The 72089-nt window shown below is 42.2% G+C and overlaps 1 long non-coding RNA gene across 1 annotated transcript; it reads right to left on the bottom strand.

Moving 5' to 3' along the window:
- Positions 1-16120: 16120 nt before the first annotated feature.
- LOC146675147 (uncharacterized) lies at positions 16121-56569 on the bottom strand. Its single transcript, XR_014910648.1, has 3 exons — positions 56497-56569; positions 56064-56151; positions 16121-16299 (listed from the first exon to the last, which is right to left on the bottom strand). It is a non-coding gene; the product is annotated as an uncharacterized LOC146675147 (long non-coding RNA).
- Between the last annotated feature and the right edge of the window lie 15520 nt (positions 56570-72089).

Raw genomic sequence — 72089 nt, 5'->3', positions numbered from 1 at the left:
ATTATTCACAGCCTTTTGTCTTACTGCCCATTTTCTGATTTTAAGAGAGACTCCGCTTCTTGGAATCGCCCCAGAAACGGTGTTTTCATAAGGAAAGGCAGAGCTCTTAATCTTGGTGTGACTGCGGGGGCCTGCGAGGACGTGGACTCAAACAGGCCTTGGAACAGCCATCGGGCTTCTGCTCTGGTGGCTGGCTTCAAGCGGTGACCAATAAATGATGGTCATTTTTTAATTTCCAATACTCTTTCATTGGGCTCGCTGCGGGGGTATTGTAGAACAACTGATGATTTAAGACCATCTTTGATTACCCGGTTGCTCCCCCAGCATTCACTACATTCACTCAACCCTGCCTAATTAATTTGGAGGAGATCAGATTCTTTTTCTTTAAAAAAAATTAATATAGCTCTAAAATTAGACTATGTTTCCAAATTGTTCTCAGTGGATGGATATGCTTGGATACTCGCAATGAGTTTAAGTGTGGGCGTTATCTTTACCATTTAATGGCAGATGTACAATCACTGCGAGTGAACACAATTATGCTGCGAGGATGGTCTTTCAGATTACTGAGAAGCAATGACTGCATAAACTGCCCACAAAAATATATACATTTTGCATTGTGTATATAGTATACTAGTATACTATAGTACTGTAATAACCTACTGCTTAAAACAGGACTTCAGCACATTTTGCCAGTATTGGCAGGCTAAGAATGACATTGTTTTAATAAGGGCCATGTTTTTCAAGTAGGTGTTTAGACTTTCAAGTTTGAAATGATAATATAGGGCATATAGGATCATGTACGGCACTATAAATGAGTAGGTGCATATAAAATGCAGAATATTTTTGCAGAAAGATATTTGGAACAAGAAGCTTTCTCGTTTCTGTAGTCTGCTTACAGTCCAAGCTGTCTTAGCCAGTAAATGTTTGGGGAAGCTTTTGTTGCATGAGGAGAGCAAAAAGCATCTCAGATGCTGGCTTTCGCCTGAGCTTTATAAAAATGTATAACATTTTTTCTCATTTACAAATAGGCGAAAATCCAAAACTCTGTCTGATTTTGTCACAAAATCAGGCATTAGTAAGTATGCAGATCCACGAGAGGTGATCGGTTTATACTTGATCAGACTTGGCAGAGGTACAGATAAGATCAGACACAAATTTGTCAATAATTATTTTTGTGCTAGAAATCGTGCTCAGTGCAACTCTGTCCGTTTAGAATCAGGTGTCTTGTGTCCCATCCAATACTTAATATTTGCAAGGACATAACACTTTTTTTTTTTTGAGTAAACAAAGAAGCCTGAGATTACTGTACACCATGTAAAAGCGATAATAACACCATGACCTCTGATCTGATTATTTACAATAATCCATGTATTTACGTTTATGTTCATTGTGAAAACAAACCTTCATGTATGAAAAACAAAACAAGGAAACTCTCACGAGCGCACATTTAGTTAACCATAAAAATAATAAACAGCATTGGCATTTACTGTCGCTCTAATAGTCATAATGACTATTACACTTATTAGCCTAAAGTAGTATGTACATACAATAAGTCACTGCTCTGTTTTTACGTGACACCATCCAAATATGTTAAAGATTTTCTTCTTGTTATTATCTGTTGTGGGGCGATCGTGGCTCAAGAGTTGGGCGTTGATTTGTAATCGGAAGGTTGCCGGTTCGAGCCCTGGCTCCGACAGTCTCGGTCGTTGTGTCCTTGGGCAAGACACTTCACCTACCGCCTACTGGTGGTGGTCAGAGGGCCCGGTGGCGCCAGTGTCCGGCAGCCTCGCCTCTGTCAGCTGTGGCTACACTGTAGCTTGCCATTACCAGTGTGTGAATGGGTGGATGATTGTGTATAGTGTAAAGCGCTTTGGGGTCCTTAGGACCAACTAAAGCGCTATACAAATACAGACCATTTACCATTTGTTATTCCTTGACTTTTCGTGGTGTTAGATTTTTCTAGCGTTGGTTTCAGGCTCTTTTAAGCATATCTAAATCATGACAAGACCTAAATGTATGACCTGTACACACAACATATGACATAAGCTTTTGATTCCATGATTGGGGATTGAGAATCGGCTTAATATGCCTTCAGCCTGCTGCCCTGAAACTGATCAAATCTCAGTGACAGCGCCTGTGACATTTCAATACGGCTTTGAGGCATTCCAAAATGAATTCTCCGTCCTGTAAAGCGATGGTCATCCTAATGAATCTGTGAAAAGGCCTACAAGCTATTGATATTCAAATAATCTTAACCCTCCGGATTACTTGAGCCTGTCTAAATGGCAGGTTATGTCAGTGTTAATCTGCATTATGAGGTCACTCAAACAAGGTTGACATTTTGCCTGCCTGGACTGCCTCCCCGTCGCTTTGTGTTTGTGATACCAACCTATGTAAATAAGGGAGCTCTGCTCTTCTGTTCCGCATTGCTTCAGAATTTGTTTAGGATTAGAAATCTCATTTTGCCCCGAGCCCTGCTTGCTTTAGATCAGTCAGCTCATCTGCAGATCTCGGAGCAGATAAACACCGTCGTTCTCTGGGCCTCAGCGTTTTTTCTTTCTTTCTTTTTTCTTTTTTACATCCTGCAATTTGCAGAGAACCACTGTGCTCTGTTCCTGTCACATCACAGGCCGAATGGGGGTACAAGTGGGGGATGGGTTGGGGGGGAAGTGAGGAGGCGTTGGCACACCTGCAGGTCGTGACAAGTGTGCAAGGCATGGCAGAAAGAGTAAGCGCTCCAGGGGTTATCTACCTAATTTCAAATCCATTCTGGGAGGAAAGCCTGAGTGCTATTCCCATCTTTACAGAAAGATTTAGAGCGAGTCAGTTGACGGGGCAAAAAGGCAAGGACAGCCTTTGTGTGGGAGATGAGTGACAAAATGAGTCATGGCCGTCAGTTGGGTTATGGAGTGTGATGAGGAACAAAGAGACTGTACACCTGTCAAAGAGCAAAGCTATTAGACCAAGTCTCACTCTACCTATCTTTACCACTGGACCACAATTTCAGATTTTCAGATTTTCAGGACTTTTGAGGGCACAAAAATATTACCTGTTGGAGTAAATAGTTTTCAGCACTGCAATCTGTTTAATAAAGTTTAAAGAAAAAGGCAAACTCCTTAACAAAGTGAGCAGTGAAAAGGCGAGAGCCAAATTGGGAAATGAAAAAAAGATGCTAAAGCTACGGTTGACTGATGTCTCCTGCAGCTTTTGTTTTGTCACACTTCTCAGGTGCTGTCATGCATGGCTCCCCAACACTGTGCCAGCCCCACTGTGCTATTTCTGGGTGCAAAATATGGCAGTTACATAATTTTTATTTCTGTGGAACATGTTGCACAGGTTGCACTTGGGTCCTTCACCTTGCTACCGTGCAGAAACTGAGCTGGAAGGGGCAGAGCACTGAGTGTACTCGCTTTGTACGGCACACCAATCTGTTGGGGTTGAGTCAGAATGGCCACCCACGAACTACTTCCTCTGTATCAACGCAAGCTGGCCGCTCGCTGTGAGACGTCAGCCGCTAATCTAGCATAACGGGGAGTGAAAATGAAGCAGACCACAGAGTGGCGAGGTATTAGCATTTGAGCGTAGCGTGCAGGAGGAAAAGCTTTTTACCACCCCACTGCACCCATATGGCATTAGCACATAAAATGCCACTGTTGACATTTTGGAGGCTCGGTGGCTCTGTAAGTGCAGGGCATCGATATAAGAGCCATTAGAAAGGGTACTTGATCCTGTATTGATGGTAAAACAGTTAAGCGCCACCTAGTCAAAAGATTCTGCGGTTCTGGTGTTGCTTCTACTTCGATCGCATCTAGACTTCCTTTTTTTTGTTTTCCGTAGTATTCGGAGATACTAAGCTGTGAGAAATTTAATGACAAGCCAACAAAACCAGTCCAAGACCCAACTTCCTCCCAAACGCCTAACATCTCATACCTTCACTTGAAAGAATTCTCATGTTTATGTGGATGTTAAATGTGACCACAGCAGGATTACACCACAGCAATCATTACTTTCTCTTTGCTGCCTGATGCGTCGTGTTGCAAATCCTGCTCTTGATAGAAGTAGCAAATTAAAGCTGCTTAAAGGTCAGTTAAAGGTGACGGGCTTTCATCAGCAGCTCCCAGGGTCCTTGGTATGCTTTGTATTGATTTTTAGTGTTTTCGCTGCAAAAATAACCGTTTCTTCTTATTTCCTTTTGGCCTGAGACTAGACGAGAGTTGTTTTGCACCTCGGTGTAGAGATATATATATGCGCTTGGGATTTTTTTTCTCTTTCTTTCTTTGTTTAGATATCACAATATCAGGAAAAGATTTCAACCAATTTTTCCCTCCTAAAATGTCTTTCTGCATTGGAAAACTAGAACTGGGTACTTTTTATTCACCCCAGTTTTTGTGGGCAACTAAACTGCCAACTAAAGGCCATGCCACAGCATACAGAATCGATATGTGGCCCTCTCGGTTTTTTGTTTCGTTTGGGGATGTAGTGAAGCATAGAATATCAAAAGCAGTGTTGCACAAATATCTTACTAGCCATCTGTTATGACCTTGTGAACTTTATTCAGACACATTATTTTGCTCTACTAGACTGTCAAGAGTTTAAATCCAGTATAACTTAAGTTTTGTGAATGGGGTTTAAATTTGCAGATAAGGAATCTAGTAATCTGTCATTGGATTTTATATTGTAGTTCGGCTACATGGTCTTGAAATCTTCTATCATCAGGATGTTTTTTATTTTTATTTTTATCCCTGCACAGACATTTTGGCTCTGCCTTTCTTGCTGGACCAAATTTTTATGTTGAAAAAAATCAGCATCATTAAATTAGTGGTGGGTGGGGAGTCTACCAAGGTACTGATACCTCTCCTTGGCTAGCCTCTTTATCGATTTATCTGAAAACAAAATGAACATAATCTTGGTTGTTAGTTTTCTTATCTTAACACAACTTGGTATTTATTGCCACACATGCAAAGAGAAGTTTTGTGACAGCAAACTTAAACCATCACTGGACAAAAAAACCTAAAACAAAATCCATAATAACCTTTTAGCCTATTGGAACTCAGATCATCTCAAAGGGAACCAAACTCCTTCATCTCACCTGCTCGTCCAGGTTCCATTTTCAGGCTTTAAAAAACCAACCTGCGAGGGGAAGCTTTGGGGAATCACAGGTCTTTTCAGATGAGATCAGTTGAGTCGTATTTAAAAAACAAAAATGGAAAAAAACCCGACAAGGTGGAACAGGATAAACTGATGGGATAAAAGCGACTTTAATCTCAGAGTACAGGGTTTGACTCCCATATGAAGCCAAAAAACTGCTTTTTTTACGCCATATGGAACCTGAACACATCTTTGTATAACTTTGTGCATGCCTAGTCTGAGGAGCAGCTCAGAACAAAGAGGACCGATCTGCAGGAGGTGGTTTGAATATTTTCAGATTCTCCCTTTTTCTATATTTCTGCCAGCAAAACAAACTTAATGAGCACACAAAGTAACTACAGATTTAAAGACAATTTATCTTTACTTTTGTCTTAGCTGTAATCTTTGCTTTTTAGAGAATATACAAAATTCTTCATGACGCCACTCAAACAGCTCTTTATTGGAAATTATGTTTATTAAATGAAGCTGAAAGACACAGCAGATTTTTATTAAATCATTTACTGTTTTGGCAATGGACAGCATGGTGACGCAGTGTTTAGCACTGTTTCATCACAGCCAGAAGGTCCTGAGTTCGACTCTGTATTTTCTTGCTTTCTCTTCAGGGTACTCCGGCCTCCTCCCACAGTCCAAAGACATGTACTTAGTGAGGTTAGGTTAACTGGTGACTCTAAATTGCCCATGAGTTCGAATGGTTGTCTGTTTTTCTGTATTAGCCATGGGTCAGATTGACCCCACCTCTTGCCCTATGGTATCTGGGCTCCAGCCCCCCCACTATGCAGAAGAAAATGGATGGATCCATTTATTGGAGTAAGATTTGTGGCTGTTTGTGTTGAAAGTTACAATTTTTCCTTGATGAACTCTCCCAAAAATGTATTTCAGCCTTATCTACAGAGTCTGCCTCGCTGTGTCTGAAATATTCATTTGATTATGTGACTGTTAAAATGCATCGCACCTAAAATGCTTCCCGTGCACACCTTTCCCTGTGTTGAACAATCTCTTTCCACCTTTTTCATCTTGCAGCCCCTCCTCCCCTAAATAATCTCCCGATAAGAAATAACACAGCTGATGATTAATTATAGCCATTGTGCTCATGGACTGATATACTCCCTCCTCACATCTATCTTTATTCCCCCTCTTCCCCCACTCGCGTTCTCCAGCACGTGACCATTTGGCTCTGAGGATAGCTTTCACAGGGACATAAAAGCGAGTCAGCTGTAAAGCTAAATGAAAGTCGTTTGCTCTCCACATAGTCTACTAATGTAACGTGCAGCTTTAGGGACTATTGGTCTTTCTGTAGTTATAAAGTAACACGCTCTTAAAGGCGGGGCTTAATAATTGAAAGTGATGAAAGGGGGCAAAATTAGAATGGTTGTAATTTTTAAGATTACGCGTTCATCTCTTTTTGTCTTTTTCTTCTCTCCTCGCACCGCCGTCTTTCTCTCCGTTCCTTTCATCCGTTCCCAATAAGGGATCTATACTCAGATAGATGGTGACAGTAATTTAGTTTTCCATTTGTGTATCACTCTTCATTCAGCGTGTTTTTGGTGGTTGTTGGCAGTGTTTGTCAGCGCGCATTGTTTGTTTCGCTCAATTGATTAAAAAAAGATGTTGTCTCATGCATTGTGACAGAGTATTTCCTCCCGAGATTGCAGAGTTATTACAGAGCGGCGGTCTGGACACCCGTTGATGTATTGTGCTGGGCTTTGGGACAAGGCGAGGTGAGGAGGAGGAGAAGCAGCGCTGGGAAAGGACGGGAGGGCGTGCTCAGTTAGGAGTTAAAAACGGAAAGAAAAACAAGTGGCTTGCAGACACACCAACTTCATCACACACCCCTCAAAGTGACAGCGACTAGAGCTGCATGTCTTTTGCCATGTTCCGTCCCCTCAATCATCTTTCCATCAAACACCCCCTTAGACACACACACACAGACACACACGCTCACACATTACCTTACTAACAGGTTGTCATAGCACTGCCACTTGGTTGTCAGTGTCAAGGAATCCTCCACATGTCTGGAGCGGAGAAGGAGGGGAGGATGGTTTGCGTTGTCAGTGACAACACCTTGTCTGAGTTCTCCAAGGATGTGAGACCGAACAATATTGCAGGAGCCGAAAAGCCACAGCACGGACCAGGTGGGATGATAATCAGTGTGATCTAATGCCTGAAATAAGTGCGAGATGATTCTTGGTAAGCTGAAGAAACGCAGCGCCAATGTAATATTTAAAAAATGGGTATTTTCTTTTTCCAAGTATGCGTGATACTGTCAGGGACTGACTTAAACAATCACTTGAGCTAATTTCGATGAGGGCTGTCACAAAATCAAAATTCACCACAGTTACTTTTGGCAAAAGAATTCATTCTTTGCACTGTGGTAGGAAGCCAGGCTACCTACCACAGGGAGAACATACAAACTCCACACAGAGCGCTGGATTCTAGCTGTGAGGTCACAGTTAATCGCAAAAGCAGCGTATGCATATTAGCATCATTTACAGTGCTGATGTGACTCCTACTTTAAATATGTACATAAAGTTATTTAGATAGCAAATACACAGTCGTATTAACTGAAACTGAAGATAGGCTAACAATGTCTCTCCTTAACCTGTCCTTTGTTCTAACAGTCCTTTTTGCCAGACTGCTTAAATATTATTGGCAGAAAAGCAGCTGAACATTTCGCGCCTTGCCAAGTGAGGGCGAATGCACTTATTTGCATCTTTGGTGTGCACACATACATGGCGTGGACACAGTGGTGGGAGCATACAGTCTATGGGTGAGAGGAACAGAATTCTGATATGTGGATTCTCAGAAGTCTGTCAACTCTTTCTGGTTGTTGTTTTATTTCTGTAGAAGTTGCCGATTCCAGTGGCCTAAGTTCAAAATGAACCCTCAGGCCACAAAATATCACGTTGCTCCCATCATCAATGGATACTTCCCCTGCAATAATATCATTTTAATTAGGAACTCTAATCCTCTGATGTCCAATGAGTGGCACAAAGTCACTGAACTGAGTTATCTTGACTCTGAATAAACATAACATGAGGATACAGGGCCTTTCATTCAAAGCATTGATCCATTCTGGAGGTTTTCTGTCCTCAAATATCTGATGAGCTGTGGAATTCATTTTGTGTGTTTTTATAATTTATTTTGCATTTTTAAAAGAATTGATCCCATTTATAGAGTATATTCACCTCCTCGAAGTCTTCCAAATTTAGATTTTCACAAAGAAGATTGTTCCCGAATCCACTTGCGCAGGGAGAAGAAGGAAATGCAGGTTAGTGGGCAGGCAGAGCTCGAAGTGCATTTGTTGTACTGGCGCTGCTTTATGCTTCTGTGACTGTGCTGCAACAGCAACTGTGTTTACTGCTGGCTAGGTTTTTTTTTTTTTTCATTTTACTTTTCCTACGGTACCTCTGTTCTGGCACGAGATGAAAGATTTGTGAGGGCTGTCTTGGAAAATTGGGTTGTTTGTTTTTTTGTTTTTTTTTTCAAAGTTGGACATAGATTCACCCTGACTGCATTCCCTACGCAAGATCCAGATTTCAAACTATCTGAACTGGGGAAAAAAAGAGAGAAATAAGTTGATGACTAAATAAAAAAGTTGTTTTTCTAGCTAAGCAAAGCAGGAAGATATAAAAGAAAACATGACGATGTTTTTTTTTTAGAATTTTATAATAGAAAATGGAAATTAAAGTAACCTGAAAAAGTATGATACCTGGCAACCTGCGTACAACTATCAGAGCTCTTTAAGAGTTGAGACCAACAGCCATCAGCAACTCCTGTACTGGGATTTCTGTCAGCCATTTTTGTCTCTCCCAAAACAAAATAACCAGTTAATCATGCAGCATTAACTGGTTCAGATTCTGTCGTGTTACATGTGAAATCTCCTTATTGCTATCAAAACATCTCGGAGCACAAGAATCATCTCCATTTAGATTTGTTGTTTGTTTCTTGCATCTCATGCATTTTAAAACGGTGGCTTGAATAAATAACTCCTTCACAGTCTGATGTAATACCTTCTTCCCCCGACCATTTCGTGGCGTAACGTGAAACGGTTTCCAAGCACGGGCGATGCATTTTGCAACTTCACAGCACTTTGCCGTTCCTCGCTCAGATTAAAGGGGCCTCGTGCAGCTCTGCGGTGACATGTTGCCGCTTCTCTAGAGATGAGAGGACACATTCGGGCAATCAGGATATTTAATCTGGTACGTGCATGACAATGGGAAGCATCCAGGTGACCTCTAATTGAATGGCCATTCATTCATCTGTGCCGTTGTGTTCTTAACCCGTAACTGATGCGGGCTTCGCTCAGCTTCGCCCCAGCGCCTCCCCCCCCACGTGCCTGCATCTGCAGCAGATGCTCGATTGGAGATAAGCGCTTGGGTCAATGTCGCACTCATCACGACGGGCCCGCTTTTGCCCATCGTGCCAGGTGACGGGTCCTCCCCTTTGCCGTGCTCTGACTGACAGCTCTCCGCTGACAAGGTTTATGGGGGTCAAGACCTTCTTCTGTGTCCCCTCTAATTGGAACACCGTAACCGCTGGACCGAGACCTTGGCCGCCAACAACTGGACAGTTATCCGTCTTTGTGTGAAAGACAATAGACCCCCTCTGATGAATTATCTACAGCCGCAGTCTTCCTATAGAGACGGCCCGATTGTTTTTGAGCAATCAGCATGTACTCAGTAAGCGCAGGTGTGTGTTCAATCAATTGTTGAGAGAAAACTACCTTGCACGGGCCGTTGAAAGGGCAAATATCCAAGTGTGTCAAGGCTAGCCTTGATAAAGCAGCGCCACTCAGCCCTAAACAAACAAATGAGTTAGAATAATTGACCTTCAGGCTGTGTTACTCTGTTAACCTATCCCGCTGGGAGTTAAACTCCACTCTGATTCTTTGCCCCCGCCCCTCCACCTTCCCCCGCCACCTTCCCACCGCTATGCCAGCGATTCCACACTACACGCGTCGCCTCACACACAAACACTGCAGGAGAGCTGACCAGATTTGCATAAGTCTGTGTAACTATGTAAGTGTGCGACCCCCGCCGAGCAGAGGTGAGGAGAGATTCCATAACCCATTAAGTGTAGGGAATGTACAATATGCGCGATAGTGGCTTGCAGGAGTACAAATATTTCCTGTACGGCAGACCGCGGCTTTGTGCGGGATTACAGCTAAATCTTATAATTAGCATGATAGGGGACAGAGAGAGGGAGAGGAGAATATGAATGGACAAGGGGACTGACCTCCGCTATCTCCCCCATGCATGCCCCCGTCGCTTATCTGGTTCAGCGACAGTGATGTTTATGTACAACTTAAGTTTCACGGTGACGTGCGCGCCCCATAAGCTGCAGCGTGACAGCCGAGCTTGTGAGTTGGCTTTTGATTATGGAGCTTTCAGAGAAGACTTCACTGATCCTGAGCAGCTCTTTGCTTGAATCTGGCTGATGCTGTTACAGTTTGTAGCAACGGTTTCGGAGATGTGAAGAGAGAAATAATGAAATATGAAGAAATGAAGCTATCTTTTTTTTTTTTATCTTTTTTTTTTTTTGACATATTGATGAATCATTCAGATTTTATCCAGCTATCTATAGTCAGTCAGTGCAGCTAGATTTTGGACGGTCTTGTGAAAGCTGAGGTCACTGATGTAACGGCACAGCCTCAACTCTCAGGAACATTTGATTTACTCCACCGGCGAGCTCTGGTGCATCCTGCAGTGAAGTCCCCAGCACCAAGCGGTTCACTTTAACTTTCATTTAGCTGACAAAATGTATTAGTTGAATTGCTTGTGTAATCTGCGGGGTGGAGATTTTGCACTGCATTAGTCATTGTAGGCATATTTCTAACATAAGGGCATCAACTGGCATGGCAATTAGGCAGGAAATGTCCTTCCCGGGCAGAGCGAAAATCAACTTTCATCACTTTTCTGTTCATTCACAGGGCATGCATGTGTGGGATTTGATGGACTGGAGCTAATTCAAGGGAACAAAGACGATCTGATGGAGACTCATGTAGTGTCACACTTTGAGTCGTCCCCTTTTTAGATGATCAGATATTTTCTTGCTTTTTCTCTATGCCTCGGCTGTAGTTAAGTACACAAAATAGCAAAGCATAACATGAGTTACGTTGCTCTGGATGTGGAGTTTCTGATGGTGTCTGTTTCATTGATATTTTTTTTAAGAATTCCTTCCATATCCAGGATACTGCAATGAAAAATATCTGCTCTGAAATTGGGACTTAGTTTGATAAATGCGCTCACGTTTGGTCATATCAAAGTTTGGCAGAGTTACGATAAACCTGAGGTGAAAATTAGCCGTGTAATCACGAATGGATTATGCAAATTAAAGATCAATAGCACATCCCTTGTTTTCCAGAAACTGTAGAGACTTTGTTTCCCCAAAAAAATAGAAAATAAAAAGGCCGTTTGGGCCTCAAGGTGAGTTTGCTGAGAGCCAGCGGGGTTCCTCATCTCCCTCCAGCAGGTAACGAGCTTATTTTCCATACGTAGCAAGGTGCATGTTTTAAGATAGAGCCTTAACAGCAGTGGCGTGGTAGTGAATTCCAATTGAGCCGAGCCCAGGTACAATAATGCTGTTATGAATGCAGCCCGTGATGTTGATGGCTTCCATATCACACTCAGAGGGACGGGGGGAGAGCCTGACATCTGTTTCAAGCACACTCCAGCCTTTACATCTCCCCACAAAGTCATGGGTTGGGAGGCGCACGTCTGGCTCTCCTAGATTAAAATGTGTCAACAAGCTTAACTGCTGGCTTTGAAACTTGCCTCTCTGCTTTTGTAAATTCCCCTGATGGCCGGCGGATTTCCATTTTCTTAAACGTACAGTTAACGCAGTCATTCAGGTGGCTCTTTAAACAACAATAATACCTGTCTCAGAGAATAAATGAAAATGGCATCCGAATGCTAAATTTTGCTTAATTTCTAATCATTGCGTGAATTACAGCACTTTGACTTAGCACAATGGATGGGTACAGCTCGGTGGCACTTTTGAGGAAATATTAAATGATGTTTATTTCCATGAGGATTGATAATCCTGCACAGGTCCTGAGGAAAGAAGAGGGTTGTTTGTTTGCTATCAAACCAGTGCTTTGGCTATCTCATCCTGTTAGAATTGGATATGTTTTTTTTTTTTTTTGGTTTTAGTTATGGGGATTACTCTTTTGGACGAGCTTTAAAGACTACAGTGAGACGGGGAGAGGAAGCTGGGCTTAAGGATAGGATAAATCGGGGGAGTGTAGCAGTGGATAAAAGACGGGGAAACAGAGAGACCGAGGTGTTCAGTTGCTCAGGAAACATTCCCTTTCTCCGTTGCCTTCTCTTTCTTTTCATGGCTGAAGGTCAGGTTAAACAATCAATAGCATTAAAAAGAGCCTCCTGTCCCGGGTATATTGTGCCTGACTGAGACCTGGTCCCTATTGACAGCTAAAGGCCCCTGAGTCATTAATGTTCAAGTAGCCTAGAAACCCCTTAGCCATTGTTCCTTCTGAATGAGAGGAAATCCAATGCAGGTTTGAGGTTTGCCACACTCGGGTCATGACATTGACAAGGAGGAGGGGAAACGGAAGGAGGATTTGCAGCCACAGTGACGCTGTTCAGTCGTAAAAAAAAAAAAAAGAGAAGAAAAAAATCTGAAGCAGAGGACTCCACCCTCTCACGCGGACTTCCCCTTACCCCCATTGACTTTACAGTTTTTTGAAAACGGAGTGAAAACGATTACATCGGCCTCGGCAGAAGAAGCCGGCGACCGAAGGCGGGCGAAGCGGATACGGGGGTGGGGTGGTGGGCAAAATGTGAAGGCTGGTTCCTTTTCAACGTGCTGTGTCACTATCAATAGTGACACCTTGAACAATTCAGTCAGTGATATTGAAAGTGCTGTGTGTCAGCAACCCTGCCTGTGACACTCCCAGAAGGCAGCAGCTCCCCTGGTGGCAGGTCACACTATAAAAAGAACAATCAGAGAGACCTGATGGAACTAATTTCATCTGGCCTTTTTAATGTTGCCATCCTTCCCTGCTTTCACTCACTCACCACACACACACGCACACACACACATATATATATACATGTACACATATTTATACCTTCCCATCTATACTCTTGACCCCCCCCCCCCCCCCCCCCACTCCCCTCCCCCCTTCCCTGCCCTTTGTTTCGGCTCGTGATCGCCCCTCTCCTGCCTCACCTCTCCGTACCCTCCTTCCTCCGTCTCATCTCCTCGCCCCTCTGTTCTCGTCAGGCTTTCCTTACCTTTTGCTTTGCAGTCACGTTTTATCTCTGTGCATGACTCATTCTGCTCAATAAGCTCCAAAGTAAGCAGATTTGTCCATCTTCTCCTCTCTCTCTTTTGCTCCCCCTCTTCTCACCCCCCCCCCCCCCCCCCCTCCTCCCTAAGAAGGCTATTGTGATTCATGGAGGAAACCCTTCAGAGCAAATATTCTCTGGGCATTTCATGTATAAACATGCCTGACTTTCTATCACTTGGGGGGGAAAGAAAAATGAAAATGTACAAAAAAAGAGAAAAAAAATCGCTTTGTGTAACGCACTGATTCGATACATAACAACCAACAAATGTTTTGATTTGCATTTGGTCTGAGCCGTTTGGTCAAGTTAATGCCAAGTGTGATAAATAGATTAGTCTCTAGATGTTGGCCTCAAATGAGCTTCCTTCCAACGCTTAAGGCGGAGTTGTCATTCTAGCTAATTTGTAGGGATTTCGCCTGCCAAGAGTCCAACCGACGATGAAAGGAGTCAGCTCCTCCCTTTTAGCATTTAGACAGAAATAAACAAATTCAAACTCGGTATTAATATATATGTATTTTAAGTGGATGTGAAATCCTCCCTCCCGAATGCCATTGTCGGGATTAAGGGTCAGAAAATGCAATCCGAGTTGAATTAAGAAAGCAACCTTGGTGTCGATCTCACAGAGAGCACACTTAAAAAAAAAGAGCATTAGCTTTCTCACATTTGCATAACATTCCTATATATAGTGTTGTGGAGGGTTTGTGGAGTGACTAACACGTACAGAAAAGCATCAGAACGAGTGGGTTGTTTTAAAAGCGAAAGGGTGGGGGGGTGCGCAGTAGCTGTAATCATCCAGCAACATGGCAGACAGGCAAAGATTCATATTTAGTTGTTTTTTTTCTCCGAACATCTATTTCTTCCATCGTTTCATCAGCTGCCCAGCTCCCTAAATTATAAGAGCAACTCATTAGGAATGTTGACAATACAATATAACACGACTCTGGCACCACTCAGCAAAAAGTGCCTTACTAAGCAATGCAAACAACAACTTCAATTATGTTTTTTTTTCTTTCCTCTTCCTCCTCCCTCCCCACTCTTCTGTCACACAGCCATTTATTGCCTCAGATGATGTACAGTATGCTGCACTGGGACATACATATGGAATGGCTTGAGGACTTTAGATTAAAATTGATTTTCCTCCCCTTGGGAAGTGGAAAAAGTCAAAAATTGTTACATGCACATTTATGAAACAGATTTAGTCTGTTGACATTGAAGGCTATTTGATAAGTAATTAAATAGCCTCGACTCAAGACAAGGTGACAGGTAACCCTTTGTCATTCTTACACCCCCACACCCCCACCCAATCCCTGTATAGTAGCTCTGTAATGATGATATACAGCCCACAGTTTGTTGTTTTGCGTCTCAAACTATAAAGAGGATAGATCATGTTTTGTGGGCGCATTAGTATTTGTCAGCTGTGGTCATTTGTGCCAATTATCGAAAAGTTTCAGGCTGAAAATGTGACAGAAAGGAACAGGAAATAAGCTGTCAGATAATACAGAATTTGTCTGTGAGCTGCGGAGGGAGACACTTGGCGGCGGTAGCACCCTCCGGCTGGCGGGGTCCTCTGATTAATGAGTTATCCCAGCCTCGTAGCCTCGGACGGGCACGTGGCCGCACATCTGTGTGTCACTCAGGTCTGACACCTCCTCCCAGCCCGGCTGTCAGCCGCTCACCAAGGGATTTTCCAGATGTTTCAAGGTTTCCGAGTGCTGTGCTGGGGCCGCTGTCCCCGATTCACCATCCTGACATTGCGTTTGTGACACCTGAGTGTCTGTGTAGTGACTTTCCTCCAAAGTTCAGTGTATGCAAAACAGTTTTCCTTCCCCCCCCCCGTAGCAGGAAATGCCTTATCGCTTCTGGTCCAGATGTTGGTTCGGCTCACAGGTGTTTGAGGTGTTTGTGATAAAGGCAGGTGCTTATGGTGACACGTTCAGGTTGAGATTAATTTGCGTTGTTAAGCCTCCTCAGTTCGGCCGGTTACCACGCAGAGAAAGACGTCACTTCGGCTTTTCTCCCCCACGCAGCCTCTGTGTCTTTACATGAAGCACTTGGACCCGAGTTCAAAATGAGGCCCGTGGGGGAGCAAGTATCAATAGCCTATGATAAAAGTTCAGCAAGCAAAGCTGATATATTGCTGCTGTCCCCAAAGGGAGGATAATTTATAAAACCTTGTCCTTGGCTACCTTTTGTGCCCGTGCTATAGCTTTTACGGCGGAGCCAACGCTTCCAACCAGCGACTATATGTTGATGCCATTTTTATAATCTCAGTTTTCCTTTATTTCCTACAAATAAAAGAGGGGGGGGGGGGGCTCATAATGGAATTCAGCCAAGGCATTGGATTATAAATGAGTTCTGCGCCAGGCTCATAACGTTATTTAGATTCATGTGTACAGAGACCCGTGTTCCAACTCCCATCAGCACTGCGACAGAATCAAATGTGAATATAAGCTGATATAGGGAAATTGGTTTGTAATGTGCTGATGCTTCGGAGTCCCTGTGCATAGGCGAAAAATAAAAAAAAAAGAGAAAAACAGCAGTTCTCTGGCACATGCAGAGTGATGTTTTAATTACTTGAATTGGAATGATAACAGCCACCCCTCCCACCCCAGAATGAAACAAATTAAAGGGGTTACACAGAAAGTTACTTCTTTTTTTTTTTTCTTCTTCTTCTTCTTCTCCTTTTTTCCAAAGGTTGTTCTGTGTTGTTGTCCAACCATCTGCCTCTGGAGTATTTCTTCGTAAATCACTTTAGTATTTGAAAACCCTCCGTGTTTCTTGTGGCATTCGCTAACATGAAGCAAGGTGGCATCTGTTCCTCCGTGCCATGACTGTGATGAATCTGTGGCACGACAAAGACTGATTAGAAAAGATGGAGGGTGAGTAATGTGTGTATTCAGCCTGTTTGCAGACAGAGGGCCTTTTAGCATGTCCTACTGCATGTCCCTCAGCGTGCCACATAATGAATGTGTGCACACCGAAATGGATAGGGGAAAGAAAAACTGTTAGTTATCGAGCTCTTTAAGATTTCTCATTTGATGTTTAAAACCGCACTTTGATCACACAGTCACACAAAACTAGATGGTTTTGTGTGACTGAACATGCCTTTTGGTTTTGCTTAATCTTTTTTTGTTACATACCATTAGCCATTTGAGATATGTCATCTGGAGTTAGCTGAACACCTTAGCGGTGATTCAAGTGTCACACAGCTGCCATGATCGGTTCTGTGGCTAGCACTGTTCCCATGTGGAGTCCACAAGTTCTCCCTGCGCCTGAATCGGTTCTCTCTGGGTACCTTCAGGTTATTCTGGCTCATGCAAAGAATGCGTGTTAGGTTAAATAGCGACTTGGCCATAGGTATGAATAGTTACCTGTCTCTCTGTGTTAGTCCTGGTTATAGACATGTGACTTTTCCAGGGTATGCCCAGCCTCTTGCTCTACTGTATGTGCCATAGGGCAAGAGGCTGGATTGGGAGTAGGCTCCTACGCCCCCGTGATGCTGATTTTTGATAAGCAGAAGTTAATGGGTGGAGGATTCTTAAGAGTATATATTTTTTTTTTCTTTCCAAGTTTTAATTTCTTGGCTTGGAATAGACTAGAGAAAGTTACTGGCACCAGCTAAAAGTCTCCCTCCGAACCTCCATGTACAATGGCAATGAGTTGTTTTTATGCTTTTAGATTGATTTGTTGCGGAAAGGCAGTTTAGCTACACTTGAAAAGTTCCAGAATAGCTAGGTCGCTCTTGCTGTGCCTCGAATCTCATGCTTCCACACCGGAAGCACACTACACGTACAAGGATGGTGAACTCATAATGGTCAAAAACTTGAGTTTGGAGTTCTGCTTGGTGTTCATCACTTAATAACCAGTAGGAGATATGGCATTGGTACAAATAGCAAAGATTCATTTGAGATTATCATAAAATTTTTGTTTTCATTGTAGAAAAAAGTATTCTGTTGCTGTCTGAGGCTCAGCTGATTTTAGATATTCCTGCAACTGCATGTGCCGAATCTGCCATCTTTAACCTTTATCATACAGGCTACCTGGACTTATTTTGTAATTCTGTTGGTAAATTTACAAAACATCATCTTATTGCATCATATTCATCTTTCACGAACCATTTGAATTTTTCTCCCCAGCCCAAAGTGGTTGAGGAGTTAAAATCCAAGCGAAGCTGATTTTTCTGTCTGCGTTCAGACAACATTACCTTGTGAATGTTTTGTGCTACTGTGACACATCAAATATCTCCATATAGCTTATCCTCTCATCTCTCCCGTTCCATTTGAATTTTGTGTCTAGCACAAATGGTATGGGGAGTTACGGTCATTTGAAGAATGCTTGCAAAATGGGCCTGCTGCTGGTTAAAAAAGGGTTAATTTAAGACTACACTAACTTTTAGATGTTTATGCACTAAACAATAAAGTGTGCAATGAACACAGTGTACTAATAGATATGTTAGAATTGACGCACAGCTGTTTATTCAAAGCCAAGTCAAACACTGACCCAAGGTACAGTACTTATTACATACATGTAAATAATTTCAAGTTTGTTTATTTCCCAGAATATTGGTTCAAATAATTGCTGTAGTTTAGTGTTGGGGCATAATAGCTAGATAGAAAGCTACAGGTTTTGACAGTATTGTGAGAAAGTACCAACCTTTCATCTTCGAAAAAAAAAAAAAAGAAGCTTGCCCCTTGCCAGAATGGCTGCTTTTTTTTTTTGTATAATTCGCTTGAAGTTGCAAAGAACATCCAAGCAGAGGAAAAGCAGAGAGACATGTCATGAACTGTTGTGCAGAGATGCAAGACATGTCGGTTTTTCCACCTTACTTGCTGCAAGGTTATCTTTGGGAATTTTGACGGAAGCGAACACGGACTGTTTTGGCAGCCAGTCCTGGAACACCTCAGTGGCTGGTCCTAAGAAAACAAGCGGTGTTCCCCTGCACTTCCAACCCAATTCACATGCTCAACTGCATAACATGCAAACTGAATAGACTTGGTTTCTAATCCATCCATTAAACGTAATTGAGACTGAAACGCTGTCTTAGAGCCAGTCTGTAGGATTGAGCTCACACGGAAATTGTGGGGATTAGAAAAATCTCAAATGTATGTATATTTTTCGTGCAGAGAGAAAATGCTGCGAGTCCCTCTGCAGAGCATCTAAAATTACCTTGTCAATCGTGCACCAGCTGCAGACTAGTTTTCTGCTCGTCTCGCTGGCACATGAAGAAAAGGGAATGTAAAAGGGTCAAAACAAGCTCTGTTTGGATGGCTTTCAGGGCCATGTGTCTAATGGAGGGTTTTTAATGAGAAGAGGCTATGACGCCTGATTTAGAACTGCAGTGACAGCCAGTCAGAGGAACAACGTGACCCCCACCACCACCACCTCCACAAGCACCAGAAAAACTGCACTGCGATCATTTGTTGTCTTGATGCAGACAACGCTCCAACTAAAATAGCAACAGAAAATCGCAAACATTCAACATTCATCCATTTCTCTTTTTCAAAAGTTGTCAGCTTTCTGTCAGTGGTGCGCTTAAGACGTATAGTTATAAGCCTGGAAAATGTAAGTGTTTTAGTCACCAGTTGCTGCTGGGCTTGGAGAAAGAACAATTTGTATCAGCCCTCCGTGTTTTCAGATTGACATTAATTATAATAACACCAAAGGGTAAGTCAATTTTAAAATTCTCAGAAATATTCTCATTGTGAAGTTACAAAGCGATGAATCATGTTGTGGATCTCGAGTGTAATACACTTACACATTGCAAATTCCTGTTTTGATGTATGTACATTCTGGGAAATGGAGGCAGTATATGGTGTCTTTGTATTGCTTCGTTTTGAGTGTTTTCCTTTTCCCTGTGCCTCCCTGTCTCTGAAAATCCTGCACTACCATAATTATACCTGGTATTTCAAGTGCATTCACAGTGATGCCAACCTGAAGTGCGCTATAAATATTCGGATTTGGAATCATAATAGCATGAACTTCAAATAACTGTCAGGCAGTAGGAGGAGGATATATTACCAGAATGGTTGCCAATCCTAGCTAGCTAAAAGAACCAGTTTTTTTTTTCTTGCGTGCGTGGAGTTTCCTCCATGTTGGATACAAAACAATTGCAGCAGCTTTATAGCATGCCATTATTAAACAATGGTTGGTCTGGGCTCAGTGATGAATGCTTTCGAATGCAATTCTAGTTAAAGCTAGCTGCTTTGGAACATCCCTTAATGCAGCAGAACCTTAATGAAAAAACAAAACAAACACAACTAAAAGTTCATAGGAAGTCAACGGAAAGGCTGAAGCGGAATCTGGGTGATAAGTTCGTCTTGCTGTCAGCTGATTTTGAAGGATATTCCACAAGGCCTCCTGCATTTGGTTCTCACTCTCTTGTCATAATACTTTATTAATCGCGGAGGGAATTATATGTTAAACCAACACCCTCTTATTGTCTGAGTTCACCTGTACCTTTTTACCCTTCTCCCAGACGTACATGTAACATGCATGCAATCCCTTGGTCTTCTTGTGTTATTTCCCTAATGTTTTCTGTCACGTCAGGCACCAGGTGAGTGGACTCTGAAACAGGGCTCACAAAGGCAGTTCAAAGAGTTTATTTAGAAATAGGTGCTTTCTGGAGATCACGCAGACTAGTGACGGAATTTTCAGGAAAGGGAAGGGTCCAGGGGAGCAACCACACTAACTTCCACTCCACACGATCCAACCACCCACACTCACCTTTGGGGGGAAAACACACTCTCTCTCACATTCTAGACTTGACAATACAGGGAAGCCACACAGGGAAGACGAGACACTGAGGTGATGCCAAGGGCATCAGTTGAGAAGAAAACACTCCTGAAACTCATTCAGGAGCCATGGTTTTACTACCAAAGTAGATCAACGTTCCAGCGATGACTGGAGCCCCCTGATTGCACTTTTCCCAAAGGTGGGGAACGAGCCACTTGTGAGTTGGGTAGAGCCTCAAGAGTCCTGCCCATAGACGACATAGAGAGAGAGAGAGTCCACTGGGGCGCCCGATTTTTTTTAAAGCTTAGGTTAAATTTTATATGTCCGTTTGGGTCCCAGTGCGGAAAATTCCATCATCACATTGTTAGCTTGAGGGTTGATGTGGACATCCACTGAAATTGCCAGACTTTAACTCTAGTTATTTTTTTTTTAACCTTTATCCTATTTACTATGTTTGCTGTCTGTTCTATTTCTCTTTAATAATTTTATATTTTGAAATACGAGACATGGCCATACGAAAAGTTCAAAAAGGGAGATATAAAAGAAGCACTCACTCGAAACATGAAATCTCTATGAAAAAAAATCACCCTAAGCCAATGACCCTAAAAAGAAAAGAAATGGTTCCAGTCCAAACACTCACATTTCTATTACTTTTTCCCTTCCTTTTCCCGCGCTTCTCCTTCCTCCTTCTCCAGTGTACATTGGGCTCAACTTTAGCTCTAATATCTACACAACTACATGCATCTGAGAACTTGAATATAAAACATGAAACATGCTAATCTTAAGGTTTTCTTCCTATCATTATATTCCACTTCTCCATAAGAACTGATTAAAGCTAAACCTGATTGTTGTATAATCTAGTATTCTCTTGTAAATTACTTGAGTGAATTTACAAAAATTCTTTTTTTTGGCTAAGGGGGACTGGTTCAATCATCAGCCCAAAATGTGATCTCATCAGACAGGGTCACAAGTGGGGAAAGGCGGAGCAACCTCACCTATTTGCCCAGAAGCGCTCCGTCTTCTTTATCTCATCATATATTTCAATCACAAGAGAGAGCTTGTAGGAATTTTGCCTGTTGGGTTGCAGCGCACACTTGACCCTCATCAGCACAGTAGAATTTTGTTTTTTAAAAAAAACCTCTACATTTTTGTACTGCTGATGTGCTGTGGTGTCTGAAAAATGTAATTCATCAACAGAAGAATTTTAGCATAGCTGTGGGAGGGATACAAACGTCTCTGCTATCACATCCTCCATGTTAGGACATGCTTGTTAACTACTGCTTTATAATAACATAGCAGACAGACTCCTTGCAGAAATGAAGGGAACATAATGGGGATCTCCCTTTCTATTTAGCACAAACATACCACCCGTTAGACGATCAGGTCCCCCAATGATCATTATTACAAGTCCCTCTGCCCGGCACATTTGTGCGCACACACTTACATACCCATTCTGGATAAATATGCCATGGGTAATTATAGCAGAGAAGCGTGTCTTAGTGGAGCTGTCAGAATTGTAATTGCTAGAGGGATGGTGGGCTATCGAGAAGCGAATCGCGCTGCAAGTGCAACACTGGCAGTGGTGAGTGACTTTGATTATAAGAAGAGGGGCGAGAGATAGAGGTTATCACCCAACCCCTTCTCATATCTTGCATGTTAGGAACAAGGCTGTCTATTAAAGGCAAGATAAGAGGAATGTTTTAGAAAAGTGGCACAGTAAATACTCACATGCATTACCCTATCTGTGAATTTACTGCCCCCACCCAGCGACCCACCTCCTCCATCACTTTCTCTGACTCTGTTTTCCAGTGGATGGTCATGCCGGCACATTTTGTCCGGAGGGATATTACAGTGCACTTGTCTGGGCTTACAAAGGTAACATCCATACCTGTATCACATCAAACATGAGAGGAAAAACACCTCATCTTGTTAGAAGAAATTGCCAGAGGTAAATGTGTGCACTAGTGTGCTCGCTCAGCTTTGCTGTCATGAATTGCCCATTTCTGTGCCAGAAGCTTTGGAGGGGGGAGGAAAAAAAAGAGAGAGAAAAGGTTTGAACTCGAGCCAAAAATGGGATTTTAATTTCTTAGAAATTCCCATCTGTTTGTGCATGTGTGCATGAGGGAGCGCGAGGACAGAGAAGAGAGGAGGGTAAAGGATGAAAGAATTGAAGGAGGGGGAAAAAAAGAATACTATACCCAGAGTGACGGAAAGAACTGGAATCATGACTTTCAAATGAACAGCAAGCTTCTTCTCATGGAGATTGCTTGTTCAAATTACAAGTCATAATGTCATCAGGAAATCAATGGGGACTATAAAGGCAATCATAACAGTACATTGTGTGCGAGCCGCAGCCAAATTGCCACTCTGTTTGCCACTTTCCCCTCAGCAGATAATTGCACTGGACAACCTGAATCAAGTCTATTCATGCCGAAACACTTTACATACATCCCCCCTGTGCCATGAAGCTAATTGCATTTCAAAAAGTTATTGTGCCACAGCACCAAATATTGATTGAATGCTAAACATGCAATCTGCGAACGTAAGCATGTAAGCAAATTTCTAATTTGATTTCAGTCATTAAGGTGTGGATGGTTTCAGCCAAACTAACCTCTCCCGTCCGAGCTCAGTCTGAATCAAGATATGAAAGCCGCTGCATGCTTGGCTTTAAAATCGGCCAAAATATCTAAATTGTGAGCTTTTATGAAGAGAAAATGAACTTAATTGAAAGTGGCATGCAATTGGCCAGCATTAACCTAGCATGAAATTTGTCTTCAGCTATCCTGGGCAGCTTTGAGCACCAACTTTGCTACATCATCTTTAGAGTGACTGGACGATTTGTAATTGGTTTTGATCATTATGGCATGAAGTGGCTGCTCACCAACATCAGAAATATCATGGCGACGACAGACGAAACAGTTTCTACAATCGCAAAAAAAAAGGTTTAAGAATTATGCAAATCAATTGAGTGTTAATATGCAGATGTCACCTGATTAGACATGATTAATAATCAGCACCAGTCCTGCAGTATTGTGCCAGAATAGGACCTAAAACCACTAACAGTTTTCCTCTTTTGTACCAGAGACTATTAGACAATTGTGTCACGTAATTGTCAGTCTGTATAATTAAACATTTTTACTTTGGGTGAATGTGTTTGAGTGGATTAATTGCCTTTTGCAAACACGATCACCAAATCATCCAGTGCGACAAAAAACAAGCACTACGTCTTTGCCCTACAATGGAAACTGAAACAGACTCTAGTAACTGGCACAGAAAACAATCTTATTTTCTCCTCATTCTTCAGCTTTCAAATTATGGTTTGGCAATGTTGCAAAATTGCTGTACATACACACAGTAGCAAAATTACTAAATAGTTTCATTTTGAGTTAGAGATGGAAACTATTATAAGCAAATTGTTGAAAAGTCAGTTTCTATATATAAATTCTCTGAATTCCTTTTTTTAGACTGAAGAAAACTAGTTAGGTCTGCCAGCCATGGGGCATGGAGGTAATCTGGTTGGTATCTGTTTATGTTAAACAGCCATATATCACAACAGACCTGTTTAATTGTTTGTCACAGGACCATAAACTGTATATAACCACCACTGTGCCTCACAGCAAGAAGGTTATTTGTTCGACTCTCCTGAGTGGCTCTCTTGGCTCAGGCTTTCATTCTTTGTGTTATAGAGATGTTATCCGTTACCCGTGACCTTCATCCACTCTAGCTTCTTCCCTCATTTAATTGATGACTCTAAATTGAGGGAGATGAAATGTGAATATGTGTTTAAACAAATGTGGCTTGTGGTCTAAAGCACTCCAAGTGGTCAGTAAGACTGGTATAAATTTCAGTCCATCTTCATTCCCAACCTGACATAATGAGTGATGGCTGGATCTGACTGAGAAACAGAAGACACAGCAGGCTTCCGGTAGGGTCTCAAAATAGCCCTAGGATCCTCTGCTTTATTGTCTGTTTAACTCTAAAAGACGTGATCATTTACAAAATGCATATGATGTTTTATAAAGTCAGATAATTGTTTGCTGAGGTTATAAATTAAATTCTCACAGACTTCTTTAAAAGTGGATACTTTTTCTCTTCTTTTCTTTTTTTTTTTTTTTTTTGCGGGATTGAACTCTGACTCACTTCTGAACTTCTTCACTCTTCAGATCCAGAGGCTACTTCTTTCATATACAGTTTATGGTTGGGCTCATCAGTAACTTACATCTGTGTGGTTCAAAGCAACATTTTAAAAAATCTTCAAATAGTCAGAACTCTTTTAAAGCGCTGCAGACCCGACTGTGGCTTTAATGATTTTTGTGTTACTTCCAGTCCCAGACAACCCCAACATTTGAAAACGGCATGCATGTCTAAAATTCAAATTGTCCAAAAAAGTAATTTACATCAAATAGAGGATCTAGTTTGCTTGTGAGCTACTTCCTGCTGTGTGTTTTGGTATTTCATCAGAGATAACTTTGCCTGTTTACTCAAGCAGCACCGCTCTCTTTCTGCCGCATGCCAACTTATTACTGAAGACACTTGTAGCAGCTCTCAACAAACATCATATTGTCACACATGGGCGCCAATAATTGTGAACTCCACAATGCATGGGCGTGCGGTTGAGGCAGAGCCTCACGAAATCGCAGCTGCCACCGGCGCCTCGCCACCCGCCATGCAGAAGAAGGATTATGTTTGCGCGGAGAGAGATGAAGGGGCGCCTCCCTGTCACGGAAACCTAACCATCTCTGATTGCATTCTTCAAGTGGTGTGTTTTTCATATGCTGTTGTTTTGAACAGATGTGTTGTTTGGAACAGATAAGAGCTACAGCATGACGTGTACAAGCATTATAACTCGCCTTTTTAATGTTCTCCCTCAATCTTTTTCCTACCTACCCTCCCCCCTTTTTCTGGCTCTCTCCCACAACAGGTATCATGTGCCTCCGTCTGTTTATGCTGTTAGAGTAGCTTTTAAGTTAGATCCTTTGAAATGGAAACTTCGTGCGCTCTCTCTCTCTCTTTCCACCAGGCTTCCTAGAAGTAGACTCGTGCTCAATCTCGAGGCCTCGTTCTCATTTCATGATAATCAAGCGATACACAAGACAGTTCCTCTGCGTTTCCCTCCGCGGAGCCACGGCACATAATCTAATGCATAGAGTCTAATAGTACTATAAATATTACGCATCCAACAAAGGCCACTGTGTAATCTACTCATGAGGGATTTGTCTGTTGCTTGACTGATGGATCATTTTGGAAGGTAAACAGGACCAGAAATGATAGCCTGGTGTACAGTTTCTCCTCCTCTGGAAGTGTGTGTCTTCCCTTCGTGCATGCCACTCTTCATTTCCTTTCCCATTCAACTACCAGGGGGCAACAGACAGCATTCAATCATCACAGGACCTGATAGCTGTAAATTGTATTTGCGCGCCGAAAATGCATAATCAACAGCGGTACTTTCTTATTCATAATCTTCTCTGTGGCTCCTTTCGCTTAATGCATTCATATTCAGGTTTCCTAGATAGGAGTTGGGGCGGGGGAGGGTGGGGGGAGTGGTCTGATTACAGACGATGCTTTGAGCGCTTGCTGAAATGGAACCGACCCCCTTCTCTCCTCCTGGTTGTCCTTAGTTTTCTGCTGTTTGGTCAGTCTTCATTATTAATGGGATTGTCATGCCATATCTCTTTTATATATAGAACCTTCTAGTCCTCATTTCTTGTACTGCCTGCGTAGGTCTGTGTAGCTCACTCTGCTGACTTACATGTTCAGCACGTGATTAGTCCGTGTGCTTGTGAGGCACGCCATGTTTGGAGGCATCTTTTTTGTGTACTGGTTGTCACTTCACCACAGTTCACCATGCTGGATCAGAAAAAAATGTTATATTCATGAGGCTGTGTACAGTAGTTTTCTTTTCCCAACAAATGGCCCTCGTGGCAACATTGCAATTCAGTCAGTGATGGCTGCTGCATGCGGACATGCAATACGCCCTGCTGGGAGACATTAGGAGGCCGTTGTGCCTCTTCTCGGCCACAACAAACATTTTTGGAATATGCCAAAGAGCTGGATTTCTGTGTTTTTTGTGAAATTGAGTGCACTAACCGGGTCGCAGCAGGCTAATAAAAAAACAAAAAAGAGGCCTATTTGTGCATGCTGCTGTGCATCCCCAATTATACATAGCACTGCACGATTTTTCTCCTGATGCACATATACATATTGTAAGCCTTAGCATGTTTTCCATTTGAGTGGTGATTATGGGTTTTTACTTGTGTGCGTGTTTGTTTATGGTGCAGGGCAGTTCCTTTTAGTTGTTTGGGGCTCAGTCAGTCTGCTTGTGCTTACTAATAAATGAAAATGAGCCTATGTGCAGTGTGCTCACATGCCGCAAACATATTTCGCATGAAATATTCACCTTACTTTGCCAAAGTGTTGTCTGTCCACTCCATTTTTACTCACTAATGCTGCAATGGGTGCTTAACTTCAGCATGCCCATATCTCACACAGACACACCCTGCGGCCAGCTCTCTAAAAGAGACTCTTAGACACTTACACACATGACTTGCAAGCCCTCTGTCTCTCTGTCTTGTTTTGGGACTAAATGTAAGATGATCATTCCTGGCTGACCTAATTTAACAAGGTTAAGAGTCTAACTTCATGCTAGTGACTCTGAGAGGCTGTGTTTGGTACAGTGGTGCTTTGAATTAAATGCTAACCCTTGCTAATTAGCTCTAAACATGGACTACAGCTGAGGCTGATGGGAATACTATTAGATTTGCAGACAACTGATTATCAATGGGAACTATAAGTGTGTGTGTGTGTGTGTGTGTGTGTGTGTGTGTGTGTGTGTGTGTGTGTAAAAGACAGAAGCAGTTTACAGGTCTGAAGAATGAAACCCAAGCCTGCTTTAAACCTGCCTTCTTTCTTATGGCCAGCAGAGGGCAGTGACTCTGGTTCCACAAAATAAGTCCGATTGTATGGACGTGTATGGGGTATGATTTAGGAGCTAACTGAGCACTTTTTGATAGTTTCAACATGATGACGATTCTGTAAATTATGATCAGAGTCAAAATAGACTGGTTTGGACTGGCTGATTTTCATAACACAAAAATGGCTCCCATATGGTCCTCGAGCCTCCTCTGTAGTCAGATCCACCACTCACATGTTGTATAAGTTTGAAAATGCTGTCTTAGCGATAGCCAACAAAAGTCAGCTTGAGGCTTCAGGACAAAACTTCACTACATTCATCTTTTCTATGACAGGAACATGCTATTTATCCTCAAAGTCTTGGCAGTTCCTGCCGTATACAGGTAGATATTTCACTGAATACCAGGAATCGTTCTCCAAATAAAGGCACGGGAATCAGAAATGTCATCAGAATCCAGTCTGGATTCTGATGACATGAATGTGTGTTTTAAATTTGATGGTTTTGGGGACATTTCATTCCGGACAGATGTGGCGAACTGCTGGATTGACATTACCAGTGGGGAAATGGAAGTGCCGACTGCGGGCAAGTTGAAGTCTGTCCTGCAGCCTTTACAGCTTTTTATAAAGTCTCTAATCAGAGCCATGAGTCGGGACCGTCCTCATCACAGACCAATCCCATCATAGTGCTCTTCCTGCCCTGTGCCGAGCTGTCCTCTTGACCTCTCCTCTCCCTGATAGCTTTTACCTTATTTCTTCCTCATCCTTTGCTGGAGCATGTTCTCGTTTTTATAGTCCTTTCCTTCTTCTCCTCGATTTCCTCCTTGGAGAGGTCATCTCTTAGCTCTTTGCCAGGCATTCACTCCTGAGATTACCTCTTCATTTACACACCCATGCAGACACCCACCCACCCACCCACCCACCCATCTAGACACACACACACACACACACACACACACACACACACACACACACACACACACACACACACACACTGAGAACTCCTGCCGTCATTTTGTCCTTCAAGCTAATATCTCGTGTTTCGGCTTTGCTCTGGTACCCGCTGCACACCTAAACACAGACCATGCTCGGAGTTTGGCAGTAACTATCTTGCTCCATTTTTCATCACCATATCCTCCAAAAAAGGCTTCAGATTTGTCTTAGTGTTTTGTAGACAGGGTTAGACTGCAGTTTGGTTCAAACTCTTTATGACACTGTATCAGTTTCCCTGTGTGTGCACCTGGCTGGAGATACACTGGCTCAGGTCAATATATCATGCCTCAAGAGATAGCTCAGAGTTTGGTTTTTATCTCTGCAGTGTTGCTAAAAGCAGATTGTGGTGCATTGTGTGTGTGTGTGTGTGTGTGTGTGTGTGCACGCGTGTGTGTATATATATATTTATGTGTGAGGATTCTGCAAGTGCTGTCATTCGAGGGTGTCACACCAGGCTGCGCTCACAAAAGGACTGTTTTTAATGTGCGTCTGTGATACAAACTCCCCGAGACTGGATAGGTGACCTCGGAACCAGCTGTTTTCTCCTCACTGTACAACACGAGCACAAAGCGGAATGGCAGTAATTACTATCCCAGCATCACCTCATTGAGCCATACCGCTCAGTGTTGAACACATCGCTAATGTAATCACACTATGCTGCGCAGTCTTATGAGCAGACTTAATGTCGAGCGCGTGTCATTTGAGAGCCCGCTGCCACAGTAAAAGTTCCGGCTGGTTTATAAAGGCACATGTTTATTGTATCGTGCATTAGGCCCATTAGCCTCAGTTCTAGCTGAACCCAGCTGCTTTTCCCAGGGTCATTCCTTCAATGTGAAACTGAACTGCACGACATGGCCAACACCGACTCCTCTCAAAATACTTCAGAGCTAATGGAAGTCTTGGTAATTGACATCAATACTCACTGCTCTGGCTGTGGGTTGTCAGCACCAATGACAGAGGCTATTTTTGTCTTCATATCTCATGTGATCCATGTTTACCTTCTCCTGGAGGAGCTTTGAGTGTAGAGGTTAAGTAGTTGCCTGCTCTCTCTTTAAGCAGTGGGGTTTTTTTGTATCCAGAGTTATGGATAGATATTTATGCAGAAGAGGCATATTCTTTTTATAACAATCAGTGGTCATACCCTTTAATTATCTGGCTTTTCAGTTGGAAAAAGCGAAGTTCCCAGCAGGGAATTAAAAGCTCTAGAGCATGCTGCAAGAGGCCCACAATGCTGATGCTCTACAATATTAATGCTTATGGAGCCCATCAGCTCTAATTATGTCAACCTTCCTCGATGCGATCAGGAGTACTCTTGAATATTAATGCCAAGCAACTCTTAACAGCAACGTCACCTCATCAGTGCAATAACATCATTAAGAGTGGTGCATTTGAATAGTGATTGATCCTGGGGTTTGGGTGAGCTTTAAGGCTAGCTCACTATGCACATTTTGGGATACCCATCTGGCTTTTTATTTGATAAGACCTTGGATCAGGGGGCAGGGTGGGAATTTGCCGTCTTCAAGGTGTGCAGTTCTTTCTCATGGCGGGTCAAATTTAATCAGTACTTGTATGTTTTCCTCAATTTATCCACACAGTGGAGGCAGCTTGCCATTATCATGCAGGGAAACATTTGTTGTCGCTTGATTACGCTAATGGGGAAGCACACACGAATATGAAATGTTGAACGTTATTGAAATTAGGCTTAATTGCTGATGGCATCTCAGGTTAATTTGTATTCCCTCGGTGTGAAATGTCTGTGTTTGTTTTTGTGTGCTGAGCTGCGTCTAAGTGACTGTAGATGCAGAGTACAGGAGGCCCCGAATTCACCGGGGTTAATTTTTGCTTCTCAGAAAAACAGAAAGAAATAAAAATAAGAGGACAGTTGAGCGGAGATGGTGGTGTAGATCTCTGCACATCGTTAATGATAAATAGCTTTTCGCTCGTGAATCTTCTCGTTTTTATCCCCTCAGTCCAGCCGTGATGCTCGGCCACCGGGGTGCTCCGGAGGGGAGGTGGAGTTGAAAGGAAGCACGTTTGGCTGCTTTACCGGGCGATGGCAATTTAAAAGCACTTCAGTGCACAGACTCACACACACTCCAGATGAGGTTCGCCTGCAGTGAAGACCTCTTTAACCAGGGGAGGAAGAAAACAGTTTGAAGATTTCAAGTAGCTTCTTTTATCACCTCATCTCAGTGCTAGACTTTTGTCTTTTGCTTCTTAATTATTGATGTTGATGCGATTCATTTCTTGCCAAGTTCTCCATTAAGGACCGGCTCTTAATTGTGGAGGCAAAAAACAAAGATAAAAGAAGGGCAATTAACTCCCAGCATTCCTGATGCACTCGTGATGTGCCGTGATGGAATTTTCTTCTCTCATAAATTTTTTTTGAACCTTATGGGTAACTAATAGCTTGAGATGTTACATATAATGCATGTAACTTACAACGCAGCACAAAACGGGTTGTAGGTCAGCCAGTAAAGCAGGGCATCTATGGATTGGAAGGTTGATGGTTAAATCCCTGGCTGCTGCAGTCTGCATTGCCTGAGTTGCACTTGATATGTTCATCAGAGTTTGGTTGTTAGACAGAAAGCATTTAGATGTGGAAGAAGGTACTTATATGAATGGAAGAGTGAGATGTGCTTTATAAAACACTGTATAAGAACACCCGTCTGTTTACCATCTGTCTATTCTTTTTCATTTCCACATTTTCTACATTTCGTTAATTATACTACACACATGTAAAAGGCAACACTGTGTAAATGGTTTGATATTTGGTTACCCGGCAGTCTCATTTTTCAAGTAAAATGCTCCAATGTGAGCATTTTCTGTTTTTTCTCCTGTCTGAATCACAGTAAGCAGACTGTTTTGACTTTTTTGTCTGCTAATAGGTGGCAAAGTGGTGCGATGGTTAGCATTTCACCTCACAACAAGAAGGTCCTTTGTCCTGTACTGCCCCATACCTGCCTGGCTGCGTGGGCTCTCTCCAGGTACTCCGATTTCCTCCCACAGTCCAGAGACACGCATGGTGTTAGGTTAATTGGTAATTCTAAAATTGACCGTAGGTGTGAATGTGAGTGCGAATGGTTCTCTGTCTCCCTGTGACAGACTGGCGGCCTGTCCAGGGTGTACCCCGCCTATCGCCCTATGACACTGGAATAAGCTAAATTAGTAGTTTCAAAAATCTGTCCTTTATTTCACACAGGAAACGAACTTCTGATTTTCTTTCACAGTAACAATATGTGCACCATGTGACACCAATTATAGTAAAATCTAAAGCAAAAAAAAGCCGCATGCCAGCACAAAGCACTTGATGAATCAAGCACACTTCATTGGACAGTTGTTGGTTTTGTGTCTATCAGCAAGACGCCTACCTTCAGGAGCCCTGGTTGGGGGGAGGGGACCTGGATCAAGCAGGTCACATAACTCATCTTCTCTTAACACCTTTCATGACCTGTAATTTTTGGAGCTATTTTCAGCCGCTCACTTGTTATAAGGGCTCACCACAGCAGGTAGATCTGCATGCTTGATTTGGCTGGTTCCCATTCCTGATGGTACCTCAAAGAGGAATTGTGTCTCTGGCTGGAGCTGAACCAGGAACCGTGCACTTGCTGAACGAAGGTGCGAACTACTACACTACAGAACGATTAGTTTGTGTGTGAGTTATACTTTACTTTCTGCATATGTTCTACACATATGTGAGCTTGTGGCTGATGGACAAATGCTTTGCATGGGCCTTCCCAGTGAGCATGAATAAAGGGGAGTGGGCTTGTTAAGTAAAAGAGTATTGGCACTATAAGAAAAACAGCCATTTACTTTTATAAGTGCATATGGTACAGAAATACTGGACTCTGCTGGACTCTATTGTGTGCCACTGGCGCCGGTGAGGTCGGCTGCCGTCACGACTGCTCCGACCACTTTTTCTTTGTCTTTGTTTTTTAAGTTAGTTTTCAGCGTTTCTAAATCGGCAAAATCATCACCATTGGGTACATTAGGTATGACAGTGACACTCTTGTTTCTATTGGTATACAATGTACTCACAATTCGAAGTTTTTAACTCCGGATCCGAGCTGGCCGAGTGAGATCTCGAGGGAGAACAAAGGGAAGCGGCGGCGGCCTAGAGGGAAGCGAGCCGGCGTCAGGAACAGGCTGAGAGCTCGTGCACACCGCACACCTCTGCCTAGCATCCTGCTCGCCAACGTCCAGTCACTGGAGAACAAGCTTGACGACCTCAGGGCCAGGATAAAGTTCCAGAGAGACATTCGGGACTGCAATCTCCTCTGCTTCACCGAGACATGGCTGAACCCAGCGGTGCCGGACCACGCCATCCAGCCGGCCGAGTTCTTCTCGGTTCACCGCATGGACAGGACACGGGACTCGGGGAAGTCAAGGGGAGGCGGCGTGTGTTTAATGGTGAACAACAACTGGTGCAACAGTGCGAACGTTGTTCCTCTCACACGCTCCTGCACACCAAATCTGGAACTACTGTCCATCATGTGTCGTCCTTTTTATCTACCTCGGGAATTTACATCGGTCATTGTAAGTGCCGTTTATATTCCACCACAAGCGGACACGGTCACCGCCTTATGCGAGCTGCATGAGGCACTCACACAGCACCAGACACAACACCGGGACGCTGCGCTTATTGTGACGGGGGACTTTAATAGCGCCAACCTCAAACGCACAGCGCCGAACTTTTATCAACACATCACCTGCCCCACCAGGGGTGAAAGGACACTGGACCACTGCTACACTACGGTCAAGGACGGCTACAAGGCACAATCCCGCCCCCCGTTTGGCAAATCTGATCACGCCGCCATCTTCCTCATCCCAAAATACAAACAAAGGCTGAAACAGGAAGTTCCGGTTCAGAGGAAGGTCGCGCGCTGGACGGATCAATCGGTGGCCGCGTTACAGGACGCACTCGATGACGCAGACTGGGGCATGTTCAGAAACAGCTCCGACGATGACGTCAACGTGTTTACGGAAGCGGTTGTGGGATTCATCGGGAAACTAGCGGATGATACCGTGGAGACAAAGACTATCACAACGTTTCCCAACCAGAAGCCGTGGGTGGATAAAACCATCCGCGACGCTCTGAGATCCCGCACCGCTGCCTACAACACGGGACTCATGACGGGGGACATGGACCCGTACAAAGCCGCGTCATATAACGTGCGGAGGGCGGTGAAAGAGGCGAAGCAGCGCTACGGGAGGAAACTAGAGTCACAACTCCAACAGAGTGACTCTAGGAGCCTGTGGCGGGGACTAAGGACAATAACGGACTATAAAGCACCAACAACCGGTATGACGAACGCGGCCGTGACTCTGGCAGACGAGCTGAACACTTTCTATGCTTGCTTCGAGGCTGCAGCTAAGGTCTCCAACAATGCTAGTGTTAGCGGCGCTAACGGCTGCAGACAGGAAGATACTGCCAGCACCGGAAACGTGCTCGTCATCTCCGAGCATGAAGTAAGGAGAGCCTTCAAGAGAGTGAACACCAGGAAAGCAGCAGGACCAGACGGCATCCCAGGTCGTATCCTAAGAGACTGCGCATACCAGCTAGCTCCTGTGTTCACTGAGATATTCAACATCTCTTTATCTCAGTCGGTGATCCCCACATGCTTCAAAGAGTCCATCATTGTTCCTGTCCCGAAGAAACCCCACCCTGCTTCTCTCAATGACTATCGCCCTGTAGCCCTCACCTCAGTAGTGATGAAGTGCTTTGAACGCCTGGTCAGAGACTTCATCATTTCTTCACTACCAGACACACTGGACCCACTACAGTTCGCTTACCGTCCAAATCGTTCCACAGACGATGCCATCTCTCATCTCCTCCACACATCACTCACTCACTTGGACACTAGAAGGGGGAATTATGTTAAAATGCTCTTCATAGACTACAGCTCTGCATTTAACACCATAATTCCCTCCACACTCACCACCAAGCTGGAGCATCTGGGACTCAGCTCATCTATGTGTCAGTGGATCTCCAACTTCCTAACTGGCAGACCACAGGCAGTAAGGATGGGCGGACATGTCTCAGCCTCCACCACTCTCAGCACTGGAGCCCCCCAGGGGTGTGTTCTGAGCCCCCTGCTGTACTCTTTGTACACATATGACTGTGTGGCCACTACCAGCTCCACCACCATCATCAAGTTTGCTGACGACACCGTCGTGGTGGGCCTGATCGCTGATAACAACGAGACGGCCTACCTGAAGGAGATTAGGAATCTGGAGAACTGGTGCCAGAGGAACAACCTCCTTCTAAACGTCAGTAAGACAAAGGAGCTGATAGTGGACTTCAGCACTAAGCAGGAGAGGAACTACCAGACCCCCGTCATCAACGAGTGCCCAGTGGAGAGAGTGGACAGCTTCAAATACCTCGGAGTTCACATCACGCAGGACCTGTCATGGTCCTGTCACATCAACACCGTGGTGAAAAAGGCCCGACAGCGTCTCTACCACCTCAGACGCTTGAGAGACTTCCAACTGCCCTCCAAGGTGCTCAGGAACTTTTACTCGTGCACCATAGAGAGCATCCTGGCGGGAAACATCTTAACCTGGTTCGGGAACAGCACCATGCAGGACAGACGAGCTCTACAGAGGGTTGTGCGGTCAGCTGAGCGCACCATCCGCTCCGAGCTCCCTGACCTGCACTCAATCTACAGCAGGTGGTGCCGGACCAAGGCCAGGAAGATCGTGAAGGACCTCAGCCATCCCAACAACAGACTGTTCTCTCTGTTGAGGTCAGGAAAGCGATTCCGCTCCCTGAAGACCAACACAGAGAGACTGAGGAGGAGCTTCTTCCCGCAGGCGATACGGTCTCTCAATCACACCACCACACAGTACTGACCCACACATACAGTTCTTACACAGACACTGGACTTTCTGGACTTTGGTTTTGCACAACACTGGTCACTATATTCTTCATTTCCGGTTAATACTTGTACAGCTGCTGTTATTGTGTATATATTTATTTATATTTAGATTTCTTCATACATTCTTATATAGTTCTATATTGTGTATTGTGTATTTTGTTGTACAGTTATTTTATTTTCAACTTTAATTTATATATTTATCTTTATCTTATTCTTCCCAGTTAAATTTACCCTTCATTCTAATTTGTGTTGTACAGTTATTTCATTTTTAACCTTAATTTATATTTTATTCCTTCCTAGTTAAATTTACCCTTTTTAATTTTTCATATTTATTTCCTATCTTATTCATAGCCTTTTCCTTTTTTGTTTTCTTTAGGTCACGAGCAGTTGTCCAAGCATTTCACTACATATCGTACTGTGTATGACTGTGTACGTGACAAATAAAATTTGAATTTGATTTGAATTTGTGTTATGGTAACCTTGTCTGTCTATACTTTGTCAAGCTTTCTTTGTTCAGCTCCACTGCTCTCATCAGTTTAATTTCCAGTGACTAAGACATTAACGTTTCAGGCCAGAAATAACAAAATGAGGTGTAGTAATTAAAATACACCAACCACAGAGGTGATTATCGCTGTCGATGTCCATCACATGTAGTCATTTACACCTTTGCAACCAGTAGGATATAGCAGCTTTAAGTAGCAGCTTATGTGTGCTTACAGACAGCAGCATCATGGCAAACCACATGTACCACATTAAGTACCAGTGATGTAGTGCAAACCTAAAGCCTTCATTTTCATGTTTTTTGGTGGCTCCCATGTAGTATGACAGTAGCAACCCATCATCAGTTCACATAATGCACAGCGTTAATGCAGGCAATGTAGGTCTAAGCAGCCATGCGGAAGAGAAGGTCAGGCTGGAATATACAGGATGGGAGAATTTGGCCTATCTGTGGAAATTATCCAATGTGGGGCAAGTCAGGAAAATGATAATGACTAAAAGATCTCATGCAGAACAGAGTCGTAAATGTGTGAATCAGTGTGGCACAAGGAGCCTCCTTGTGCGAGGCTATAAAGGTGAATATACAGTGACTGTGCAGCAATTTTCATTTCATTTAAAACTTCCAGTTGGTCAGAAAATGCAGCACAGATTGTTGCTGTTGAGGCTCAGATCTATGTGCTAGGTTTAATTGTGCTGTTTGAAATGAAAGCACAACAATTTTATAAACGTAGTATTTAGAGATATATTACTCTGGGTTTTAAGTGATGCTCATGTGTGCTGCTTTATTTTATTTAAAAAACAGTTTATGAATGATTTCTACACAGGGATGATGGGAGATAATAAAAATACAACTTATTTATCCCTCTTCCAACTCTTCTTCTTTTCTATTATTTCATTTTTTAGAGCATTTTGGGACAAAAGGAATGCACCGTATGTTCACACAGCACACTTCACTGTTAAAGTTTGCTTCACGCTGACCCATTTCACGGAGGTGAAATTCCCGGCTATTGTACTGAACCTCCTGTCCCCTCTTCTCTAGTCCCAGCTGAGTGGCTTCATCATCTCAGGGAGGGCCTCTGAATGGATGTTTACACATTGTGACTGTGTACATAGTCGACCTTGCAACCCTTTTCAAAGGATTCTGTTCCCCAGCTTGCATCAGGGTTTGGTCAGCACGGACAGGCAGATAGGCAATGTGGGCAGACCCGTCTGCTTTTCCGAGGAGTCTGTAAATTCCAGACTTCCCTCGACTGAAGCTGCAGGAAGGGTGACGGAGGGATGGACTCAGTGTGGGGAGCAGGACTCTGAGTTCAGGCTTTAATTCATACATTTTTGTGGATCTCTCTCGGAATGTTGCTGTGAACAAGAAAAGGGATCGGAGGCGAAGGGAGAGAGAAAATAACTTTCTGTGGCATGGACTGAAACATCCAGAACATCTGCTGGATTTGTCTGCTCTGTCTAGTCCAGGGGACTGAGACGACCTCAAAATAATTCATGTTACACCCTCGCATTAGTGATGTGCTGCTTTACTCTGATTCTGCTCTCCTTTCTTAAAGTTCTGCTTGTTAGATTTGCCTGAGAGCTATGTGTGTTTGAGTGTTGTGTTGTGACACTTTAAACTGTCAGCACCCTTAGCTCAGAGTGACGAAACACATAAAAGATGCATGTTGTGATATCAACTACTGGTTTAAGTCTCCAGTTTAATATTTTGGGGCCTCAAGTTGATCTAATGGCCACCTGAGGGTGTCTTCTAAAGCACGTCAGTTACCACGGACCAGGGGTGGGCAACTCCAGGCCTCAAGGGCCAGTGTCTTGAAGGTTTTAGATCTCACCCTGGGTAAACACACTTTAATCAAATAATGAGTTCATTACCAGGCCTCTGGAGAACTTCAAGACATGTTGAGAAGGCAATTTAGCCATTTAAATAAGCTGTTTTGGATTAAGGACACATCTAAAATCTGCAGGACAGCAGCCCTCGACGCCTGGAGTTGGACACCCCTGCAATAGACTCTGGTATTAAAATAGCCAGCTTCAGTTTTGCAAATGACATGTTTACAGTCTGGTACAAAAACTGTTTTGATTTTATAGCTCATTTTATTACAGTTGTGCAAATGCTGATTTTTTTCCCCCCAGATTTAATTATTTTAGCTACTGTTAAGACAAAGTGATGCTACAGTGTATATAAAAGTTAGACACCGCCACCCTGATGTCACCAACCAAATTGTGTATTATGGGATTTGAAGGTAAGGATCTGTACCTGTCTGTGTGCGTAGGCCAAGGGAATCAAACATAAAGCCCAGAGGGCAGAATCAGCGTAACAAACGCTCTAATGTGGCCCACTGCATGGCTTTGGAAAATGTGAAAAAAAGGCATGAAGTTTAGACTTTTAATTGTTTTTTTCTTTAAGTTTGACAGCTTTTCCTACATTAATGCTATGTTAGGATAATTAAGCAATAGAAAAACGACTAAAAGTTCCTGTTTTTTCATTATTTACCGTGGCAATTTCAGGGGATATTTCAGGAAGGAAAAAAACGTTTTAAGTCAACAAAATCTTTGTTTTTTAATTGTAAGATATTTGATTCAGTGAGTTCCCAGAACTTTTGAGACACATATGATATGTTAGGAATAGTTAAACTTTTTTATACAGACAGAAAGGTCACACCGTGAGGTGGTAGTTGTTGTGATTTGGTGCTATATAAATAAAATTGAACTGAATTGATCCTGCTCCCTTGAGACCACAGCGGGCTTTATGTGGCCCACAATGTAAAATGAGGTTGACATCCCTGCTGTAGGCCTTTAATGTCCATTAGAGGAACTGCAGTTTTTGGCTCTCCTGGATTGGCCTTGTTTGTCGTCAACTGAGGATTTCACTCAGTAGTGACCTGCGTGTGGGCGGCTTCTGTTGCAGAGATGAATCATTATATAAATTCAAATGTAATCCTGTTATTTAACGTTGTGCGTTTTTGTATCATTTTGATGTTTTTGACCTGAAAGTTCAAGCTGCCGTTTGCAGTGGAGGGGAGTTAAAAGTGGTGCTCTGCAATGACTGCAGTGTTTTCCACAGTGACAAAGATGCTACTGGAGACAAAAAACTGCAAGTATAGTTGGAGTTTGGAAACAGGAGGGGATGAAAGAGAAAGTCAGGACTAAAGCAACAATAACACATAATCTGCAACTCTGCCACTTTTTTTCTTCTTCTGTTTTTTTTTTGCACTTTCCTTACTGGGAGACAGCTGCTCTACCTTAGCTATTCCCTGGTGGTTTTGATGGATTCTTCCCCTCAGAAGAGGCAACGACTCCTTGGCTTTAACACAGCGTGCAGCTAGCTCAGGCCCAGCAGCATTTACACAGGAATGAGTCTGGGAGATGTACCACAGAAAAAAAAATAATTCTGTGTAACTCGGCTGAGTTTGAGTTAATAAAAAGTGTGAATGGTGAAAAATATTTGAATTCATCTGAGATGCTGAACAATAACCGGCTCGTGACCTCATTATGTGGATGTATACATCACCAAGTAAAAACCTCAATCTGACGTTCATGCTCCAAAAGAAAAATCAAACCCAAACATATGTTCTGTGATTTTATGCAAATATTCAAAGACAAAATTAGACTTTGGTAACGCTCTGAACTTTTTTTTTTCTTTTTCTTGTCTTTCAAGTACTTGCCAACTTTGCAGAAAAAAGAAAAGAAAACAAACACGCAGAAAAAAACAGCAGATTTTTTTTGTCTTTTTGGTTTCCACTCAGAGAGAGGGAAAGCACATTGTAAATTATTTAGGCCACCTATGCAATATTGTAGTAGAATTTGTGTAATTCAAAGGAATACAGTGAAGCAAACTGCGGTATTCCTCTAGAAGAAGTCTCAAGTATTTGTTGAATAATGCATGCTACAGCATAAGACAGGCAGCCTCTGATACACAGGGACTGAGACTTGAGATTACAGTGGATGATATGACCTTTCCTTTCATGAAAAATTAACTGGCCTGATATTGAGCAGATGAAGCTTTATCCAGTGCAATCCTCCAATGAGAGCTAAGAAGCAGATGTGAAACACAGGAACTGCATCATTATCAAAAGCTAGAGAAATACTTTTACTATTAAACAGTTGGTTAAGTCTTTTTCTATTGTGGGTATGATTACTAATATTTTAATCATTACACCTACGTTTTTATTGCGTGACCTACAGAGATAACTGTGAACTCTTATTTTGTTGAGAACAGATACCTTATAAGGGTTTCAATGTGCCATTGTGCTTTCAGTCTCCACTGAGAACTTATCCATAGATGTATAATACAAAAAAGGGAGGTTGGCGAGTAAACAGTCTGCCAGTGCTAGCCTTTAGGTGCCAATCTGCCTGGTAGTTTGATGTCGGAAAACCTAAGATGCTTTCCAGTGTATCAGAATACCGTATCACCACTGCAAATCCCAAATTCGCTCCACGTACTGTATGCTTGTTTTTCAAAGCCCACAACAGCTTTAAAAAAAATTCCCAAACTTTCCCAACTACTGCTGCTGCTCAGGCAGGTATAAAATAAGCAGCGCTTTGATGTCATAAAAAAAACTTAGTCCCTGCTCTCGCCGTCATTTTCCTTTGCCAAATGAGTCACAGATGAAAAATACCATATTATACAGCAGGACCGTCAAGCTGTCACTTAGGTAATGAAGTTGGTCCAAACCATTTGTCTTATTTTGTCACGCTTTTTCCCCATTAGTCATACCGCGCTAACCATTAGCTCCTCAGGAACCCCCTTCACCCAAGGACACTTAGGCTCTCACTCCAAGTGCGACCGAGGCCGACTGATGCACCGTGGAAGACGACACGGCGGGCGCGGCGGAGGGGGTTGAGACTGATACCCGAAGAAGAAAAGAGCTGCAGAGCGTGGCACTGAGACTCGAGCGCCATCCAAAAGCAGCTTCAGTGGAAATGGACGGGTGGATTAATTAGTCAGAACTGACTTGTCTTAAAGAAGCGCTCATATTTCCAAATCACAGATGCATGATGCTGAAGTTGGAGATGAGAATTTGAACTTGTGCATCGGGATTTATGTGTGAGCTTCAAGTGAAGACTCAGGAGGGAAAGGAGGAGCACACTGGATAAAGACAGCTTCAGGCAACAATGGCAAGGATAACAGACCATGTTACTCTGACCAAGATAATCTAAACTATAGTGTAGCGTATAAGTAATAGAAGGCGAGCTCAAAGAGAGTGAAATTGAGAGAAAGGGAAGAGTGGGAAGAGAGCGACGTATGGAGGCTTGACCAGCACCAATTTCTTGAGTTATATCTTCGGGGTACGGCGGTGTTTGCTGAACGACATTGTTATTACTCAGCCAAGTGTGGTAAACACTAACTGCTTTGTGAAAGCCAGAGGCAGGGCTTTTGCAATAAAAGTAGAGTGCCTTTGTTGTCATATAACATGTTTTTAAGATACAGCACATCCATATTGAAGCATTGAAGGTGCATAGCATCCTTTTCCATTTAGAGGACTTCTTAAAGCACTGCTGATAGATTGGGCTCGAGGGGAAAGCAGTTTTTCTTTGGATAAGTTCAGTATTGTGGCAGGAAGTGGCCAGTGCAAGCTCAGGCACTGATCGTTAGGGAATGCGCAGCTCGGTATGAACTGCATGGCACAAGGGACTCCTACAAGAAGTTTTCTTAATAAATGGATTTGAGACTTGAAGACCATGTCTCATGTGGCTCATCTTTAAAAACGTGGTCCAACTGCAAGACAAAGAAATACACGTCCCTCACATAACTTGACCAGGTGTATGTTTAAGTGCAGGTGTGTGTGATTAAATAAAGCCTGATGCTTCTAAGTGAACTGCGTCCTTAGAGCTGGATGAGGGCCACGCGCGCTGTTATTCGCTGCTCCGACAGATGCCAGGGGGCAAGCGCGAGGGAGGGCACTAATTACCGGACAGCTGCCCAGCAGACCCTCACCCTGCCCTGGGGACAGACAGTCTATCTCATCCTAGCCCACACCCTCCTCCAAGCCTGGACCTAAGACCTGGCACCATCGTGGCCAATTTAAGTCTGTCTCCATCACAGGGAGTTGGCAGGGGAGCCTCAGGGGAGATGTGGTGGATCGGGATAGGGTGAGGAGCGGGGCTTTAAAAGCTAATATGTTATCACTCAGACATCCCGTGACGAATAAACAGCTATGATTTTAGACAAAGCTTATACCAAGTCACAAGCTCGGGGGATTGAAAGCTGAAGTCAGGGCACAACTTCAGCAATTAAAAATGTTACAGCCAGGTACAAAAACAGTTTTCCTTTTAATTTTCTCCTTTACAACAACTTTATAAGCAATTTATTTAAAAAAACTAAAAAAACTAAAAAGATTTCAGCAACTTGGGTTCATTATCTTGCACAAGGATACTTTGGCACGTAGAACAGAGCAGGGATTGAACCACAAACCTTGCGATTAGTTGATAAACTGCTCTACCTCTTGAAGCACAGCCACCTCAGTTAAAGCGAGCTAAGTTCGTCTCAAGTGCTTTTTGAGTTATTTAACAACATTAGCCTCGAGCCATAATGTTTTGCTAAGCAGTCAAAAACTCACAATAATGAAATCCATCAAGGAGCGCGGGCTGCACACTCCCCAAATGGCCGTCCATTTTCTGCCTTTCCATCAGCCATCAACTTAGCATGTGACCACTGCTAATTTCTACTATGGATATAAATATTTCATAGTTTGGTGCCACAGCAGACTAATAATATCTCAATTGATGCTTTGAGTAGACTGTGTCCTTCACCCTTCACTGGGATGGGTAGGAAAGGTATTTATAAGAAAATTGAGGTCACCACTGAGAGGAGGGCTGGCTCTTGGCCCAAAGAATATAGAGTGTTGGAGAGGTTCAGGCAGACTAATTTTGTTGGAATTGAGGGGCTAGCGAGCAGAATGCTCATCTTGCTGTTGGCATAAGCATGAGAAGAGGAGCTAAAGGTTGAAATTATGCACCCAGAAAGCATTTGGCTCGGGTGAGGAAAAAGTGCAACGCAATAATTAAGCAGCACAATAAAAATGATTAGAACTGCTTTTGACATTCTCATTGCGAATAACTTGCGTTTAATTGCAATCACAAATTTTAAACGCCAGTTTTATGTTCCATGGCTATAAGCTGTTTAAAGTTCAATAGCTATACTCTTTAAATCTCCTTCCAATTTCTGCTGTGAGGCAGAAAAAAGGAATATACGCAGACAGAAGAGGAGACAAAAACTATGTGAAATTAGCCTCCGAAATAGAGAGGAAGTGGAGACGAAGGAGGGGAATGTCTTTCACTGGTAAGTGCTGGACAGTGTGGCTTTGCTGGCCTGGAGGAGGACCCGTGTGGCTCAGCTCGAGGCTAGTTAGCTATTCAGCCACAGCATCTGTTGCAGGCTAATGGATGTTATAACCTCATAAACGTCATGAAATTGGACATTATCCCTTAATTAAAAGAACAGAGATGCATTACAATGATTAGAGTGGCACTCCAGCGAACCTGCCACACGCTCCAATAATGTTTCTAGAGGACGCAGAGCTCCTCGGCAAGGTGTTGGCGCAGGAGGGGGGTGTATAATATTTTTAATGAGCCCATTTCTGTTACGAGCTGCAAACTTTTGGTGCCCCGTCCAAACTTGGCGGGATCCTCGAAGTTCCTCCAAGCATCTTGACCTTTACCCCAATGCCTGTAGTGCTAAGAGAATAGCTCCAAGCTTGCCCTATTTTTCTCTTTTTTTTATTTGCATTTCAGGAGCTTTTGATAATGTGTCTTTGCAGTGATTATGTGCACGGCGCCAGCTCAGAGGAAACAGCTGTGCTATAAACCAGATATAAAAACAAGGCTTGATGCTTGTGTTCCACAGCACCTGGGCCATCAGTGCCCAATAAATACCAGCGGCCAATCAATCTCAAAGCCTTTCCCCGCTAAGGAGCTTCATGAAATCTTGGACAGAAAACTGCGACTAGATAATACAGCCTGGTGTGGGAAGTATTAACCCTCATTTTGGCCTTTACTCAGCGACAATTCAAAGCACTACAGTTGAAATTCCTGGACCGAGTCTGTGAATGTGTGTGTAAAGGTCACAAGAGGCCTGCACTCACATATCTGTCATTGCTTGTCAAGTGCTCCGTGCATGAAAATGTCACATTGTCTGAGGAAGTTGTATGTCGCACAGGTGTCTGGTGACCTCTTTGGTACACATTGGTATCACATGATGTCATATCCATTTAAAGTGACCAGTCCTCAGTGTACTATAAATGCCTTTCTGTGTTATTTGCTTTTATGAGCAATGTGCATTGTGTCAGTAACCCTGTGTTATGCAAAACTGGGAGGAATAACACAACCTGCACGATATCGCTGCATGCGTTTGGTTGAACCAATTACATGCCAACATTCACAAGATGTGTCACCGGTACTGCGCGAGCTACGCGAGAGCGATCGCGGTGCCACTCTCGGCTCTGCAGGAATCCATGTGAAAAGTAATTGTGCATTTCTCATTTATGTATTAGGCAGTCTGTCTCCTCTATGATCTATTTTCTATCGAGACAGACACAATAATATAACACCGAGCACACGGCTTGATAAAGAGTCTATTTTTGCTCAAAGCTCCTTCCTCTGAATGAAAATGAATGAAGGCGTGTTGCAGTGGTAATGTATCAACATAAAATATTGAAATAGCCCAACCAAGGGCAAACTGCATGTAATTGAAACTCTCTCTCTGTACTGAGAACAAGGAACTGGTGTCCCCCGCATCTGAGATTTGGCAGAAGGGCTTTCAGAAGGCATTTGTTTCAGGTTTCGCTTCTTCTTCTCTTCCTCCCCAGAGTTAATTGCTTTTTTTTTTGAGAAATTTGTATCCCAAGCATTAGGTTTCTGCTGCCTTTTTATTTTTTCCCCCTAACCTTTATTTTCGGACATTAAAGGGTACTTCCACCCCCATGCACGAGCTAAGATGATTGATTGATTGATCTGTTCCGTTTAACCTTGATAAGGGAGAAAATGGAAAAACAAATTACAGTATCGACACTGCTGTGATGGCATGTCGTTTGCTCGGGTGACCCAGAGGTGAGTCAGAAGTGACTCTAAGGAAAAAGAGAGGCGCCGCTGTCCGGTACGGAGAGCCTCCTATCTATTTCCAGTCTCCCTCTAAATTGTGTGGTATTTGGGCCTTTAACGAATCCACTTATGCATAAAGCAAGCCGCGGACAATGCTAGGCTTCTTCTTCTACTTCCCTCACATTCAGCCTGTGTTAGAGAGCTTTAGTGAAATGAGGTGTGGGATAGAAGTCAATCTTTTTTAAATATATTTTGCATAACTGGAAAGGTGTCATCAATGCAAGGTGATTCATTATTTAAGGATTATTGTGTGTATTCAAGAGATTTAGGCACAGTTTTTAAGGTACCACTGCCAGTAAAAATAAAAAAAAAATAAAAATCCACAATTATTAGAATCTTTATGCGCCTTCAGCTTGTCATCTCTTAGCTTATGTAGTCATATATTCTACATGTAGCGATGAATCAACACCTCCCATGCTTCTCTGATGGCTGCTTTGTCCTCTCCAGCATGGTGAAGAGCACCATGGGCTGGTCACCCCCTCTCCAGATTCCCTACATCTGGCAGCACCATTAATCTTCCACAGCAGCTGTGCCCCTTGTACCTGTCTCTCTTTGTGTAAGGGAGATGGAAAGTCATTTTTAGTCATTATCTTCCCCCTGGCATATGCTCATTCTGCTTATCGCTTTTAACCTGCACTTTGACGGTGAAACTAAACCCCTCCTGCCGATTCACTTGGACGGCAGCTGACCGGCAAGATGCTCGGCACAAAGGCTTCATCGTCAAAGAGGCGACTCGTTCGTTTTGACTGAACTTGTAAAAGTTAGCGAGAGAGACAGGAAGACTCGCTCAGTCCTCAGCAGGTCTGCAAGAATTCCAAAAAGGGGGACAGCTGGCGGACCACAAAGGAGAAAGAGGGCAGTCTAAGTGGTGACAGACTGCCCTCTATGTGGTATCAAGTTTACAGGGTGTAGCCACTGGAGGATAAACACATGGAAACCAAAGTAGCCATTTTGCTGGACTGCCCCTTTTGATGTGCACTCATCTGTCTCTGGGCAGACTGTGCGTGTTAAACTGCTAATTAATGGCTGACACCGAGGAGTGAAAAATGGTGCTTGTGAAGTTTTACAAAGACTGCTAGACGTTTGATGGAGCTTGGGTTGAAAAATGATTAAACTGTGGCTGGAAGCACGCTAGCTCTTATTGGCAGCTCACCCGCACAATTTTAACTGCATATTGAATCGACTATAGAGATTTAACAACCTCCTCCTTGGAGAAATGTGGAGGCTCACATCTTAAAGCATCTTCATTCAACTGCTAACGGCCAGCGAGATTTGGCCTCTGCTACTGCTGCACTGAAGCTTTGGCACTGCTTACTCAGTCCCGCCTATAGGTTTTTACCATATGCAAGCGGGCCTCAGAAAGATGTAGACCAGAAGCACAATCTGCCACAAATTCACAGGGGAGAAGCTGTAATCAGTGTAGAAAGTTTAGGTGGCAGCTCACCTTATGGCCTCTGCCCAGCTGGCTGCTGTTGGTGGTTTGAGTGGTCAGTGGGGTTGCCCGGGTTGAGTTAGCTTAGGCGGCAGCTAATTAGATCAGGGAATGGAAAGCTTCCTGTGGCTCGCCTTCACAGCCTGAAAGGTTATTGACATGGCCACAACAGCAATATCTAACGTCAATCCAATCTTAGTATCTACAAACATGAACACAGCGGCAGCCTTGGCTGACAGTCTTGAATTGATGGAGTTGAAATGTGAAGACTTCACTATAGGGTTCCTCAGACTAGTATACTTAATGCTAATAAATGTTTTTGAGTAGCGCTTTACTGGATAATGGTATAAAATTTTGGCAACAAAAAATAAGTTACTCCAGTAGGGGTTGTAGGGGTTGGTTTTTTTTTTTTTTGGGGGGGGGTTGGATAATTGTTAGGACTTAGGCTAAAAATCTTTGCAACTAAGTGCTTTCATGAAATTTTCACATGCATATGTGACTACTGATGTGCTATAGACGATTTGATTTCCTTATTTGAGCCCTTACTTCTTCACCACAACTCAATGTGCTTTTTTTGTTAGTATAATCTCCATGTATACACTTGGTGTGAATTTAGTAAAGAAATGTGTTTTCTTCAAAAATTTGAATTCTAAAAGCTGATCTTTAATGAGCGTGGTCTTAACTCAGATCTTAGAAAAAAAGGCCAGTCATTAGAATGGACTTCACATCTGCTCCACCAGCGTTACTGCTGCATGTTCATGCTAATGAATTTTTTTTTTCTTGCAGCATGTGTCGTGCTGATTTGGTTTTTGTGATTTGCTGCAACTTCGCAGGATCAAAGCCAAGAAAAGCCGATTTCATTAACAATGAAACAAGAAAATTAGTTGAGCTGTACAGTGAACAGGAAATAACATACTGGTTGCCAGGCAGTCCAACTTGATGTCAGTCAAGCATGCTGACCTGTTCGTGGGTAATGACCACAAACCAGACACAAACTGCAAGACTATATCTTAGAATAGATAGTTCTTAGTGAAAACCCCTCACTAAACTCCTCCTCATTATATATATATATATATATATATATATCAACAGATTTCTGGCCCTCTCTTATTGTTTGGGCTTTTGCTTTCAATAGATAGTGTTGTAGTAGTACAGAGTAGGCAGGAAAGTGTGAGAAGACACGCAGTGAAATACCTCAGGTCAGACTTGAACCCAGGCTGCTGGATTTAAGCTCTGGGGCAAATGGTGCTCAAAAGAGCTTTAAAATCAACACATAATGTGTGGCATGCAACTGCTCTCATAGGCATAAGTCTTACTCTGAGGTATTGGCCGAGAAGAATATTTACACCTGGATGTTTTGTTCCATTGTGCACCACTTGCACTGACGGAAACCCATGCAATCCTTTTGGCACCTTTATATTCACAACATCAGCTTTTTCCACAGTGAGAGATTAAATAAAGATCTATGTCTGTGAAAAACTAAGGCTATCACTGTTTGGAAGTTGGCTAACAGTTTCAGTAGAATGATCACATGATGTTGAGTCATCTCACTAAGAGCACAGGTAACAGTAATGTACTATTTTTAATTGAAGGCAAAACAACAGTTGAGGAGTAAAGGCACCTTTGTTGCTTTTTAAAGTTTAGGACCTGATTTCTGTGGGGAACCTGTTTTGGACATCTGCAGAGCAAGCAATCAAAGATCACAGGTGTGGAGCCCAATTTAGAAACCCACATCATAAGAAGAGTTATTTATCTCTTCAAGAATCCCTTTCGCAGAACAGCTCCACCTAAAGCCCTCATGTTTTTGGAGATGATCAGCAATTTTACTTGTTGTCTGTTAGAGATAACCAGATTTGCCGTTTTGATAAAGGACAGACGACACTGTGTCACACGCATTTGACAGATTTCAACAATCAAGCAAATCATCTGGTAAACAAAACACTGGTAACCCGAGTGATGAGTTCAGAGGGTTCACTCCCGTAGTGGCCTATGGGAGTGAACCACTCAGCCACAAGGAGTCAGCAGGTTATGTAGCTGTCACCTGTCCTGTCAGGTGATACTACCTGAGAGCATCTAATGAGAAAAACAATGTATCCATTTATGTATGTATGTATGTATGTATGTATGTATGTATCCATGTATCCACTGTATCCATTCACATTGTTCCCAAGGCGTCCACCAAGCGTGCAATCTGATCATGTTGTCTGACCAGTTGGATCCTGATGGCCCCCCTACTTGAGTCAGACAATACCATTATCAGAGAGCAGCGTAGATTGTAGTATATGCTCATGTTAGTGTGACAATCCAAGCTACTAGCCTTGTCTATGTTTTTATGTGGGTTTTTTTAATGTTTACATTAGAAAAGTTAGACTTGGCAGTTGTTTAAGTGCTATTAGTCTAAAAAATCCCATCTTATTAATATCACAGTTATCATCATCTAATTTCATATATAATTATATAACACGATAGTTTGCTTAAAGAATATTTATACTAATTATACTTTTAAGAAGCAAAGTGTATCCTTCTTGTAAGCCAGCGCGTCTGTCCTACAAAGGTACACAACAAAGGGCATCCTTTCTGTCCTCATAGAGATGGTGCTCACACGTCCACTTGATAAAGAGAGGCTCGGAAACACATAATCCCCATCAATCCCCTTACTTCCTCAAGGTTCCCATTATTATAATCGCACCTCTGAAGGAGACCCAGAACCCAGCCAAACTTGTTTTCACCCTTTCAAGTCGATAAATCAGACGGGGCTTCTTGGCGAGTGGTCACTCAAAAGTGGAGAAAAAAGGAAGCAGCGCGGTGTGGCTTCTCCTTGAAGCTGTTAAACCAGAGTGCAGTGCCTGAACCGCGCACTATGGCTGCCAAGTGATACGGTTGAGGTGGAGCTCCAGCTGGAGCTTTTGCCACACTCGATTCATAAAGGTTTCGAACGGCGCTCCTGAATGCCGATTACTCGGTCGAAAAAAGGATACTGTAACTGAATTAAATTTTTGATGGGGTACACGCAAGTTTAGAGAGGGGTTGCGCAACATTGTTTACAGAAGCCTTGAGGGTAATTCGAGCTTTTGTGTATCTGCCTGCTGTCAAAAGGGGGAGGTTTGTTTTGCTCCATCGAGAGACCTTTTAGAAGCTGCGGTTAGAGGTTAGGCTGTTACACAGCATGCATCTGCTTTGTCTGTGCTCCGTCTCCCCATAAGCACAAATACAGATGAAGTTGTTTTATGAGCTCGCCAAGTGAGAGGCACCCATTGTCTCTGTGTGAGGCTGATTCAAAATGGCCGCCCTCAGCACTCAAATTGATCATAATTGTATTCCCAAACTCCTACTCAGCGGGGCATTACATTTTGTGTTATTGACTTTAAAAACACATTCAGCGATTCTACTTGCAATTTCATTACACCGCTGTCAATTACCACTCTGTGAACAAAACATGCCCGCAAATAAAATGTATGAGGTAATTTTCCAAATGCCACTTAGGAGGTACCGCTGTCTGAGCGATGGGCATGCTTAATTTGTGCACTTGCTTACTGCAAATCTGGTTATGCATAGGCAGCCGTGCACATTTCATTACCAAAACACTGGAGAATTGGGGTGATTGCCCTGGTGTTTTCACATCAATACATAAGAGGGCCGGCCAAGCCCAGGTAATTAGGCATTACAAATGTTTGAAAAAAAGGGAAATTTGGTGGTCGCCCCCCTTTTGTTTTTTTGTTCAAAGGAAACGCAAGGTGAGTGGAGAAATTATTGATCATAAATCCTGCTAACTAGACCAATTACCTACACATCCTTTTCCTTACTTCTGCTTAGTGTTTTCTAGGTCTTCCCTCTTGCGTGTGTCCTCTTTTCTGCCATAAACAGGAAATAAACGGAGCACCAGCAGCTAATTTGGCAACCTCTCCGTCACCAATTTTAAACCATAGCCTTCCCTGCTTCCGCTCGCTTGTTTAAATCACTTGGGACTGAATATATCTATATATGTCAGTATGTGTGTTTCTTTTTCTTTTAATCTTACAGCGAGGTTTCCTCATATCGTCTGTCTGTTGGCAACAAAAAATGAAGAGGTCGTGTGTGTTGATGACCAGGTTAGAGGGCACTGAGTTGCTGGGGGCAGTGATAAGCACTTCAGAAACATATATAAAGAATAACAGCCCCCCCACCCCACACCCTAAACCTTAAGCACTGCTACTGCCAACATTTTCCCGCCCCAACCAATTACAGAAACTTTAAAGAAACTGTTGGACATGTAAGAGGATCTGAGACAGAAGCATGTGACATTTTCTATAAATTCACTGGCAGTCGCCGAGTTTGTTTGCGTCCGTCTGCCCATTTTGATGAATTTGAAGGATACTGTGTGCCTGAGTGCACTCTTCATAAAGAAGAGTGGAGCGACAAGGGCTTTCTGTTTCTGAGCCGGGCAAAAAAAGGAAAAAAAAAGTGCTGAAATGGGCTATATTGATCATCAGCAGAGGGGAGTCAGAACAATCACCATGAATTAAACTCCTCAAGGTCTTAGGCAAAGGGGATTAACAAAATTATCTGGCCTCTATTCTGGCCATTTATTGTCGGTGCTGCTGTTGACAAAAGCTTGGAAAGGCAGCAAACGGAGTCGCGGGTGAGGCAGAGCGAGGGTGGAGGGAGGGAGGGCGGTAATGAGGGAAGCATTCTTGATGAGAAACTAACAACAATGTAAACACAGCAGATAAGTGCTTTCTTGGCCTGGCAGTATTGATCATGAATAGGCTTGGTGCTCAACTTTACAGGGTGAATTGTATTTTCCTGCTGGGTTTTGATAGCCAGCTGTTAACACACTGCACAATTACTGGCTGTGAAGACGTTTTGTTTTTTTTTCTTTCTGTTTTTTTTGGTGTTGTTTGTTGTGATGAGAGGAGGGAGGCTACGGTTAAATGTGTAGCCTCATTACAAAAATGCGTGTAAGTGGATGTGAGGCGCAATTAAAAAGTGAAACAAAGCCTTTGTTTCAAATCATCGGCAATGAAACCCGAAATTATCATTAGCACCACGGGTATGTTTGGTTGCACAATGTTCTTGAATCAAATGGCTTGCTTCTGCCTTTGGTGGTGTGGCCTCTCTCTTTTTTTTTTCTTTCTAATATTTCCTCTCCCCCACCCCTTCTTTCTCTCCTTTTACCGGTGGACTTGACTTGCAGCTAATTAATTTGCAAATTTTATTCTCAATAAAGTGCTTACAAAAAGATAATTGTGACTTTATTAACAGTTTCTTGGGCAGCAGATGGTGTTCTGCAGGCCTGCCATGTTGAATTAGTGATGACGCTGTCGTTTTATGCGCTCTCTACTGTGGCAACCCATAAAACTCCTAATTAAGGCTACAAATTAATACTACTTCTTCCCAACATTATACCCAGCCATTTCACCCAAAATTAGGGTAAACAAATACAAACACATACAGGTAAGTCTCCCATTAGTATGCACCCATTCTCTGTGTACAGTTGCTGCATTTATGTAAGGAATCTCTGTTATTATAATCATTTGTTCTATATTAAGAGCAATTAAATGCCTATTAAAGATGCCAGAACATTTGTTGGCTTGTTTGTGTTCGGCATTTACAAGACATCGGGTTCCTTGGAGCCAAATCTCGGTAAACTCCATCGACTTAATCCCTCCGATGTTTTATGAAAAACAAATTATGTCCGACTTCACCGCCGGTAATCCAGCGCATCAAGTATTGGTAACCGCCTGAAGGAGAAGTGCTTGCATTTTAATTAAGAGCCCAAGTAACGAGGCAGCAAAGTGCGCGGATTAGTGTGTTTACTTAGGAAGAGCAGAAGGAGAGAAAAAAAAAGATCTTCATTTCATTTTTTAATCTGGTCTTGGATCAGCTCCAAGCGTACAGTGACTTGACATATTTTGGGAATTGAGACACTGATCTTGTTTGGCAGAGAATACAAACCTGCCAGTGTTGGAACATCTTCAACATTTATTAATTTTTAGGTTCCAGGTGTTTGTCTGGTTTTTGTGTTTGTGTTTTTGGATGTGAATATATTTTCGCTAATGCTTTGTAAAAGTTACTTTTAACTTGACAAGTTAGAAACCTTTCTGTTTTCCTTACATGTATTATCTTCGGCTCTGTGGCCTTGCGACACTTGTGTCTGTTGGAATTTGAAACAGTTCTGTGGCAATTACTCTCTGAGGTGTTTTAAACTGCTTGCCACGAGGGTTTGCCAAAATTAACACATTAAAAATGAAATATCTCAAAATGGCAAAACTCACTATAAACTCGTGAAGGGGCAGCCGTACTTGCACTGTACTTACTCTGACAAAATTCCCTTAATACAAAGTCCAATATCTGTCTTTTTCTAGAGCTCTGACCCATGACTTAAAGTTTTAATGCAATCTAAACTTTAAGCTACAAATTTTAAGAATGGAAATACCTCAAAAAACTGCACTGCAGGTCCTATCATCAGTGGCGTGTCTAGAAAATTTTTGTTGGGGGGGCCAGGTAGGGGCACAGATTTGGAGAAGGGTGGCAGATGTAATTGGCAGATAATGTTTAAAAAAAAATTCTACCAACCGTTAACCATAATTCAATAATCCTATAAACCTAATAACCGAATGCGCTTTTAACTCTTATTAGAATGAGATTTTAACCACTATGGTGCAAAGTTTTTAGATACTGCGTTGATAAAGTACAAGAGATACAATCAGTGCTTTGTCAGTGTTTACTCAGCAGTCAAGGACATCAATATTTGCATAGTATTTTTACTGACATGTAGTGCACATATGTTTTGGGCAAAAACATTTTTGAATATTAAAATACGAACATTTGTAACAAACAATTGACAAATTAGCCAGTTCCAATGTAAAACTTTACCTGCCTATTAAAAAAAGAAGATAATCTTCTCACAAACTGGTGTTTGATTTTGAAACAGGAAAAAAGTGGGGAAACAACTGAAAAGACTAACATTTGAATAAAACCTGAAAGCAAGTAAATACTTTCTATGCTGCCTTATGGTAAACTTTGGTAATATTGATCAAGAACAACACTGGCTGATGATGAAATACAGTCAGCTGGCATGGTGACACTGCCAGTATTAACCTGCAGGGCTGGACTGGGACAGAAAATCGGGCATTTTGACTAGAGACCGGCCCCCCAGGTATTAAAGCCATAAAGCCTTTGACTGAAAACAAATGCTGTTGTGACAGTGATGTACACTGTCTTGTTGGTTTATATATGATTTCTATACATTTTACATCAGATAAAAACTTTGGTTGTAAGATTTAAATAATTATTTAATAAAAGCGAGATATTTTAAATGAGAATAAGAAAGAAAAGTATTTCTTTGTGCCCCACCTCTCCCTGTTAATGCCCTACCTGGCCCCCTGGCATAACTTTGCTAGACCCCTGCACAGTTACCAACTGTCAGCTACATAAAAAAGGATCCTGGTGTTATTAGTCTCTCAGAAACAGTTCATAACTTCCCTTCAACTCATTCATGTCACCTAAAAGGTAAACCTGTTTCTCCATCACCTGTTCAGCTCTGATGATCCAGTAAGGACATCTCCTGGTTTCATCTTCATGTTTCCCTCTCACCACATATACAAACCGACATCATGACCAGCAGCTTTACAGCTGTGGCTCCAGCAAACATCAGCTGATAGTAGAAATTAATATTAAATAAATTCTAACAACAGCTGATCAAGCTTAAACGTGCTGTTGTTGTTTAGCGCAATATCTGCTGGTTTCCTCTTTCTGGCGCAAAGTGGGCGATAAACAAACAAGAGAGAAAAGCCGATCAGCTGATCACTGATCAGTTTCATGATTGAAGTAGCAACAGAAGAGGGAGGGGGAGATGAGAGAAGAGGCAGCTGTGCAGCGTAAACACACAGAATAAATCCAGCTTTGTCTTTTTCCATTCTAGCTAAAGTACGGGACAAACTGTGTTCCTTCTCAGCTCAATACCAAACGCGTAATATTTTCTCTGAATGAGGGACCATTCCATTTTTAAGGAGCCGTTGGCAACTCTACTAACTAACCTTATGAATAAAATAAAGTTCACTATCAGTAGGGTTGCCAACCGTCCCTTAAAATACGGAATCGTCCCGTATTTAGAAACAAAAGTACACGTCCCGTATTGAGCTAATAAGGGACGCACTTTGTCCCGTAATACAGTGAGAATCAAAAGTAGTCTATAACTTTTAATGGAATTAACGCTTTGTTGGAAAACATAATTCCCAGCCCCTCTCCTGCTTTGTGACCAATGAGCTGACAGCACACTTATGACAATTCGAGTATGACAAGTCAGATTACCGCTCATCTCATTGGTCGAGGAAAGGTCGCTTACGGAGAAAATACCGGAAGACAACAGATGACCACAACAAGAAGCATGGCCAACAGGGAAACAAACGCCGACACTGCGGTGCAAGTCTCGGACGACAGTACACCTAAAGCTGGGCAAACACTGTGCGATTTTTTTCAGTCACGTTATTCAGCTCCTGCTCAAACTGCACGATTGACTCGCAGGGGTTAGAAGTTGGTAGGTCACGATGCAGGTCTCACACTATACGACCCGATGCTCTGATGCGACCTGAGTGCTCAAACGGTGCGTCCATAACATGAAGGTTATAACAGAAAATCTCTCCCTCCCTCTCTGTCTTTCACTCACACAGACACACCACCACCATCAACTTTGCTAAATTGCTGATGAAAAACATGATCAGGCAGCTGTGATTGAGCAGCATGTAAATCCAACTATTTTCACGTATGTTGTGGTCGTGATAATTTTGTGGTGCCACATCGAAAAGGCTCGGATGAGCTTTCCAAAGTTCTACAAGTTGTGCCTCCATCGCTTGTGTCCAGATCACACGCTGCACAGCCGTGCTGCGCCGTTCTTTTTCATCGGTCGCATGACTCAAAAATCGGCTCAAAATGGGCCAAAGATCGCACAGTGTAAGCCCAGCATTAGAGCAGCAATGTTTGTTCGCTCAGAGAAAGAAAAAAAGGCTGCAAAAGTACAGGGAGGAATGGGAAAAGGAAAACACCTGGCTGGGAAAGTGCACCATAACACCTATAAAGCGCACTGCACTGTGTGCCGGCGCACTTTTTCCATAGGCATGCTTCTAGTGGTGGGCACATGAAGAACATGAGGGGCCTGAAAGCTCGGGGAACCCTTAACCAATTTGTTGTCCACCAGGCCACGGCAGAAGCAGATATGGTATGTAAACACTGGTTTGTTTTTTAAACCCTCTGGTTAAGGTTAATATGGGCATGTGCAGTGAATATCAGCGCTATGTGGCCAGAAGTGTGATAATATAATTTATTTTGTGTAATAAACAACTGCAAGGATAGATGATTACAACAAATAGATGACTAATACATAAAAGTAATACATAGATGAATAATGATGAGTTATGATGCGTAATCATGGGAACAAGCGGGTTTACAAACAGGAGCAGCTGATTAGCATTAGAAAAGCTGAAATAATACCTCAACTGAAGCCAATTGTACTAAATGCACTAAATGTGCACTGTTACAAGAATATTTTTGTTCTATTGGTTTCTATTAATTTATATAATTTTAAGTTAAGCAGGACAGAGTTCTTTTAAAGAAAGATTTACTTATATTCTCAAAAGTTAAGCATGACAGGCTTCTGTTTAAGAAAGAGACCTGTTTTACTGTGTTAATGTTGTCATTGTGAGCTAAAAATAAATGGCTAAATGATCATTTGTTTCCCATGTGGTCATAACACAAAGAATATGCATCTGCTTAAATCAAATTCAAGTCAAATGGTTAAAGAATAATTTCACACACACAAAAAAAAAAGAGCTACCACACTGGGAAGGGTGAAGACAACTGGGTTGCCCGGCCCTGGCCACGAGGTGTCCCTTATTTATTTTTCAGGGAGTTGGCAACCCTAACTATCAGTAACATCATAGCAACTGAACAGCTGTACAGAAACTCCGTCATGCTAGCTCAGGCAGTATGAGTTATTGCAACTGACAGTAAAAAGTCAGCACAACGAAAATGAACTCCACCTAAACTTGGTTTATATCTGACCCAGATAGACTGCAGGTTATAACTTCTTACCTGAAGTTCAGTTCACCTGACACTCGGACTGGTGGCTGCCTCGGGGCTCTCCTCCTGCCTCCCCTTTCCCTCATCCACCTGCTGGCCTCTGTGGAAGCCCCGCCATAGCCACCACCAAACAACTGAGTTATTTTTACACATCGACCTGCATCTGGCCAATCCACCACCTCTCATTGTTCATGCCCGTGTGCATATGCCCGATATGCCCGATGGCCAGTCCAGCTATGTTAACCTGTAACCAAATCTGCAGCTCCATACAGCAATGTTACGACTTAGATTATATCTTATAACTCATAACTCTTATGTTAGCTGCCCTCAGTAGCATACTGTCTGAAATATTCGAGGGCTGCAATAATTCTTTAAGTGTTATTTTTTCCTTGGGATTCTAATTTCACCGAAGTTTACTAAACTCAACAAACTTAATATTACTTACCGGGACATTTATTCTCTCCTCATTTTCTTTCACCGAAAAATTGTTTCCTGCAGTGCCGTCTTTCTTGCTTGGCTCTCCTACCTTTGCTAACGTGATGCGCATAGCGCAGAAGCCGATGCTGCATTCACTTACACTCGGATATCTGAGCTTCACCGTGAAAACATAATCGGATATTTGATTGAATTTTATTGTTTTGCCTTTGGGGTGGCACCTGGGGTGGCCAGTCTGGTTGGGGGGGTGGCCTGTGCCCCCCCAGGCCACCCCGCTGGACACGCCACTGCCCATCATTGAATTCCTGTAGAGTCTTTTCAAATTAAAAGCCATCTAAACTGTCTCACGTTGTTTTGAGGAAAAAATGACTGAGTTCCAGACTGAGTGGACTTCGTAGGTGGTTACCGCCAAACTTGGTCACTTGCGAAGCACTCATATAATGAATGGATAAACATACAGTTGGTAACTAGCAGCTTTTACCTCCAAAATAAGGAAGATGGTCACGACTTAATGGTAAAGTGAAGGCTTTTGAAATAGACTTCACAACCAAGTGGTAACTTTTGTTACAACTTGTGATCATTACCACTGTATGCTGTTAGTGTTAAGGTGGAATTTTTGGAATACAGACAACCGACCTATTTTTAGCTAAGATCTACGGAGCTGCAGAGATTGGCAGATCCTACCCTTGAGTAACTCTACATACATACTATAATTGACACACTCAGACATAATCCGTTGTGGGACTTCCGCACTGTTCCCAGACTTCAGTGGGAGACTGCTGCCTCTCGAAGAAGTCATGACCACTGTTTGATCAAAGGGGCTCTGCTTCTAACGCCCACTGCTTTCTGCCAGTGCTTGATCTGGATCGATGCAGGGGTTAGTGTACAAAATCCCCAGATTCCTATAGCTGTGCAAACCCACTTCTGGTGTTCGGAATGGAAAGTCATATTAAGTTCATGTTTGCACTCAGTCACATGTATTTCTTTTGGCCATGTGGCGTTTAAGTACAGGGGGCACCCTTAGCAGCAGGGCAGATTTGTTCCAGAAAGCCTCCGGGAGCTCCCGGGACAAATGTGTTTTATAGCAAAGCAAGACTCTGTTTCAAATGTAAAATATTTACAACAACTGAGAGTTAATAAAAAATATTGGCCTAATGAATCAATCATGTTTCTTCATGAATGCAGCAGTTTATTTCGCCTCCAGCTGTGGGTTGTTTGATACCACCGTATATGAGCTTCTGCCTGAAATTACAAACCGAAAGAGTTCTAACAGACATTTTTATTGTTTGTCTTAACTTTTCTAATAACAGGCACAAAGGCAGGCTTTGAGTTCGTATAAATGCTTCCTATTACCGTTAAAAATCTGTCTTTAGCCCAAGAACGCCAAACCAGCTCAGCTTGTTCCTTTATCAGCTTACAACCAGAGTTCTCTGGGTGCTTATAAATCCACTGAATATTGTTCATTGTGAGTTTCCCGTCTTACCAAACAAGAATAACAAGAAAAGGCCCATAATTACTGAATTTACTGCAGTTTGAGAACTCACCAGAAACTTTTCTGTTCCCATTAATGGAAAATATGGTAATTAGTTTTTCATATTCCCTCATACATTGGAGGTTGATATAACTTATTCATGACAGCAAAAACAAGAATTGCTGTTGTCTGTCCATTTTCTTTTCTGCACTGCTAGATGGAAGCAGGGGGCTTCACTGATTTCAGCAGCAACTGAGCCTTTGCCTCACTCTCTCCCTCCCTTTCAGTGTAATACCCACTGGATAAGAATCAACAGCATCATTAAACGGGGAACTGTTTCATCAAAGTGGGAATCAAGCCAAAAAGATTCCAATGGGAATGTAATCAGTTTGAGGGACGAAGGTTTATTTATTCCAGACAAAATGAAATTACACTCCCCCTTGAGTCGCATTTACGGGTGTGCTACCTGCAGTGCTGACATGTTTACAGAGTGACTTAAAAAATGCGTCTTCTTGTTTATTCAGGTGTTGCTGCACAGCACAACTCCTGACCCTGAAGTCTGTTTTAATAGATTTGTGCTTGTAACAGCAGAGAGAAATATATTAACCGCCTAGCACTTTTTTGAATAATTAAAAAGATATCAAGTTAGGTTTTAAAATTTGCGTATTAAAGAAAAGAAATAAACGAACAACATACTCTCTGCTCAGAAATGCTGTGGGCATATCCTTCGAAGGTTTTTACACCAATCCACATGAATCATACTAACGAGGCAAAATTAGCCGAGCTTGTTTTAACTGAACTTAGTTGTGAAACATGGTCTCTTAAACTCATCTGTGGGCACATACTGTATATACCAGGATGAATGCCCTGGAAAAGGAAGCGTCAGTACATCCTGTTCACCAGTAACTGTGAATTGTAAGTGAATCCAGTGAAAATCCAGTGAACACCAATGAAAGTTTGACAATCTACCCAAATTGTCACCGAGTTGGGTGTAAATGGTAATCCTCAGCTATCCATTTTTGTAGTTCTTCATAAAATCAAGACTCCTCTTTTTTGTAATTCTCTGGAAAAATTAAATGAGATGAAGCTGTTTTCTATGTTTCATATGGGGAAATTTTGGGTTGAAGGCAAAGCTAGCCAGCAAAGTGCTTAATTGCAGCATTTACTTGGAAGAATTATATCTGCTAATGCTAATATGTTGTAAAAGGGATCATTTTAAGGAGTTCCAATGTGTCTTTCCTGAGCACAAGGAGATGGAAAAACTGAAACAAAAAAGACCAAAATGTGGTACCAAAACCACTATTTGGATAACATTTGGGCTGAAAATGTGAAAATGTATTCAGTATAGTTAGGGCTGGATCAGGTGACGCTGAATCCTGCCTTAGTTACGCTGGAGTAGGCCTGGACTGCTCAGTGTCTTCCCATGATGCAGGTGCATGATGCATGATGAGTGTTTCTTCTTCACTCTCTCCATGTGTTTACACACCACTCCGCATTTAATACTTAGTTATTATTAATCTCTAGTTCTCTTCCACAGTCTGTCTTTTGCATGTCTTCCTCCCCTCACCCCCAACCGGTCACGGCAGACAGCTCCCCCTCCCTGAGCCTGGTTCTGCCTGAGGTTTCTTCCTGTTAAAGGGGAGTTTTTCCTTCCCACTGTCGCCAAGTGCTTGCTCATTGGTGGGTTCAGTAGGCTAAAAATAATGCTCAAAAAATAACTTTATAGTTTGAATTGGAGGCTATCCACATGAAAATAAAAGACTAAGGAAGTTTTATAAGGTGAACATTGCTCGGACCATCTCACAACTAATTATCTTAATTGGCAAGAAGTAAGTTGCTTCATCAGTTCAAAAATTATTTTTTGAAGTAACGGTGGTGAACGTCTAACTACTTTGTTAAAGACTTCTTGGCTAAATAGTTTAGGCATTTAAGAATATCACTATGAAATTGAAAATAATAAAGCTATTATGTTTTACATAGTGATCCGACTTTTTTGAGAGCAGTGTAGCATATCGTACATGTTGTTTTTATATTTCTTATATTATTTTTTTTAATTTGTTTTCCATCCACACACTTTAATAGACAAAACTGATAAGGTAGAAAATTGATCCAGGAAAAAAAAACATTAAAAATATTATGCACACCATTCTTTCAGTGACTTATGGGTATTTAAAGAACACAGAATTTACTTTAGTTTAAAGCTAGAACTTACATACATTTCCTTATATTGACTTCTGCATAAATTACACATTTTCCCCTCTGCTGTTTGCTGAAAATGAAGATTGTAAACCTTGTAAGTGGAGGCTGAGAGTGCTTCATAAATTAATTCTTCATCTCGATTAAATGACTTTGAAAAACAGCAGAACATTTTTGATAATAGCATGTATTTATGACCTGTTTACACTGGAAAAGTAATAAGTGGGCTTTGGTCAGAGGCAACAAATGCATCGAATTGATTTTAGTCTTCAAATGGGATTTGTTACTCAAAAAAACCCAAAACACTTAAACTATTCTTAATCCTTTAAAGACACATACATAAATTCAGCTGCTCCACAGTGGTCCACTATTTGGATTTATATGCACTTGCATTTGGTCTCATTAATCTGCTTCTGCTCGCCTACATCCGCTTCTGTCATCTTGATGTCTCAGCTCCAAGTAAATTGTCTCATGTTGTTAACAGACAATTGCTCATTATCTACCACTCCCCGATCCAATTCTCAGGGATTATGCCTCAATTAAAGGTTATTTCGCCTCATGCTCATGGTGGCGTGGCCCTGATTTGAACCTGCTTGAGCACCAGAGGATAAGTGAATGACCCTAGAAAGAAGAATAAATCCCTCTGTTTGGCCTCAGCATGAAAAACAAAAAATGCTATGTGAAAACACCCATGCAGGAATCCTATAAATTACTGTTAAATACAGTGACTCTATTGGCATCGTGGAAGCATCTTCAGTAGCGTCTCGTCATTGTAGAACTTTATGGGCAAATGTGGGAGCTTCCCTATTAATGAAGAAGTGGTTAGGAGCCGGACACGGGCAGCGTAGCTCAGCGAACAATGCTCCATTGTTGCCACTGAGGCTGGGCTGTCACACGGTGCTCTGATCATTACTTACCCACAGACGTCCAATGTCACGCACAATATCCCCAGGTTTGCCCTTCATAGGTTGTTGTGCATCCTCCGGTCACTCTAGCTTGCTTAATGATAACAGGCAGCAATCACACTCACATGCGTGCACACAAACAAGCCCGCGCACGGTACTGTAGTGCCAGAAAACAAACACATCTCTCACCCACCTGCTCGCCTTCTCCCTTGGCCTTTTTGTTTAGGAAGGAAGATAAATATCCCCATAATAGAAAAAGCCTGCTCCTGATGCATTTTCAACAGTCCACTGCTTCAATTACATGTATTTACTTACAAGTCTGGATTTATTTTCTGCCGACTGCAGTCTGATTTGTTTTGAATGGATAATGAAAAGGTCTTTGCTGCTATTGTGGCAATATTTTAATGCTCTGCATGCCAGCACACCTAGCAATGAACTTTATGCTTGTGAATAGTTTAATAAATCAAATAAGGGGTGAGGTTGTACGTCAGGCGGTTTGGGTGTGCTGCTCGTACGCTACGGTGAAAAGAACAGTTTATAAATTGCAGCCTCGTTGGTATGAAAGACCCCTACGATGCAATCCTGAGTGAGCGGGGGGGAAACTGGAGGAGAGGCCAGGATATTATTCACCTAGGGTTCTATGAGTTTACACAGCACTGCAGGAGCGTGCGAAGCAAGTCACACGATTGCTTTCCCAACTGGAAATGTTGGCAGTATGCAAAGCCATCTCTTCGGCTGCAGTTAGATTTCATGGGGCTGTACGCATATGATGTCACAGTATGGATATCAGGGGACACAACCGAGCTGGTTTGCTGGTAGGGTGTTACGCTTATTGAGATCATGATTATAACTGTGTCTAAACTCCAGTCCCTTTGTGACAGAGCCATTAGCAGGCTGTCACACTCTTCGGCGCGCTGTATGTATGTGACGGCTACTGCTAATACACTGACTGCAGCTCACATTCACACAATAAATTAGAGCCAACACCGTGGCATTGACCCTGGGTGCTTGGATACTTTAAGAAGAACTGGAAATAGCTTCAGTTCAATTTTTTGCCTTTAATTAGTTGCCTTTTTTTGTTGTTGTTGCTGCATAGTGATGCATCAGTTGTCACACATATCCACTTCTGTTTCCTATGTGCCTCTGCAAGGTTGCTATTACCATACATCAGTGGTTTATACAACCATGCCTGAGCATTACCAGGGCTGTAAAGTCACATTGCCAAATTGATTGCCCATTTAAAAGGATTGTGGCTTTTACAAGGTTTGGCCTCCTTCAGTTGAGTGCAAAACAAGTGCCACTATATTAAGTAGTAAGACTAGAGTGCTGATAGATTACCTTTGGCCACTCTGTTTAATTGTTGGACTTTGGTGGCAAACCTGTTAAAAAAGGGGGAAAAAAGGGGGGGGTGGACTAAATTGAGAATGTTAAATATTGAAGTGGTTGCTGGAGGGCTAATGAAATTAACAATGCAAGTAAACAGCCTCCTGCGAGTGCCACATCCTCCTCCTCCTTCCTCGCTTTGTCCCTTTATCTCATTGGCTTGTTGCGAGGAGAGCTTCGGGGCTGCGTGGAGGGAGGTGGTGTCACAGGTACCCATGCATGGAGGGTTTAGAGGGGCTGATCCAAGGTCAGAAACCACAGTATTAACACCATTTCCATCCCACCAGACCCTCCTCCACAACGAACTCTATCTCCACCCTGCTGCATCAGCTCTATAATAACGTCAACCATAATCCGCTTCTCTGCCTTTACCTCTGGCCAAACAGCACAACTGAGCTTTGAGGCTTTGTAACAAAACTAGAATGATAATCTTTTTCATTTTAATACTAGTTTTCATTGTTTTTTGGATTTTATATTATTGAAAAGCATTGAGTCTACACATTAAACAGTTTTGTTTTTTTGGGGGGGATCTTTGTTTTCCCTAAAAAGATGTATTTTTCTTACATATAGTTGTAGTAGAAGAATGAGGCACAGCCTTGCTTCCATATCTTTGTAGAGACTGAGCGACGGGGGAGCTTTGGCGATTGTGTTTCAACTTGAAATGGCCCAGTATGACATAATTATGTCAGTGCAGACTTACTGCTGCAGTTTTCTCAGATGCAGATGGTTTTAGCTATTGGACAGTTTGCTAGGAGCTTGGCTGTATTGCATTTGTTTTTAAGTTTAACTCGGGCCACACACATGCTCCTAATGTCCCTGCACGTACACAAGCACACAAACAAACACACACACCTGGAACACATCTGCAGTAAAGCTGGTCGAAGCCAGGAGAAAGAGCTTATCCCCATTACACATTCTTCCTGAGGGCAGCAGTGGACAGCTGGCACGCATACTGTACTAGTGCACGTGAACACACATGCACACGCAATAGCCACATGTACATAGTAGGTAAATAATGCGGTCAGCACATGCACGCTCACACTGTGCACACTTTTTGTTCTGGTAATCCAGATGAAAACAAAGGCCATAAATAATCACACATGCACACACATACACAGGTATACAGATGAAGTAGGTTTACCACATGGTAAAGCTGTCCAGTTGGTGGGTAGCTGGCTTCAGAAGACACCCACTGGAGCATGACTTGGAGAGTCACTTCCATCCTGAAGGGGACTTGGTCTGAGCAGATGTGCATCTCAGGGGCATATTCTCAAATCCTATTCAACTGTAGCACCCACGAAAATGAAGAAGCTTAGTCCTCCCACTTTAATCTGCTTTCAGATTCTATTGTTATTTTCATTCTTTTCTTGGCTACCACAATCACGACAAGTTACCAGTGAATAAGAGTAAATAAACTGTTAACTTCTAACAAGTAGTTTCTAAATAACGACCAAATGGTAGAGTCAATTTAGCTTTCAAAAACATGAATTTCTTTTAAACAACAAAAGAGCTTGGCTTTGTTAAAAAGATGCTTTTAAATATCTGGATTTCACATTTAACATAGAAATAATACTTGATTTATTACACAGACAGTGTTCTGTCAGGTGCTTGAAGTGATACTGAAAACTCGCCGAGAAGACACAAGACACATCCAGTGTAGCTGCAGAGTGGTCTTACTGTATGTGGAAGTGTAAGACACCTTGTTCTTGGAAACATTCCTCAGAGATTTTGGTCCATGTTGGCATGATGACATCACACAGTGTTTATAGATTTGTGAGCTCAACATTCATGACCCAAAGGTGCCTTCATGGATTGGCTGTGGAGGCCATTCCATGAAGCACCAAATCACAACAGTCACATCAAGGTGCTTTATACTGTAAGGTAAAGCCCCTACAATAATAGAATGTCACTGGCTGATTATGTATTTGCATTACCAAGTAGTTTAGTTGTCAATGAGTGTAACTGTAGAGAGTTACACACCTTGTGAAACTTAAATCAGTCCTCCATCAGACTCCAAGTAACCCTTCAAACTTGCTGAACTTACTATAGCAAATATGTTTTCAAATAACATCCCAATGTTAAAATCTTTGTAATATTAATATTAATAATATGCATAAAACCACACCGTTAACTAGACCAGTGGTCTAATTCTTTTAAAGTTTTCACCTTGCATTTGACTTCAACATGCTAACACATCGATCTAAAAAAAAAGCATAAAATACACGCACGCACGCACGCACTAGTACTGTTTTCACCCATGAGTCTGTGTGTGTTCGTCATGGCGAACTGTGGTCAAGGAAGCCTACGCATCCACCCGGAACTCCTACAAAGCCAGGTTTGAGTGCTCTGACTAGTGTTTATTTGTCTTTCCGTTGACTTTCTTCCCCCAGTTAGATTAGTATCACGCTTGTAGAAACTACACTTTTACATGTGTGTAGCAGAAATTAAAATCAACCCCCAGCTTGAGGGTGGTTGTGAACTGACCCCTGAGCAGATCCCTACACCAGCTGGAATGCCGGTGGGTTCTGTAATGACACCTATCTTCTAACTTGGCTTTCCATTTTGGTCTCAGTTGCACTAATGTTTAGATTTGTTACTCCAGCTTGCACAGTTGTTTTCATGTTGACAAAATCTGTCCACAGACAAAAATATAACAACCATCCAAGGGATCAAACCTGTCTTTGCAGTAGCTCCTGCTGCAGTAGGTGTCTCCAGAATCACATTTTGCCATAGTGACACATACACACACACAGATGGGGAGACTCCCAAGGTGAGAACAATGCCAGCTGTGCCATCACGGCTGCTAATCAAGGACTGATCTCGGATTCAGAGGTATGTAGGAACTAGTTGCATTAACTACTTGTGCTGCCATCATTAATCGGAAGTTATTTCATCATCCCTTAGTGACTTGTAGACATTTTAGTATCTTATAGCCTGTAAAGTCTGACATAAACTGAGAGATTTATATCTTTAGATCTCTTTTTTTCTGTTTCCTTCACACTTAAGGATATTAAATTCACACTAGGGACATTAAATTTATCACTTCAGTGCCTCAGTTAATGGTTGCCAGAGATGGTGCCGTTTACTGACCCATGTTGGTGCTTGAGCATGGGGCCTAGTTGATGTTTGCCAGGGAGGTAAACAACATTTCAGCCATACTGTTTCTTTGACGCCAGCCTTTTTAGCATCATTCACCACCACTGGTGGCAGCCATCTTAGCAGGCTGGAATCCAAGCCCCCTCCGGAGAGTATAGTCTTTTCCTGAACATGAGCCGGGGATTTGGTTTCACTAACAAAGCCATTTTCACAGTTTGTTGTGGTGCACATGAATATTCATGCGCTATTGCTTAGCTCAGTGTGTCCTCCATAAAAAACACTATGTTTATCCCCCCTCCTCCTATCTGTGTTGCATTGTTTCAGTTACAGCGGTTAGGCTGGTGGTTATACATGTGAAAGGGTAAAAGCATTTGGGTTTTAGTTTTCTATTATTATTATTTTGCTTATTTTTCTAAGCTAGAAGAGGAAATGTCCCAGTGGTTGATGGTGAGCATCATATACATTTTAGCTGGTTTAGTTGTATTTTAAGAGATAGAAACAATTGTCTTCCAAAATTATGAACAGAGGTCTCACATCCCATAACTTGAACAGCTTTGATCTCGATGTGTTTTCATATAGTCATTTACTTCGACCATTTCTCTTAATATAATACATGAAATCTCCGCCTGTTTGTTTGTTTGTTTGTCTGTGAACTCGTCCCACACAGTCAGGAGTTGAGCAACTAGTTTTGGCACACAGGTACATCTCAGGCCCCTGAAGGTTCCTATCTATATCAGTTATTGTGATGTCATCTTGATGCCCCCCTTAAAAAACACCTTATATAGCAAAAGCATTGTATAATTTTAATTTTACAAAAACATGTAATTTATATCCACAAAACTTGAATATTGAGATATATATGGTGCCATCACGTTGCCTGGTAACCACCTAACAGGTACTAAAATGGCATTTATATAGTAGAGCAGGGCCTGAGCATTGCAGGGGACACACAAAAATAGGCTAATTACTATACTTAATCACATTGAGAAAATGTGATTAAGTATATCAGTTTGCCAACAGCACCAACAGACCAGACAGTGCTGCAGCACGGGCATGTACTAGTCAAGAGGAAATTTGCAGGAGCATTTTACTTTTTCAATTTTGGTTGTTTTCTAAATACGTTTTGAGACCTTAACCTGGACAAAATGATTGGACTCTATTGTTACACTGTTTGCATATGTCTGCTAAATTTCTTATATGACTGGAACAATCTAAATCTTGATTGAAGGCTATCAAATATAACTGTTTGATGCTTTGAAGAACACTGACACGAAATATTATTTATTAAAATTGATTTAAAATATTTTGGGTTTTCAAAGCCGAACTAAAAACCTTGACTTCTTATCTGGTTGGGGGAAACAAAAAACTGTATCTGGCTGATGCACCTTAAAGGCTGTGTCTCCGGTCCTCCCCTTATTTACATTATTTTGAAGGTAGTTGAGAATGCTGGTTGAAGGTGTTGAATACATTTTTCAGGCCTTTTCTTTGCAAAACATTTTTTTTATTCACCTGACAGTGTTGAGAAAGGCAACACAGCCTGAATCAGTGACCTTGTATGTTTATCCACTCTATAAATGAATAATGAACAAAAGGCATTTGTGTGCACACCACTTTATAACCCACATTCTGCAATAATGCCATCAGTGTTAGGACATCTTCAGGACGTTACGCAAACAAAATAGTGGTAATATCAGTAATATGCTTTTTTTAATCATCAACTTCCTCTTTTACACCTGCTTTTAAGAAAGGTGTTGTTCAATGAAAATGTGTTATCCTGACAGAACTCAACAGATTAACCTTTGCAGTAATAAAACTATGTGTTTAGTTAAGAGTCCTTTTTTATCAGCTGGTCGATATAATGCTTTAAGGGTTTGTTCTGTTTGAAACCGTTATTCTTTTTTTTTTTTTTAGATTACTTAACACATTGTCTCATTTGAACTTCTTAAGTCAGGAGTGTCCAACTCCAGGCCTTAACGGCCGGTGTCCTGCAGGTTTTAGATATGACCCTGGGTCAACACACCTGAATCAAATGATTGATTCATTAGCAGGCCTCTGGAGAACTTGTTGAGGAGGTCATTTAGCCATTTAAATCAGCTGTGTTGGATCAAGGACACATCTAAAACCTGCAGGACACTGGCTGTTAAGGCCTGGAGTTGGACACCCCTGACTTAAGTGTTTCTTTAGCATTTATTGAGGAGGAGAAAACTCGTTAGTCAGTATTCTGTTGCTTTTTTTTGGGGGGTGGGGGGTTTGTGCTTATGTTTGGACTGAGAGTCCGTGTCCAGCAGTGTTGGTCAAGTTACTTAAAAATTAATTACTAATTACTGATTACTTCTCCAAGAAAGTAATCCCATTACTTTACTTTATATGATGGATTATGCAGAAAATGGAACTTCAGTACTTAATTTTCAAAAGTAATTAGTTACTTAGTTACTTTATAAAAACATGATACACAACCTGAATACGTTATAAAGCAATAGACCCTTTAGCCCAGTTCCATTTTCTGCATAATCCAAAGTTTCTTTTAAAATTTTTTTTATTAGTTTTAATGTTTTAACTTTATGCACATTGCATCACGCAAAAATGAAATTATATGCAACATTCTCTGACTGGAAGAAATTTGTATAACACTTAAACCAATTTTCTTCATATTCCAGCATATAAAATAAAATAATGTTCTGTGTTTACACACACTCTTTCAAATAGATGCAAGTAAAACACAGCAAAATTAAATACAATCAAAGATTGAGCAGCACTACGTCCTGTCGTTCTTAAATCTGTTTTCACCTGTTTAGCAGGAGTGAGGCTGGTGGAGGTTTGCCCGGTGCCACAGCAGTCATGTCAGTGGGGGGATCTGGGATTTTTTCTGTGAATTTCACATTCCCGTGGCAGCGTGCTACGTGCTTGCTCAGATTTGAATTTTCACTATAGAAAGAACTTACTTGAAAAAAGTAATTGGATTACAGTAACGTGTTACTTTTAACACGTTATTGCTCATCTCTGGTGGCCAGGCCAACGACCCAGTCTCACAGCCATGCAATAATTTATCAGCTCCACGACTGTATATGTAAGGCTCTAACGTAAAAGTAAAGACAACATTGTTATGTTCAGATTATTATTATTAATTAGTACGTGCAATTTTGCTATAATGTTGCACAACTGGGCCCATGACCACAACTAAGACATAGAAACAGACAGTAAATTTAGACATAGATTTAGGCCCATCTTTTACTTGATTTATTTTGATTGTGTGAATTATACGGTAACAATTGCAAAGCAATAAACTGACCGTTTGACCAACGCTGTTTGTTTTTGCTTTGTTTTTGCTTTCTTTTTTTTCCTCTCATGGCTTTGTGTGGTGACACAGTTTAAAAGGCATGACGTCTTGATAGATTTATAATTATTCCAGAACATATTCCATTAACACATTAAGACTTTCGGATGATGTTTCTTCCTCCCGTGTACTCTTTCTCACTCACCTCTCCTGTTAGCTATCTAGCTCTGCATTACCTTCAGCTGTTTTAGTCGGGGGATTAACATAGCATTAACAGCTTACACCGTTTTCCTCTGTTGGTCTCCTACTCTGTTATCCCCCCTTCTCCCCAAACCTTTTACTTTTTCTGAGTTAAAATGGAGGATTTGATTTTTTTTTTTAATGCAACATCAGAGCAAAGCCAAAATGAAGATGCCAGTTACATTAAGAGATATTCCACAGGGGGCTGGAGGAAAAGCGCACTGCTTTGACTAAGAAACAGTGAGGCACTGCAAGGCGCCCCCAGAGGACCAGCCTAGCGTCTGATTTAACTGCAGAATGCTGGTTATTCCCGCACGCCACCAAATCTAGTTATAACTGTGCTGAATTAATTTGGCAGGCCTCTAAAGAGAACCAAACTGACAGAGGAAGTGAAAAAATACATTTTCTTCTTTTATTTTCGGATTTACGTAGAAGAGTAAAGAAAAAAGCTCGAGTTTGTTGCAATCCAATTTGAGCTCAAGAAGTGTACACATGTTAAGCAAAGTAGTAGACTTACATGCCATCGGTCCTTTAACAAATTACTCTTTTTAAGTGATCCAAAGTGTAGCCTTGTCCGGCCCGCAGCAAGGTAGACCAACCTGGACTTTAAACTCCACGCTGCATATTAATGAGAAACAATTAGCATTTTTTGATTAAATGTGCACCGAAACTAAACCTTATTTTCCTACTGTTGTTAATAATACTTAGATGAATGCTAATGCCTTGCATAATATTAGCAAAGAAAGGGACAGTTATACTGTCCATTGATTTTACTGTTTATACCCATGACAGGCTTTGCAGTACCTGCTGTGTTCTCATATGCAGACCTGCTGTAGGTATTTATATCTAGTTTGTTTTATGATTCTTTTGTACATTTGTAGGGCCAGCAGGTAAGCAGCTGTAAGACTGTTAAAGGAGCAGCTTAAGAATAGTGCAGATTAGGTCAAAGCCTGCAGGGAGAGGCATGTGTTGCCATCAGATGCTTAATACTGTTACTGGAAATGTGCTTCACTTTTCTCCATGACAAATTGTTGGATTATTTTTGTTCTCTGGATTCAGTACAACTTTTGCCTGTGGCGCTGTACTTCTCCCCATCCGCCCTGTCCTTTAAGGCTGCTTGCGTGCGTAACGCATATTTTTTCAGCCTGTTTCCATCCGTGAACTGCAGCACGAGTTGTGTTTAATTGAATAGATGCATAGTGGGTAGAGATCCCTCAGGCCAAGCCTGCACGCATGGCCGCCCAGAGAAGACATCTGCCCCACCAACCACCTCGATGCCACCTAACGCTCATCCATCCCCTCCTCTTCAGCTGCACAGAGAGCTCTTGTGAACTGACATTACATGTGTAAGAGTTCCTCACAGAGTCCCACTTCATTGCCACTTTCACACTCGAGGCAAACACTTTATACACATGTGTGCATTACTCAATGAGGTTTTGTATTGATCAAGTGCAATTACAAGGTGTAATTAATGGCGTTCAGTTGTTAACCACTTTCATGCCATTACAATAACCCTTGTTTTATATGATGATATTGTCGTCTTGTGTGGAGGGAGCAGAAAACAATGGGTAACTTATTGGAATGGATAAGCTGCCACATCTAGTTATTTGTACCAAAATACATTTGTACCTGTAATGTGGTAATTAAAGTCACAATAGAAGTGTGTGCATGCAAACAGAGGTGCACACAAACCTTCTTATAAAAAACTATTAAATTACATGCTTATTAGGTGTTCCTCTACAAAAATCCAAGTATGTATTAATGAATAAATAATGGATCAACAGAACCACCTGTTTCTCCTCCTGCAGGTGCTGAGTGTTCTAGTTTAATAAAACTACATTTAAAAATAAACTAATTCTAACTCGAGATGACCCCAGTTTCACTTACAAAACTAAAATAAGTCTAACCCTAATAAACAAGTAATGCAGTAACTGCACACTTTGTTAGGTACACCTTATTAGTATTATTATTTATCCTTCAGAGCGGCCTTACTTCTTTGTGGCATTGATTCAACAAGGTTTTTCAAGATTTTGGTTCATATTGACATGATAGCATCACTCGGTTGTTGCTGATTTGTTGGGTTCACATCCATGATGCAAATTTCCCACTGGAATGTGCTGGAATTTTAGCATTTGCATGTTGTGTTCAAAGATGCTCTTCTGCATGTTGTACTAATTGGTTATTTGAGTTACTGTTGTCTTTCTGGCCATTCTCATCTGACCTCTGGTACCAAGAAGACATTTTTACCCAGAGAACTGCCGCTCAATGGATATTTTCTCCTTTTCAGACCATTCTCTGTAAGCCCTAGAGATAGTTATGTGGGAAAATACTAGATCAGCAGTTTCTAAAAAAGCCAGACCAGCTTGTCCGGCATCAACAAAAATGCCACGTTCACCTTTCTACCTCATTGTGATGCCCAGTTTGAACTTTAGCAGGTCATCTTTACCGTATTTACATGCCATGTGCCATGTGAGCTGCTGCCATGTGTTTGGCATTATTTGCATGGTGGTGCTGGAACTGTTGGATAGCAGAAGTACACATTCACTATAGAAGAACTAAGCGAGCCGGTAGGAAAAAACAGGACAGGAAGAGACAGGTCAATCTGGTTAGCACGAACTGACCTCACTAAATAAGAGGCAATCTTAAGTGACTCCACCCATCCTGCATCTCACATGTTCAACCTCTAGGAAACACTACAGGCCCATTCAAACCAGTACCAACAGACTCAGAAACAGTTTCTTTCCACAAACCATCATGATACTGAACACACACACACACATACCATACCAAAACTCACATACAGCAACACACACTCACGCATAAACATGCACATCACCACCACACAAGAAAAGTGCAGTGCTTCAGAGCAACTTTGCATATCTGTATAACGGTATGGTTAGTATTTTTAGATCTGTTCTTATTTTTAGCTATTTATTTGTTTGTATGGTTATTTATTCTAAATAACCATAAAAGGGAGGGCAGAGTGTCCTAAAATTAGTTCCCAAGTATTCTTGGGCAGGCTTTGCTCTATTTGGGGG

This window comes from Rhamphochromis longiceps, linkage group LG3 (assembly GCF_057381845.1).
Source record: "Rhamphochromis longiceps isolate RC_006_pf linkage group LG3, R_longiceps_female_GT1.1, whole genome shotgun sequence".
In the NCBI taxonomy this organism is placed as follows: Eukaryota; Metazoa; Chordata; class Actinopteri; order Cichliformes; family Cichlidae; genus Rhamphochromis; species Rhamphochromis longiceps.
This window is presented reverse-complemented; position numbering and strand designations above follow the sequence as displayed.